The sequence below is a fragment of the Amphiura filiformis genome, chromosome 17 (genome assembly GCF_039555335.1).
Source record: "Amphiura filiformis chromosome 17, Afil_fr2py, whole genome shotgun sequence".
Taxonomy (NCBI): Eukaryota; Metazoa; Echinodermata; class Ophiuroidea; order Amphilepidida; family Amphiuridae; genus Amphiura; species Amphiura filiformis.
The window spans coordinates 28,424,379-28,496,467 of NC_092644.1; the positions used below are offsets into that span (position 1 = coordinate 28,424,379).

The following is a 72,089-nucleotide window of genomic DNA, read 5'->3' on the forward strand; positions in this document are numbered from 1 at the left end:
TGCTCAAATGATGAACTTAAACTAACCTGGCCTTCAGTCAGATTTGAAATGATGAAAAATGTGAAATCTGAACTTCTGAAGGCCTTCGACTTAGTGCAGACGTCTCATTGCAAGGCCTATGGTTCAAATCTTGGATAGTACATGCTACATAGTCATTGAATTTCCATATTACCTTCATGTAAGCATAATCAGAGTTGGCCTAGTATCAAAAATTATACAGCTTACAGAATAAAGTTGTCTAATCCCTGAATGAAGTCTTGATAATAGGCTTAATTTTGTGTATGCTTACATGAAGTATGAAGAATTTCCACCACAAATGTTATGAGAATTTGGTGAAAATCATTAAAAGTATGGACAAATCCATCGTCATGTTTTCTTGATGACCGTTAAGTTAAACATTTATTCAACTGTATTTAATTTGTGCAATATTTGCTCTAAAAATGAATATATTATGTTGATCATGTGAGTCACTGTATTAGCCATGCAACTAATCAAATGTAATAAGTGTAACATGATTAATAAAATCAATAAAATATATAAACATGTATACTAATTCATTAAACTTAAATAGTAAATTGTACTTATTTCTTAGATCTATCATGTCTGTTTACATTTGTGAAGATTATCATTCATCCAGGTACTAAACAATATTAATATTCATTTATCAACTGTACTTACTATTTGTGAGTGGGGAAATGTTCACATCCAATCCTGAACGCATCACCTTCAGAAGTCAATGAACTTTTGCCACCAGAAGATCAGTACGACTGATGATGAGTTCAGGATTGGACTTTAAAATTTCCCCCACTCACAAATAGCAAGTCCAGTTGATTTGATTATAGTTCAAATACCGGGGTATTAATATCTATCATGTCTGCAATATTCTGAAGTCTGCACAAAAAGTAACACAGCTGTTATAAATATGTCTATAGCTTCAAAACTAATCATTGTTTCCACAATATTTCTACATAGAAAGAAGGATGATTTATTTACGCGCATTTTGATACCACATTTGTCAAATGTAGTTCAATATTAACAACAGAGTAGTGCTTTGAAGAAAAATACCTGAATTTAAAAGTTGCAGTTAACAGCGCTCAAAGGTTATTACGCAAGCATTGTGTCACATAAAACCCTCCATTATCATCGCACTGACTTCAAAGCAATACAAATAACTGCAACTTTTAAATTAGGATATTTCTCTTTCAAAACACTACTGTGTTGTTAATATTGAACGAAATTTGACAAATGGGGTTTCAAAATGCGCGTAAATAAATAATCCTTCTTTCTATGTTGAAATGTTATGGACACAATTATTATTTCTGACGCTATAGGCGTATTTATAACAGCTGCGTTACTTTTTGTGTAGTCTTTAGATAATATTATTCCCCAATCACATTTATGCCGTGCCCATCCATATAATTCCAGCGTTTGAGTGTTTACCTATCAGCTAGCAGCTCCCGAGGCACTGTGGGATTTCTGGGGGTGGGAGGATGGGTAGGTAAAATGATAAGCCACTGTTTAGCCTTGATTGCAAGGTATCATTCCCATGACCACAGATATATAATGGTGTTGCGTGTCGGACAACCATTCTCTAGCTTTGGGAGTGGTTCTCTGGTTGGGCAGTTCATCTTTTTTGCACGATCAGAGATTGAGTAGATGGTATGGGACTAAGAATGAAACAGGTCACCTCAATTTGTATGCAGTATTATTATAGGTCTATACACTGAGGTGATCAGTTGGCCGTTGTTTAAGAGAGACTCTTGAACAAGACTAGTTACTGTTGAATACCGTAAACGTTCACCTAATGGAGCAATGAGCTCCCTTGACATAACTAATTTTAGACACAAACTAAAAGTGCCCTCCCATACAAATCACACTAGTAAATAAGGGGACATACCCTTAATTCTAGTTGGGATTTTTAGAGGAGGGCGGTCTCTATTTGTACATGAAATTTACTCTGAGGCAAAGGAGCCCAGGTGCGCCATTAGTCGAATGTTTACGGTATTAAGTTTCAAGCCTTGGAGGTTATCACCTAGGTTTCATTATCATCAAGGTATAACAAAACTATTTTCCTTGAAGAGCAGATAATAAGGCAATATTTTGTTTGAATATACATGTATTTCTACATGTTCATACTGCATGGTGTAAAAATTTCAAAATAGCAAGTAATTTGAAAGAAACTTGTCTTCTTTAAATTACTCAAAATAGTTATAGCACCCTGGATGAGCACACTTTCCATAGAACTTCATGTAACCACCAATTTTAGAAAAAAAGAGCCCTAAAATAAAAAGGCCCATATATTTTTTGCCCAAGTTTTGCATATAATGTAGATTCAACATCTGGAAACGTAATGCAAGTGGTGGCTTTGCTGCTCTTCATTGATAAAAAGTCTGTCCAGACCAAGGTGTTATGAACATCACTTCTTTCTTGTCCTTCTTGTCTTCTTGGCTTTCTTAGGTTCACAGCTGCCAATGTCTGCATCACCAGCGCTTTCATGCTTGATGGCAACTTTCCCCTATAAAATGAAAACAAACATGTAAACATAACTGTGTGTTATGATCTGAGACTGAATTTAAAAAAGGCTAGTTTGCATCTGGTGTCACTGTCAATCAAACTTCCCATGACCCGTGATTGATTAGTAGCATGTAAAAGGAAGGTTGGTTCATCTGGCGCCTTCACTGGAGAAAAGGAATTGCAGAGAATGCTGAAAAAAAATATACTTCCACAATGCAAAAAACAACCTTTCTAGGCATTGTTGACATGGTGCATTCAAGAAATAAAGTTTCCAGTTACCGAGACCTGATTATTGGGATGGTTTGTATGTTTGAAGGTGTAAAATTAATTATAAAGGTACGCTGTTTCAGAAAATTCAATCATCACCAAAAGTCGTTTCCAAGTGTGAGTGACAGGTGACATCAGACGCAAACTAGTATTTTTATCTCTGGCTCAGATTATACCAATTATGAAATTGAATAATCAACAAATGAAAGAAATATGATAGATCAAGAGAGCCATTACATGACACTACCAAGTGTATGCTGTGCATCAACACTATGCCTACTTTATTTCTGTGAGGTATACATGTGACCTATACAGCTTTTTGTACCTGCATTGCTTGTTATTTTTGATATTGAGCTATAGATGAGTTGACTTGTGACATTATTGCCAGGCAGTTTGTCGGCAATTCCTATTGTTCCTTGCCCGGCAGTATGCGCTCACTTCATATTTTGTTCAGGAGCTGTGCTTTTAAAACTCCCGCCACATCACAATAAGGCTATAATATTGAACAGTGTAGTGGATGTGTGCAGTTCGCTCAAGCATATCAATATACCAGTCCATTGTCTTTGTTGATAAACACTGAGGTCAACTCATCAATAAGTTTGCTGAAGATGGTAAATTTTGATTCAAGTCTACTTGAATGCATGGCTGTTTTCCTGCACATAGCATCCGACTGAATCTACACTAAATCTTACCTTCTTTTTTGGGGTGTTATCTTTCTTGAATTTCTTCAAATCGGCACTGAATAATACCTGTAGTGTAGGAAGAACATACAAATAGTATGTGGAACTGACATAGAGTATATTGTTTGCTCTATCTTGATGTCATCATGGATTAATATCAATGTATTTTATTTCATGAATATTATTGTCTTGTGACATCTCTATTAAGTCCTATATCTTATATATTTTCTTTGACACACATATTATAGACCAGACAAGTCAACTATATCACTCTTAACATGGTTTGAATTTCGGTGTAGTGATAATAGCCTAACAATTCCCACCGAATACGAGCTGATCAAATTACATACTTTAGTTTTGTTCATACAAATTGATTCAATATCACAAGCAAACTTACTGAGTGAGCCCAACCTGCATACTCTCCAAATAATCCCCTGAAATGATCACCAATTTCTCTGTAGATCTTGTCAGTCAAGGACTTAGTTTTTGCAAGTTTTGGCATATAATCCCTTGCAGCTATCTGCCACACATGTGTATCAACTGGTATTGCACCTGTCTTGTCTAGGGACATCAAACATACGCAATCAGCTACCTGAAAAAGAAGACAAAACATGTTCTTAATGCATATATACATTTTGCTTATGAAATTTATAGTGGACCAACATCACTTTTTTATCACATGCATTCATCATAAAATAATGATGTATCATAGTGTCCATATTGACAAACTGCCATTGACTTGCTCGGAAACCGTCTCAACCAAATTTTCTCACAGTCAACTCCATCATTCTCCTATCCTTTTTTAAAGACATTTTATTGTCAAGTTATCATTCCTCAAATTTCACATTGTGAAAAACATGTTACTGCTAAACATTAATCTTGTACCCATCATTAAAAGAAACATTATATACTTCATTAATATATTCTTGTTCATTGATTGGTTAAAAGTGGATCACATGACCAAAAATAGTTCTACCATCAGTACTCCTATCCGTAAATAGTACCTCTAAGCCGTAAATAGTATTTACAATGTCCCGGATGAGCCGTAAATAGTACCTTCAAGCCGTAAATAGTACTTTTGACCATGCCTTCCGCGTGCGTGCATTTGATGCGACGGAACAGTTCACGCACGCGAAACTGCCATAACGTGATTTCGCGCTGCTGTAATTGGTTAGCCCGATTTTAGCCTATTCGATTTTTTTTGAAGGGTAAAATATAGGTTGTGCTTAAATTGGTTGTGCTATTCACTCAGGATAGAAGCTGGAGAGTCAAAACGTCAAATAATTTTCTTTTAACCAATCAATGATAAAAGCACATATTAATGAAGTATATAAAACAAATATATACTGCCTTTATTCGAAGTTCTGATTAAAACTGTGGTCCCTCGTTGAGATCAATTAATACTATTTTCCTTCGGGGCTGCACCCCTCAGGAAAATAGTATTATTGATCTCACCTCGGCCCATAGTTTTAACCAGAACCTCTCATGGCAGTATATATTTGTATACTAACTGCATTTAGTGTTAGGTCTTCCTGTTCTTGAGATACAGTTTTGTGACATATACATGCTATATTTCATTACAAACAAGGAGGATGCCAAACAACATTCAACACTGAAGTGATAATCTACCCTACCTTAGCCCCTACACCAGTCAACTGCAGTAACTCTGAATGTGCCTCTTCATAAGAAGCTAGCCGTAGACTTTCCAACCACCCATCTTCCTTTTGGCTGATAAACTTAGCTGTTTGATTGATAAACTTTGCACGATATCCAAAACCTAGATCTCGTAATTTCTGCTCCACTGAATCTGAAGCCAAAGCTGCAGCTGGTGGGAAACCATACCAATCCTCACCATCGATGGTCGCTACTTTATCACCATAGTGCAAACAGAGTTTCTCCACCATAGATGTTATCCTCGATATATTATTGTTTGATGAGCATATAAAAGCAAAGAGATTCTCTGTAGGATCTTGTCTGAGCATGCGCACACCAGGGAAATCGGCCGCAACATGGTTGAAGTTGGCGTCTGCATCTTGCCACTGCTTGTACAAACTTTGTAGACTGACTTCCAGTTGTAAGTAGTCTGTTAAAACATCTCTGTATGTGTGGTCCTCTTCTGATTTGATACCTGATGTTGCACCTGTTACTTCCTTCTTCAGTATTGGCACAATGGAAGTATTGCACTTGGTTCCAGTTGATTTTGCCTTTGTTGATGGAGCAGTGCACACATTTGGTTCTGATTTTATAGCTGTACTTGGAACTTGACTTTTGTTTTCATGAACCTGGTAAAGGATTTCGGAATCAGTTTGTTTCAATGTCCATATTTTACCATGCAGAACACTTCTCCACACACCCTGTTGAATTTCTTTCCATCTGAAAGTGACAGTGGAGTATATAATACAGTGAGATTATTGTGATAGTTTTCCATGGTGGTTTAATTTTAGCTTCAGTAGTGCACTTATGCTCGAATCACTATCAGCAAGCTCAGAGAGGTGGGACACAATACAATGAAGTAACATAGGAGACGGAAACAGGAAGTTACCACAAACTGTTTGAGTTTCAAAGCCAAATAACAGCATAATTGAACAAAAAAGTATGTAATTTAGATTGTGGAAGTTAAAATGGATAAAACTTTTTGGGAAGTTGGATAGTTAAAAAGGCATTAAAATCTAGTGTGAAAAGTTAGTATCCACTATAAAGGTGAGAAATGGATTGGATAAACAAGCTGATTATTAAAAACCTTGGGGCCTCAGCTCTGCATTCATAATTGTAAGTTGTAACCACTGTATCCATGCTGGAATGAAGTCCGAATAATCAGACCCAGAACAAAATATTAATTTCCGACATGATCGTGTTCTGGGTCTGAACCAAATTGGACAAAAGAAGCACATGGTCCTACTTCACAGTTTTTTTAATCCCCTATTCATATTGCATGAATCACTCTATTGTGGACCATCCTTTTGATACTTGAGTATTTGGACAAGCGGAACAGTTTTGACAGGCCTTTTGTCTACCTCTCTGTTTGTAAACAAATGAGGAGGTCGAAATTGTCCTCCTTGGCGAATACAAAAGTCAGTGTAATAGTACGGCACTAGCTGGAATGGTCATTGCTTATTGCTATAGACCACTTGACATCAATGTTTATCAACAAAGGCGAGGGATTGGTCTTTCGATATGCTCGAACGAACCGCTTCACTGTTCAATGGCTTTCTTGTACTATATGAAATATGGTGGGAGATTTAAAATACACATGCCCTGAGCAAACTACGATGCCCACGCACACTGCAGGGCAAAGAACAATGGAAAGTGCCATAATGCGTGCGCATACTGCCAGGCATGACGTCACATGTCAAGTGGTCTATACTTAACTTAGGTAGTTTGGATAATTTTGTCCAGTTGTAACAAAAACATAATTTCTCAATCAGTTTAATAGTTTACCTGAAACTCTGTCCACATGCCAAGGTTATATCCAACCTCAGCTCTGCTATTCTGCAGGGTAAACTGTACCAGCATCCTGAAGCCATATTGCTGTAAAAAATGAACACAATGTACAATGTGAGAATATAGGCCCTAAGTGTATTGTCAATTAAAACAATAATTTGACAAAGAAATTTACTTTGGAAACATGTGGTGTGTGGTGTGATCAAGCAAAATCAGTCTGAAGTCGGAAATATTCAATTTTCAGTTTCTTATTGAATTGTAATAGGTAAAGCTATATTTTGCAGAAAACCCCATTGAAATTGGACAACCAGTTCAAAAGATATGAGCAATTTAAAGAGTTTCCAAAACAATTTCCTTTGTTTGGCTATATCTTAAAATCAATATTTCTAACTTCCGACTGATTTTGCTTCATCACATCTTACTATAAATAGGGGAATGTTGTATCTATCTATCTATCTAGATGTATCCCTATAAAGGCTCCGTCAGTTTCGATCCAAATGTTGCCAAATTCATACGGGAGATCGATGAATACACAGGAACGTGTTTAAACTTTATTTGGTTAAAAACGGTCAAGAATTGGCTGCAAAAACAGTGAAAATATGGGTAAAAACTGGTTTTTTGTTATGAAAATCAGTTGTCAGCCTACGCGTCACTGCAGCTGGCCGCCAGCGTCGGGCGGCGCCTCGTGCGTAATGCGACTACGCCAATGGGCGCCAGAACGGCGCAGAGCCACACGACTGCGAGCCAGAGACCAGTGGACATGATAATACGGAAAGAAGGAAAAAGAAAGGACAAAATAAACTAAAAAAAGAAGGTGTAAGAAGAGACAGGTTTAGAAAAATACCTTTTCAATGATTCTACCTGTTCAGTAATTATTCCTGTTATGGTGAACGCTCCCATCTAGCGGGGACCCGTGCGAAGCGCGGGTATCCCGCTAGTCACATGTAACTTTTAATTCATAATTATGGTAACCTGTTCAAATATGTAATAAGCACCTCAGACTGCCACCTCCTTGTGTACTCATCTCAATTAATTCACTCTTGGGCATCTTGGCCAAAGGCACCCACTACTGTGTGCAGTGCTGTATGGTGCAAAAACTGATTGAGGAGCCAATGGCTCCTAACTTTATAAATTTAGGTGCCCAAATTTTGCTCCCAAGTAAAAAGACTGAGGCACCAACTCATCGTTTTCCAACCGCTCGAAGTCATTCTGCTACAATGGTTTAAATCTATGTTTAATTTAAAGTTTTTTAGGCTTTCATTTCCAGTTCCATGAGTGACCTTACATAACACCACTAGTACTATTGTACATAATAGCTTCATTAAATTGTCACATTCAATTCTCACAGACAAACAGCATGGTTTCAGAAGTAAACAAAAAACATGCCACAGATAGAATCCCAACTTATTCTCACCTTTCAAGATCTGGCTCTTTCACTTAACAACAAAACACAAATTGATATGGTGATAATGGACTTCTCTAAAGTATTTGATGTAGTCCCCCATGGCCCATTAAATCTTCTTTTACAGAAACTCAAACGCTACGGCATTCATAATAAAACACATGCTTGGATCACTAGCTTCCTCAAGCATCGTGTCCAGAGGGTCGTCGTCGCTGGTGAGCATTCGACATTGACCGATGTTGTTTCGGACGTCCCTCAGGGAACGGTGCCTGGGCCGCTATTGTTCAGCATGTATTCTGTCGGTCCGTGCCACGTCACTTCCGGTTGATGATGCGACTCACGGTCGAGTGAAAACAAGTCAAACGATTTTTGTTGATGATTTCTGTCATTGGTGTTATGTAAATTTTGATCGCAAATAGTCAGTGGAATCAAACAACCGTTTCTAAGTCTTCTAAGAAACTTACTTGATTTACCGCTTATATACTGACAAACTTAAAATTAAATTCCATGGTCGAAAGTGTTGTTTTTCCGAAATTGAATGTCACTCCAACAACATCGCTATGTAGCCTCCTTCACAGCCGGTTTCTGTTGTTCATAACAAACCGTGAGCCACATGCAGTTTGGGCCCGAGACTAGAGATAGCCCGGATGTTGGACCGAGTCAATAGCAAGTCTCTAGTATACATTAGACGTTCGCTTTTCGTATCTCTTTCCTTGTTGGAAAGGTATAACGTTGAGGAGATAGGAACATGTACAGAAGATCCGGGACCTACTCTGCCATGTTTGGCTGAGTAGCGGTACATGAACACGGTCTTTTGTGCCTATGTAAATTAGTCATTATGTAAAGCTGTGTTTATACCCAGACTGAATCATTGTCGCTAACTACACAAGTTGTGTGTGCAATTTTAGAGAACGTTGACCGACAGAGGGTGTCAATATAGGCCTACGTGTCGCTTTAGAAAAACAGCGAATCATACGCATGCTCAGCAGGCAAATACGACGGCGATTTAGTACACTGACCATGCGTGCGATTCAGGTTTCTCCAAAAGCGATTGAGTATAAATGCATCTTTAGAAATGACCGGGGATTGTGTGTTCTGAAGTGGGTTTTATCATGTTAATTAGTGACCTCGATCAAGCATTGAAATGCTGTCATTTTTTGTACTGGATCGTTCAAGCATCTCCAACAAATTTTTCAATGTAAGTGCCTCTGGCCCTAGTAGAAGTAAAAACGGATACTATGGCCAGAGTTCTAGGGCTAGTATACATCATGATTCATGTCATGTCATTTTAAAATTATGATTTACCAAACTGCCAACATTAACTCAAGTGTTCGTCTTTTCGCAGACGACTGCTAGCTAGCAATAACCCCCCCCGCACAAGCTTGGCTTTATATTCCTTGAAGTCCAGCCAATATATGAACTGAAGCTGAAGCTTAATTAACGCTGCTGTGTACTCTAGCCATTGTTTCTTTCTCAAAATTGAGTTTTTATGATATGTTTGTACCTTGTTATGTTTTTTATAAATACAAGGAATGAAAATCCAGATTTGTAAACTCCAACTGCAATATTTTAAGGATTTTATTTCACTATTCCACTCGTGTTTGAAATTGAAAAGGAAAGAAAATCTTTGTTGTACCAGCAAGGTACACGCGCGTTAACAACTCATCGCGTATGCGTATCGCGCAATTTGCATGCGGGCGCATCTTATGGAAACACCACGGAAGCACTGATTTCACAAAAACCTAGTGGTCAAATGGCTCCGTTTTAGCTGATAAAATGTGGGTTTTTCAAGTTCTTTCCCCGATTTAAATATCAAGTTATGAATGGATTTCGCTCAAACTTCTCAAGGGGCTGTGGATTTACCCGATGTTCACGTAATATAAGTTACAAAAACGAAAACTGTCGCATTCTCCTGTGAGATTCGATGAAAGTGCAAAATGTGACCACTTTAAACTTCAACGGCCATTATTTCAATGTTCATTTTCTCGGTAAAATGACGATTTAGGTACACGATAACTCAATAAATACAGCATCTATAGGTAAGCAAATATGATCATCGTAAAAAGCATGATCGACTCAAGAAACGGTTTTCTCATTTTTTTATAATTTGGTCTATTTCCGTTTTTGGGCATCATTAATGAGATAGGAGTATTTGAATATTAAAAAAATGCCTTATAAAAAAAAAATAAGGCCAATATCAAAAAAATTAAAAAAACGTTTTTGGAATGGAGCCTCAAGATTGAGCTAAAAACAAAATAAAATATTTTGGAAAGAGTGTTTTTTGTTATGATGTACCTAACAAATATTGCCAAAAACTCACTTTTTGTGATTTCTTCAAAATTGTTGTTTTTACCCCAAATCTGTATTTATATTAAGATTTATTGATGTCTTGCCTTCATAAAAATGTATACTTTTATATGTTTTGCGCGAATAATTACAAAGTTATTGCACTTTTACTACATGCATGTCTGAGAGTACACAGCCACCTTAAATAATTACTATACATGGCTGTTGAATTCGTAGGGTTCGTGGCACTGAAAATTTTCACCATAAAAACAAGTAAAGTTGCAGTACAAATAAATTAATATACGGCGGTAACTACAAACTAAAAGTTGAATATATAGTATAATTGATATAATTTCAAACAAAATACTATTTTCATAAGTCTTTTCCGCGGGGTTTACCTCGTCTTTTCACAAACCTCCCTTGCTCGATCGAAGAACTAGCAGCCGACGTTCTGACCTTTGACCGTAATTGACCTTTAAATTTTATGTTCTTTTTTTTTATGAGACAAAAACCCGAAATACTACGTTCGTTTCAGCTTAGTGAATGCTTCATCAAACAAATGTAAGCATTTTGGATAACTATTTTTAAGGAAAAAATAAATTTTAAGGCCAAAATGGAGGGGAAAAAATATATTTATGATAGGTCATCGCACTTCGAAGGTCACGTTGTTACGGCAACAACAAGCAAGATCGGAAACTCGGTGTGATTTTTTGACGAGAAATTAATGCCAAAACAGTGTGCAGAGTTTCTTTTTGATCTAAAAACAAGTAGGTACTTAATTAATGTTACGTAATTAAGTGTTTCTGTGTATTAAATAAAACGTTGATAGCGTTCAGGAACAGATTTTTGTTGACACAAGTAACTTTTTTAAGGCTAAGCCTAAGCTTACCCAATGTACCATTATAAATGCTTACCTATAAATTCAATTTGTTCGGCTGGCGATCCTGACTTTTTATTTAGACCACCCTCGGCAAGGACTAAATTTTTACTTTTGCATCAAGGTTTACTTTTGCATCACTTTGGAGTCAAGGTTTAATAAGGAGGGCAGAAAAAATAAGACTCATAAACCTGTGTATGTGTATTGACCTATTATATTGCTCGAGAACTCTAGTCTAGCTTCGAATTTGCACACGATAGTTCCGCATTCGATGCTAGAGTACTTTACTATGGTTTTTTGGTCGGACAGCGGTGCAATTTTTAACACCGGAGGTTATTTATTCTGTGAATGTTGAAATTTGAATGAAAGTTATTTCGGCGATCTTTTCTTTTAGACCACCCGAGTCATTTAAAGATGAGTCAACTGTATCTTTTGAGCAAGATTTGCGTATTTTGGACTGTCTAAAATTTTGCTGAAGTGTAATTTTAGCAACATTTTTGATGCAATCGCCTGTCGTGATCGGCTGTGTTTACTTCAAGTTCTGACCTTCCATTGCTTTTCACGGTGTCATGCTTCAGCGGATCCGACTCGATTTTGAATGCAAAGGTCTCTAGCCTAGAATGTGAAGCTATCGGTGAGCAAATTCTTGGCTAGAGTTCTCGAGCAACTATTTTATTATACTATAATAGTATAGATAGGCAGTGCCAGTGCACGCAGTTGCCAACTGAGTTGGCATGGTTGGGCACAAATGGTTAGTTTGGTTACGCTAGTTGCGCGTTGCATAATGCGTGACTGGCGCACGCTTATGTGAATTTACACACGCGTGAGTTGGGGCTAAATTATTGACATGCAGCAAATTTCCCTGGCAACTTGCAGCTCAAAAACAAAACATTCAAGCACTCGGCGCCAGGTGTAACACTTGCATTCAGATGCAATGCGCAGTGGGGGCACGGTCCAGTGACCTAATTTGATTGATCTGCGCAAATTGTTTTCACCGCCAAGGCTCCGATCCCGCTTAGCCTTCAAAAACTGTGCGTCCGATCGGACGCACAATTGTAAAACCTGGTCGGGAAATGTGCGTCCCACAAAATTTGTGTGCGTCCGTACATGTATGTTTTTTTGTGTTGGGCAACAGGGAATACAATTTTACAAAGCCCCGATTGCCGGTATTGCATCGCAGTTTGATGCAAATATTTGACTATTTCCTTTCAGATTCCTGATGAGATTTTAAAGATTTATGTAAATATTATTGTCAATAACAAATTACGTGAATGCATACTTGCTGCCAATGTACGATAGTTTAGAAAGTTGTATTTTTGCTCTTGTGTTTTTGCAAAAACTTATCACATCTTGCGCGCTGCCGTAAGAATTTTCATTGATTGACTCGACTGGTTGACTGGTGACCCGGAAATGTTGCAAAATGGGAGTGGTTAAATGTGAAAGGTCAATAACTCGTTTACTGATTGGTCCATTGGTTATGAATATTAATTAAGCTTTAGGCCTATTACTATAGGAGAATTAGGAGTGATCAGTCAACGACAACGTAATTTTTGCGATTTTTATGATGATGAAGTTGGTACGGTAAGCTTATAATCACTAATTTTTGGGCTGAATCAACTTGCGTCCGACTGGACGCAACGGGTTGATGACATTTGTTGAACATTGCGTCCAGCAATACAAAAATGTTTCTTGACGCAAGAATTCGCGTCCAGCGGGAGCCTTGTCACCGGCATGATGTAACTCCGTCCCGGCTTATAGGCAATATCTAATTCTCGATCATGAGAGCCAACTTGAGTACGCGCAGGTATTGCGTCGAGCGTACTATGGCTGCAAAGACCGGCGCTTACGGCGCAAACACAGCTTTTGTTGCTAGGCTTTTGTTGCTAGGCAAGGTCAAGGTTCGGTCATGTAAGTCGCGCCATCGATTTCTATGAAATGTATGCTGATGCAGAAGGTACATCCTCTGAGAAGTACTTATTTTGCCTAGGCCTAGGGGCTAGCTATAGTTCATTTTAGGCAAAATATCTAAATTCTCAATCATGAGAGCCAACTTGGGTATGCACAGATATTTCATGATTTGCGTTGATCATTAAGCAAAGATACACGCTTACGGTGCAAGCATATCTTTTGCACACACTTGAAAATAAGGTATATATAGTGATCGATAGGCGAAAGTCATAAGTGATGTATGCTGGGAAGGAAAAGGGCTCAAATTCGCGATCTATGGTGATGAATTTTATAGCTTTTGAGCCATTTTCATTCCCAGCATGGATCACGTTTGCCCATCGATCTCAATCAGCAATACACCTAGTTTCGTCAGCACAGACATTGGCTGTTATCATACTGACATTTCTATCGTGGCTGTATATACTCTAGACATTGTTTCTTTCGCGAAATTGAGCTTTTTTTAAATGTACCGTATGTACTTTGTTATGTTTTTTATAAATTCAAGGAAAGAAAGTCCAGATTTGTAATTTAAACTCAACTCACTGCTCTATTTTATAGATTTTATTTCTCTATTTCACTTGTTTCCACAATTTAAAAGGAAAGAAAATCTTTGTTGTACCATCAACAACGCATTGCCTAGTCTCGCAAGTTGTTAACGCACAGATACGCTACACATAACGCTTACCTGCATGCGCGGCGCATCCTATGGAAGCACCACAGAAGCACATGTTTAATCTTGATGCAAAAGTTTAATTTGATAAATTTGTCATTTTAACCTTATATAGCTCAGGTTGCATCTAATCTGTACTTTACTTTCTTTTCAGTTCTGGCAGGATGGAACTTTGTTACAAAATTGTTAATATTAAACTTGCCGAAAGCCTGACTGTCTAACTCCTCCTTCATATCATCCTAAAGCTACACACGAGTATTATAAGTGTGGAGGCACCATGTTCACAATACACCACCAACCACAACTAGCAATATGGCTCAAGGAGCAGGAGAAACCACACAAGCTCCGCGCTATCATGGAGAAAGAACGCAATCAAGAGTTCATGCGACTCGCAGAGGAAAAAGGCTACCTTCAGACACCTTCAAAAGATGCCATTTTACAAAAGAGCAGAACTAAATCTGGTCGGCGTAAAGCCAGCAAGTTAGCTCATGTCGGACTTCTTAATATGACTGCTCTGAAGCTGATGGATTTGGGAGAAGTTGGTGCCTGTTCTAGACTGAAAGTTTGTATTATGCCTGGGAATTATCTGACGACGTTTGATGTTCTTGCCAACTGCCGTGAACTGGTAAAATTGGACCTTCACAGTAATCAGGTACATGCATGACTATGGAACTGAAATTTATTTATTATTTCATTTTTACTAAAATCATTGCATGTTTTAGTGCAAGAGACCATTCATTCTGAAGATTTCACATCACCAAATAATGTCTCTTGTGGGATTCCGTCCTGATTTGCGGTGTTGTTACATTTCGGTAAAAGTTACCCACCTATAAATCAATATTAAAAACCAAAACAATTGTGCAGATTTTTGGAAAAAATTGTGCCAGGTAATAAATATAGGCTTAAATCTAAGCATCTGCCAAGATTGGAAAAGATTCTGGGCTTTTATTCAGATTTTTCATGTATTTCTCAAACCGGCTGCTTCTAGGTAAAATCACAAGTGCTTCTATTTTGAAAATTGGGTAAAAAATAAGGCTGGCATTTTCGGTCGGGTAAACGGGTACCGCCGAGATTACATTACCAGGTAGGAAATACCCTCCCGGTACCAAATTCAAAAAAAAAAAAAAAAAAAAAAAAAGTTTTTATTTTTTCGGTTTTAGTGTCCCTGGACCTAGACCTAAATGCTAGGATCATTCATGGTTGACCTAAAAAAAAAAAAAAAAAAAAATTTCAAGATATTTTGTTATTTTTAATATGAAAATTGATAATTTGTATTCATGTCATAGTCTATTAATGATTTCAAAATGCATTCAAATTCAATACATTTTGAAATCATTAATAGACTATGACATGAATACAAATTATCAATTTTCATATAAAAAATAACAAAATATCTTGAATTTTTTTTTTTTTTTTTTTTTTTTTTAGGTCAACATGAATGATCCTGGCATTTAGGTCTAGGTCCAGAGACACTACAAAACCGAAAAAAATAAAAACTTTTTTTTTTTATTTGGTATGCCGGTTACCCGCCCGAAAATTGCGGGCGGGTACCCGGGTACAAAATTACCGAAAATGCCAGGCCTAGTGAAAAAAGTGTATTGCATTCGTGGTCCGGTAGCTCGAAAAAATTCAATGGTCACCAATATATTTAATTTAGTTTGTTTACTTGCTTGTTTGTTTGTCAGTCAGGAAAACATCACTTTGAAAAATTGAGTCGCTTCAGAAGGTAGGTAGAGCCATTTGAATAGAGGCCATTTTGTACACAAAGTATAGGGAAATTTATTACTATTGTGCACCCTCAAGGGGGCACCACTTCACTTACCATCACATTTATTGGAAACTACCGTAAAATCAAATTTAATTCATTAATGGCAAGCAAGGATATTCCAATTTGCCGAATTGAATGATTAATTATTGCTGTTTATACAAAATTGACATGAAGGTACTGGTATAATTGTCGACCAACCAAATATGCAAAGTACAACCAGGGCCTGCCAATTTAAAATAACAAAATCAGTCAAAGTAAGTTGTTTTTATGATTTTGATTTAAACTTTTGATCCAAACACAAAGAATTAATTCCTACCTCAGAATTTTCTGATGGTACTCCATCTTTCTTCAGTGAGTGAGTGACTGTATTAAGGTGCGATCTTTTTGACCTTTGACCTGATAATAGACTTGTAGACTCCTGAAAGTTGTTTTATGTTGTCCGTTTGAGATCCATACCATATAATGATGTATTGAAGAAAAAAATGATCATACATTACATTTGTAGTTAATTTTAGAATGCCCCATTTCTAGGCAGCCATATTTGGAAATGGGTCAGTTTTATTTCTGAGAATGGGATGTTCTCATATTTCTAATCCATTTGTTTTACAGATTTCAACTCTACCTGGTCCAGATTTCTGGGATATGTTGTCCAAATTAAAAGTGGTGTACCTTCACAATAACAGTATTGGCAGGCTAGAATGCCTGCAGAATATGTCTACATCAGCAGACCTGCAGGTACTCACCTTGTATGACACTCCAATTAGTCTGAAGAAAAGCTACAGACATCATGTAGTTAATAGGTAAGTAGGTTATTACATGTACGTTTCACTACTTGAAGAGAATTGATCAAAAATTGAATTCCCTCCTGAGGTTGGGATCCGTCAATTAGTTGACCACATCCTAGGCTGTCATTATAGCTAGGGTCATTATATGGCACACATGGGTCAATGAGTTACATAAAAATGACCTTGTGTGGTATTTAGTTCCCTGGATGTGAGTTTTGCCTGAGGCAATTAGTGGTTAAATGTTGATCCCTCACTACAAGAGTTATTACCGTCGATTTGGTTGAAAAAGGAGGTGAGACATGATCAAATATCTCCAGGTAGCAAAATGTAATGTTATTTTGGTTCTTTGAGCATATCTGACAGACAGTGGGGAAAGCCCTGCCAAAGATAACTAGAGAGGTGCCAGCAGCTGAATTGAGTATTATTTTAAGCTCACAGTTACTATTTTTTAACTGAAAGATGTTGTTGGAATTTGGAGTAAAGATTGAGATGTGATCTGCAACCAAACACAACACAATTGAGTACTATATTGTGCTCACCACTATTTTTGAAGTGAAATATGTTATTGGAATTTGGAGTAGAGATTGTGATATTATATGCAGCCAAACACAACACAATAAAAATATACCAACTTTGTAAGATGTTATGACTGTGTATGCATCTCTTTAATTAATTAGAGTTTCAAAACATGAGGCATGTTTTCTTTCAGCAGAATTGCTTACTACTATAGTATTATATAGATTACCTTTCATTACTTTCTTCACCTTGTTTGAAGGTGAAAACTGGCGAATGCTAGTAATATGTTTTCAGCATTAAAAGGATGAATTTCAAAATGAAGTTTTTTCTACATAAAAAAACTGATGTACAAAAGACTGAATTGGCAAGATGTGGTTAAACAAACAAAGTATAAAATTGTGGGAGTTTAATGGATTTTTTATCAATAATTTCATAATTTTGGGGGGAAATAGGCAGGATTTTAAATTGGTATGGGTTTATATTTAGTTCAGTATGGTAGTATCTTAAATTCCAAAGAGCCTACACTGAAAGCTACTGAACTATCCTGTTTTTAAAATTTGGTTAATTGCTGTAATATTTTTTAAATAATACAATAAGCCCAATTATCAAATGATTCCCAAAATGTTCAACAGTTTACTCTTTTGTCCATAAATCTTACGCGGTATTCTCCATGTATTTTGTTACCATAGTGTATGGACTCTGAAAGCCCTGGACCACTATGTCATCTCTGATGAAGAAATTATTGAAGATGCTGTGTTTGGTGGACACTACAGTACAATGCACCCATCGTTTAAATACAATCCTGTGCCTTTCTCCAAGAAGGTAAGTTTTGCTGGTGCAAAGTTTGCTTATGTACTAAATACATGTATATTTATCCAAGGTTTTTCAAAAACAAAATTGTGACTAACATCTGTATTGCTGATCTTTCAATACAAGCATTCTGATATGTGCTGGTATCACTTTGACACCACACCTCTTTTCTTTATCTGACCAGGAAAGTTGAGAAAGGTCTGACATGGTCTAATTACAATCAGTCAATGTTATTATGTGGTGGTCACTACTATAGCCAAAATAATAAATTCTCGATCATGAGAGCCAACTTGGGAACACACAGTTAAGACCGGCGCTAATACGGCGCAAACACAGCTTTAGAGAATTGACCAATCACACGGTCGTTGCTAGGCAAGGTCAAGGTTCGGTCATGCAGGTCGCGCGATCGTGTTATTCTATGAAAAATACGCTGACGCAGAAGGTACATCCTCTCATGATCGAGAATTTATTATTTTGGCTATACTAGTCAGTCACTTTTCCTGTACATTTCTGTATTCCATGTGCTAACCAAACATTCATAAAAGCTAGAGATGGTTGACACACTGCTGTGCAGGTCATACATCTGCTTAAAGTCATTATGCAGTATCCAGACACATAAAAGCTGTTGACTTGAAAGTGTCACTTAATTCCTGTTTATTTGGTTAGGGATGAGAGATCAATTTTATATGTACCTGATCATCTTTTTAACTTAAGTTAAAGATACATGTTTTTGTTTTGTTTTATATTATTTTGGTCTTATCTAGATCAAGAAGTAGAATGGCAAGACCTGCAAGTTTTTTCCAAGTTCTTGTAATGCATTCACATGTTACATAGAATTTTACACAACACTAATATAATAAATTTATAATTCAAAGAATGGGCACTAATTATTGAATGATACAGTATGTTTGAAAAACATCTTGTGCACATTTTAGGAAATAATTAGGTGCCTTTTTAGTTGTAGCCTTTTTTGTAAAAAGGTGTTTAAGTTTATTCCATGGAGATAGTGGCTAATTGAGGGTGCTATAACCTCAGTTTTGACCAGTTTTTGGCTTACATGTACAGGTAAAAATATGGAGTACTAAAAAACGATAAAATACATAAGAAAAAACTTTAGAACCAACTATGCTAGTCCTTTGGTGTTTTCAGTAAATGATAGCCTATTGTATGTATAATTTAATAATTACAGTAACTCAATTTTCAAAAATGCCTCCTTTGGCCCCCATGGACCAGATCGTGTTACATATTGGTAGAGTGTTCAGGTATTCAATGCTATGGTTCTCTAATCAGTGCTTGCCCTTAAAATCAAATTTTCTATTCCATGAAAACCTGAGCAATAATGGTTTAGAAACAAAGGTGCTAAATCACTGCTAATACTACCTAGATTGCTCTAAAACCATGAATAAATGCTTAACATTTTAGTAACTGACCATTTTCTCATTTTTTTTCAAAACCAACAGGATAACACACTAGATGATGAGCTAGCTCTAGTGGAGCAAGTTCTACAGTCAGTAGCAACCATACAGTCCAAACACTCACCTGTAATCATCATCCAGAGATATGTCAGAGGCTATCTGACCAAGAAACGCTACAGAAAGCACCAAAATGCTCGTATATGGTAAGTCTTGTGGTCATGCCTTGGTAATGGTTGCTGTCTAAAGGGACAAATTCTTGTAACAATATCCTAAATTATATAATAAAGGATGTGCCAAATTCAAAGTATAGACCTCTGGAAAAGGCAACCGTTACTACTAGTTTCACAGCATACCCTCACTTACGATCATTGGGTATACCGATCAACAGGATGTGCAATAGTTGTGTGTCACCCTTCATGTACTGCATTGCCATTGTTTAGACCTATGTTGTATCTGTGACCAAGGATACACCTACCTCCATGGTCAGTGTAGCTAACTGCATCTCTATAATCGGAGACTGAATTAAAAAGACTAGTTTGCATCTGACCTTTCTTTCCTGAAGACACCGTCAACAAAGACCAAATATGTTGCTTTTTTCAATTTTAAAAGTACTGTCATTTTTGGCCATTTTATGCCATTTCTTTTCTCAGATGAAGGCACGTTCAAATCCTGCCTAAGACCCTGGGCACCAGATGAATCAACCATCCTTTTACATGCTACAACTGGTACTAACAATCAAGATTGGTGGAGAGTTTGATTGGCAGTGACGCAAACTAGTCTTTTTAATTCGGTCTCAGATTATAGGTGGTTGATAGCCTTACAGTTTTTTATACACAATGGCAAAGCAAGTAGCTGGTAGTTTGATACAGCTGATCTAAGATATAACTTGTATTTGACCCCAGGACTATAAATGCAGTCGCTTATGAAGACTGAATTGCTGTTAGTATTTGCATAATTGATTGCAGCATTTGATCACCCATCAATGTATCTCTCAAGTGCTGTGACTGTTAGTATGACACAGCATTTAGCCCAGGGGTAGCGTTTTAAGGGGTCTTAGGGCCCAGGACTCCTTGATTTGGCAGGTCCCCATGATTTGGTCCCCTTAATTTTGTACGTCTGTGTAGAATTAGATGCCTGGACCCCTTTATTTGCTAATTTGGACCCCTGGACTCAGCAGGTCACCGCTAACCCTGATTTAGCCATTTCTACAGTATTTTGCAAATACCTTTTGCACAGCCCGATTTGGCATTGTTTATCAGTGTAAACAAATAGTGGGGTTCTGATTGACTGAACAGGCTAATTTATTTATTTATTTATTTCTTATTTAACCTGGGGTGACCAATCAATGCACTGGCACTGTTCTCCCTTGGTTCCTAATTGAATCACATCATCATCACATCGGCAACTCATTCACCGATCAAGCTGCATAGCATTACATGACACATGCGTGACCTAGTTCTTTTTACACAATGATCAGGACAAGTGGTTAGGCAACTGTGAGAAAGGTCTTTGCAAAATACTATAATCTACTAATGGCACAAACCACAAACTTGTTCATCATCTACTCATGTATACAATAAGAGTCAGGACTGTAAATAGATGGCTAAGTCAACCATTTCACCCAAGTTAATTTTATGGAAGTATACAGAAAGTAAAAACTGGTGTTTACTTGTTTTCAACTTTTTTGCATTTTCTTTGAAAACAATTTTTTATTGACCCTTTGCACGGTCATCTCAAAATGAGGTTTTACTTGGCAAGCGTATGTTGTCACATTGTTGTGTTGCCTTTCATACTCGTTCTTTAATTACTGTGTACGCTTTGTAAAAGCATTCTAGCGCATTAATGCGTGCAAGAAAAGCACAAAACAAACAAATCGTTTACATGGAGAACCTCATTTCAGTCTTAGGATGGAGGATCCTTGCCTTTCATATACACAGTAATTAAAGAATGAGTACATATGAAAGGCAAAAGCAACACAGCTAGTGCACTTGCCATGTAGAACCTCATTTTGAGATGACTGTGTGAAGGGTCAATACCCGGGGTCAATAGAAGATTGTTTTCATAGAAAATGTAAACGGTTGAAAACAAGTTAATACCAATTTGTACTTTTTGTACATCCATTTCATTAACTTGGGCAAAATGGTCATTATTTCTAGCACATTAATTTTTACATTTTCTTTATTACTATTAATATTTCTGATGTGTATTATTTTAACAGGGCAACAGTCAGTATTCAGCGTTACTGGCGAAGGTATAAAGGTCTGAAATATGTCCCCACTTCAAAATCTTCAAAATCTAGAGCTTCAAGCTCCACAAAGAAAGAGCTTCCATTGGAATCAGCAAACATGGGCCTTCCCGCTATCGCAGGCCTTCCACCACCACGTACACCTCCGACTACATCTACCGGCCTCAAACCTGACACAAGAGGAGGTCAAAGGCATCTTCTGGATTACGACACTTATTTGAAGAACCGCAGACCAGGTTCTAAGTCACCCAGTGTGGTGTCATCACTACCTGGGGAAAGGAGAGCTGATAAATTGGCAAACTTATTGGATGAGCTGGAGGTAGGAAGAATATTAATACTATTTGAATCCAATACCATTAAAAGTGTAGTTTGGAGTGACAGAAATCCCTTTCTCTTTATATAGAGGGATTCATAGCAGAATTACAATTCACATTATGTGTTTGTTTTAAGTTATAAGCCGTCTTAATTTAGCAATTTCCTATTGGAATTTGGCTGTATCGCATAGCAGTTTGCTCCATATTTTGAAGTATCTGCTACCCAATTTTTGCATATTGTAAAGCAGTTTTATAGGGCGTTATATGGAAGTATCCTGATTATAATGAATTTTAAAAGAAATTTGAACCCTGCCCATTGGTATTAATAGACTTGTCAATGCTTAGGGCTAAAAGTTCTTGTTAAGGAGACGAGGATCCACATTCACAGCCCATGATGTCTACATTGGCAATACACCAATGAAAAGAATTAACAGAAACAGTATTACTTACTTTTAGAAATTTTATATTTACAAACCTAGTATAGCCTGTGCTTCAATACCAATTGAATACCTGAGTGGAAGAAGGGCCCAACTCCAATTTTTTACAAAAATGAGTTAGACCCAGCATTTTATTGCCAGCAGACTGTTCTTCCTTGTGTGTGAAAGATGAGCCACAATTAATTTTCTAAATAGTCTTCCACGTACACTTAATCATGGTTTTCATGGAAGAAAGGCCCAACTCCATGGAGTTGGGCCCTTCTTCCACAAATATAGGGTTAAAGAGGAATTTTGTTCATCCATGAAATCTGCTTTTCACTACAATAAACTTTCTTTCTAGCATATTGCATGAGTTCTACTTGTGCAATTAATGGTGATTACCTAATTTCTGTGGCTATTTATAACACAAAACTGGCACTTGCAATATATTAGTGGAAGAAGGGCCCAACTCCAGCTCAGTATTAAGACCTGTACCGTTGCCATGGAAACATCATATATAATTTTGAATGTATGTAATATTGTATGTTCATGTATTAAAGGTCCACTGAAGATGAAAACATTCTGTCTATAAAACTTTTCCAAATATTAAGTTTTTTCTTAATATCTCAAAAACAGTTTTGATGGAGTTGGGCCCTTCTTCCACTCAGGTATTCAATTATATAACTAATAATTATGATTCCAATTGACTTAGGTACAGTTGCCCTTGCTCCACAGTATGTCCTGCTAATTAGAGAAAGAAGGTATTGTTTTTAGTTACTGTCATGCATCTATCGTCTCATATAACATGGGCAACATCGTTATTGTTTACAAGTAGAACATTGTGTAATGTCTAGGATGTGCGCTTCTTAGCTGCAAGTCCCTGAATTGTTGTTTAATGGTTTATGGAATGATGTGGGACCGTAGCGCACAGTGTCATCGCCCAAATATCTTCATGGCAGAAATCGCCATGGTAGGTTGAATCCACCGCCACGCATGGCCATTTTGTATCGACCTGTTTAATAGTTTTGAGTCGCATAATGGGCCGAAGGACATCTGACTAAGGCTACTGACAATAGTCCCGATTAGCCGGTTACTGACCTCGCTGATGTGTGGGTCGAGCATGACGCCATAGGTCTTCTTTTAGATTGGCCTATACACTGCGCTATATAATTTGGCACATATAAATCAGAATTATTGTCAGTTTTTGACTCAAGACGCACGGTTCTTTCTCAAGACGCAAGCTAACGACTATCATATCTGTTCAAAATATATATTCAAGTGCAAGGGACCACATCTGGTTTCTTTATACGAAATCATTTACGGGAGATATTCGTCATTTTCTATCCCGGTATCCAAAGATTTTCTTCTCATATCAAACTCGTGCATAGCAAATTCATGTGTATCGATCCCGGGTATTTATTTTAGTATCTCTGCTGACAAAGTAATTAGCGACAACCTGTAAAGTGTGCTGAGGTTTGTGGATCAATGTCTAGGTGTTGTGCCTGTGCGCAGTGCACTATAAATCACTGTCCTTTTTTTTTCTTGCTATTTTTAGAAAAGCGAGGCAAAGCCAAGTTGTTTTACGCCAAAAATAGTGGTGTCGCCCGTGTTATATGAGACGATAGATGCACAACAGCAGCTAAAACAATACCTTTCTTCTCATTCTTAAACACTTCAATTCAAATAAAAATATTGATCTTAAAGTATACCGAATTTTAATCAAATTAAATCCCACATTTTGCCTCCGATTGGATAAAATAGGTCGTACATGTATTGCATCAACATGAACGTGCTGAATCATGTAATATCGTATCATATAACACAGCTAAGAACCAACATTGCAGGAACTTTCTCAAGTGTTTAAGAATAAATTGAATACATCTCTTCAACATCGTAAATAATAGTAATTAAGGGCCACACAAATGTACAAAGAACAACATCATTGTCACATACTATTGTACTGATATGTAAATTGATCTTATTTTTCATCAGGAAAATGAACAATCGGCACTGCAAAAATCTTCACCAACACCAGAAAAGAAATCCTCTCCAGTCCGCAAACGAACCAATCTCCACATTGATCTGACTAAACTGGAAGCAGATGCTCTTAACATGCAATGTTCAGATCCTGCTCAAGCGGTGGTGATCGAAAACACCATTGGAGTGCAGGAGAGCATTGATAGCATCATGAAGATGAAACCCGGCGAGAAAGCACCGGAACCAGCTCAGGTGAAACGGTTACGAGAGAAAAGAGAGAATCATGAGAAGAGAAGAAAGAAGATGGAGATGAAGACTGTGAAACAGATGCTGGGAAGGTTACCAGAAGATATTCTTGAGAGAGATCAAGAGGAGTCAGAGGAAGGTGATGAAGAGGAACCAACCGTGAAATTCCGCATCTCAGGACTGAAATCGGTCTTCCATAGTGGTGACCTGTTTCAGGAGTTGGTGATTATGAAGCGAGAGTTAGGTAAAGACATGAGACAGTCGCACCAAGATGTTATTGATAAATATGAGAAACCAAGGTCAAAAGCTGTGAAACCAAAAAAACCTAATGCTGATCAGAGAATGTTTACCAGGGTGCAAGGAACTATGGGTATGTCTTGCCTCCGTGCGGTGCAACAAGCATACCGTGATCGGGAGAAAGCGGAAAAGCGCGCTTCCAAGCAGGATTACGTGGCGAGGTTGAGAGAGCAACGCGAAGAAGGGCGTAGAAGGGGGCATAACATCTTGGAGGATAGGCGGCTTAATGCAATTAAGCAGAAAGATATTGATTTAAATGATGTAGCGGATAGTTTAGAGAAGCAAGTTACAAGAGAACAAGCTGATTTTGAAAGCAGAAAGCAAAGGCGTTCAAAATCGCATGAAATAACTAAGAGCTTCCATAAAGAAGTTAAATTTTCAACTGAGTTTATTGGACAGCAAACATCCATATCTAATGCTCTGCAGAAACATGATCACAGTAACAAATTTGAGGAAAAAGTGCAGGGTAACGTTGCTATCGTTCAAACTCATCGCGATCACCAGGAGAATCAGTCGGATTTGGTGCGCCGTTACTTGGAGCACCGCAAACTTATGCGACAAGCACAGGTTGCTGTCGAACGGGCAGCTCTAGACACACGTATGCTGCAGGAAGCCAACGAGCGCATGCTGGAAGTGCGTACCAGGGTTGACAAGCAAAAACTGAAAAGTCAGTCTGCGAAGGCTTTCTTTCCATTGCCAAAAGCAGCCACAAATCCAGTGCTGCCACCTGTTCAGCTGGAAGGAAAACCTGATAAATGGCAAACTCTGATTGGCATGTATGATGGAAGAGTTGGAAATCATCATACTCTAGTCACCACATGATTGGTGGTGTTATTGTCGTATGGCTTTTTGTTGTGTGAATGTAACAAATATGAAGCTGTCATTTGTTATACATGTGGTCATGAAGCAACAGTTTTAAGATCAGTAAATCATATAATATCAAGATGTGCAGATGTGGTGTTGTTGCGCATAGATTTCAAAATGTTTTGAATGGGGAATAAGGTAAAAGTGTTTATTTTTCTGAAATTGAAACTGACAGAATGTTCGTTCAGTATGTAATTCAATATACATATTGTCTTAAATAAGATAGCATGTTTTGGATTTTAAGAATTTGACAAAATGCACATGCCCCATTGGATTTGTGAAAATGTTTGGTAAAACCAGAGACTTTGCAAGGTTATCAGGCAATGTAATTGAAAATGGAATGATTGATTGTCGTTACAAATACGTGACTGTTCTGTCCACCACAAATGTGATGTGATGGAGCAAAATGAGTTGGGATTTTGGGAATATTAATTTTGAGATATTTAATAATAGTATTTAATTCACCTCCCTTTGTATTTTATTGTTCTGAGCAACACTAAAATGACCGTATCTCTAGAACTGTAAGTGTAGTTATGATGGGGTTTAATTTAAGCTCTGAGATGGCTCATGTAATGATTGAAAACTGAGTCCTTTGTTTTCTATTGTTTAATGAACCATATCTCAAAACAAGTTTTGCCGACTTTACAGCCCAAAACTGAATTTTGATTTTGATTGACATCAGACTCATTTAGCTTGATTGCATCACAAATGGGTTGTAATGTTGGCATTTTTACTTTATGAGATATTTGGACAAGTAAATAAGCTTTGCAATGATATTGGCTATTGCTTGTCCATGTTGCTTGATTGCAGGGTAGTAACAAATCATTAAGAGTTTGGAAATCCTTTGTTTTCTATTGTTTACTGAGAGGTTGAATGAACAGCCCATGCATTTGTGGTGGATGGTGATGTATTGTTTTGACTTGATTGTTTTAGATGTGTTTGAATTATAATTAATACACAAATAAGTAGGATTTAATTTATGTGCTCTAATATTTTTAGTCAGCAGAGAAGAGAAATCCTGAAAAAATTCCATGTTTTTATGAGGCCAAATAAAAAAAAAGTGGACCATGCACATAGCTTTTATAATTCTTTTTTTTTTTCTTTTTTTTATTGAAGAGATTCATCAGGAATACAATATTCCGATTTCAAAGTTTTTTCTTTTTCATTCAGAGTAACTAAAAGAAAATTTGGCCACAAAAAAGGGGCTGAAAAATGCATGAAAAATATTGAGGTGGTTTAACGCTACGTATAGCATTTGCAAACCATGTGGCAATTTTTCCATTTTTTGTTTTTTGTTTATTTGGCCTCACCAAATGTTTTTCCAAGAACTTGATATTCATATTTTAACAAGGTGTTAATTTTAAATGTTTCAAATATGCAAAGCTGCAAAGACAACAACTATGAAATATGCAAATTTAATTTATTAATGCACACAATAATAATTATTATAATATGTATGTTAATATGTTGTACATATTATATATAAACATTTCAGAGAATATTTTTCTACTGTAAAGTAACATAATTGACATTGATTTTTTGTTGTGAATACACATGTAATGGTAACTGAAATAAATATTGTGTAAACTATACTATCCTTATTGTATTTGCTTCATCAAGTATTTGGCTTGTCTTGTGTGAATTATTTGACTATATATGAAAAATTGCAAGGACTTTAAGGGATGCACCATTTGACTTAGTTTCAGGTGGGGGAGGCTGGAAGTTTTTTTGGGAAAAAAACCCTTTCCCCACTATGACTTAAAAAAAAAAACTTTCCCCACCTAATTGTGCATACAATAATACATGACAATTTGTAAAAAGAAATCATGGCCAATACCAAATGTAAAAAAAAACCAAAAATAAATCATCGCCCTCGGTGGCCTAAAAGAAACAATTTACCACCTTTGGTCGGCGAAAAAGGAAATTAGCTCTACCCCAACTTCCAACCACACCCACCCCCTAAGTCAAATGGTGTCTCCCTAAACAAAACGATTTTGTCATGTAGAAGAATATAATGTGTGCCCCTTTTGGAATACAGATAATTCAAAGCCCCCTGGACCTCTTACCCCACCATGTACCTGAGCCATAATCTTAATTAGTTTGTGCATCTTTAAGGGAGAACTAGATCAAGATTATGCAATATTGTTTAGTGGTGTAGCTAGGGTTTGTGGCACCCAGGGCTATACATAATGCCCCCCCCCCCCGCCCAATTCTAGAAACAAATTGATTTTAGTTACTAGATGTTGAATATCGGTCTTAAAATGTTCTTTCAATTTATTTTGTGCTGAAATGCGCCTAATCTATCGGTCCTGTGTTTTTTTTCTTCTTCTTTTCCCCTTCATGTTCCTGATAATCTATGGCATATAAGTGCCGTTTTAAATTTTGGTCAGCATCTTCATTTTAACATTTCTTTATAGCTTTGCATTCGGCCTAATGCCGATTTTTTTTTCTAGGCGCGCACCAAATTAGCCGTTTTACCGGCCCCGGGATTTTGCGTACTGAATCCTAACATTTTGAATCATCATCCTCTAGGACGCGTGTTATGAAATGTTTTTTGGAACATTATTATTTTGCATGTTTTTGTTTAGCTTGCTATCTTCTGTAGATAGCATTTATGGTCAACAAAGAAAATAATTAATACCTCTATTTTTTTCAATGATTATTATTTTGACTATTTACTGAAGATAGCAATTACGGCGGGTTTATAAGACAAACGGTAATTTCTTGCGTATACTGAATCATCATTGAATATAATGTTTTAAGGCATTAAACACAATACTAGCCATCTGATTTAATGCTATCTACTGATTATATGTCTTTGGGCATTAAACACAATACTAGCTATCTGATTTAATGCTATCTACTGAAGACATGTCTTTAAGCATTAAACACAATATCTGATTTAATGCTATCTACTGAAGATATGTCTTTATGCATTAAATTCAATACTGCTATCTGATTTAATGCTATCTACTGAAGACATGTCTTTATGCATTAAATTCAATACTGCTATCTCATAAAATGCTATCTACTGAAGATATGTCTTTATGCATTAAATTCAATACTGCTATCTGATTTAATGCTATCTTCTGAAGATATGTCTTTATGCATTAAATACAATACTGCTATCTGATTTAATGCTATCTACTGAAGATATGTCTTTTGGACTTATATACAATACTGCTATCTGATATAATGCTATCTATTGAAGATATGTCTTTTGGCATTAAACACAATACTACTATCTGATTTAATGCTATCTACTGAAGATATATCTTTAGGCATTAGATACAATACTGCTATCTGATTTAATGCTATCTACTGAAGATATATCTTTAGGCATTAAACACAATACTACTATCTGATTTAATGCTATCTACTGAAGATATGTCTTTATGCATTAAATACAATACTGCTATCTGATTTAATGCTATCTACTGAAGATATGTCTTTATTGCATTAAATACAATACTGCTATCTGACTTAATGCTATCTACTGAAGATATGTCTTTATGCATTAAATACAATACCGCTATCTGATTTAATGCTATCTACTGAAGATATGTCTTTGTGCATTAAATACAATACTGCTATCTGATTTAATGCTATCTACTGAAGATATGTCTTTATTGCATTAAATTCAATACTGCTATCTGATTTAATGCTATCTACTGAAGATATGTCTTTATGCATTAAATACAATACCGCTATCTGATTTAATGCTATCTACTGAAGATATGTCTTTGTGCATTAAATACAATACTGCTATCTGATTTAATGCTATCTACTGAAGATATGTCTTTATTGCATTAAATACAATACTGCTATCTGACTTAATGCTATCTACTGAAGATATGTCTTTATGCATTACATACAATACTGCTATCTGATTTAATGCTATCTACTGAAGATATGTCTTTATGCATTAAATACAATACTGCTATCTGATTTAATGCTATCTACTGAAGATATGTCTTTATTGCATTAAATACAATACTGCTATCTGATTTAATGCTATCTACTGAAGATATGTCTTTATTGCATTAAATACAATACCGCTATCTGACTTAATGCTATCTACTGAAGACATGTCTTTAAGCATTAAACACAATATCTGATTTAATGCTATCTACTGAAGATATGTCTTTAAGCATTAAATACAATACTGCTATCTGATTTAATGCTATCTGATTTAATGCTATCTTCTGAAGATATGTCTTTATTGCATTAAATACAATACTGCTATCTGATTTAATGATATCTACTGAAGATATGTCTTTATGCATTAAATACAATACTGATATCTGATTTAATGCTATCTACTGAAGATATGTCTTTATTGCATTAAATACAATACTGCTATCTGATTTAATGCTATCTACTGAAGATATGTCTTTATGCATTAAATACAATACTGCTATCTGATTTAATGCTATCTACTGAAGATATGTCTTTATTGCATTAAATACAATACTGCTATCTGATTTAATGCTATCTACTGAAGATATGTCTTTATTGCATTAAATACAATACTGCTATCTGATTTAATGCTATCTACTGAAGACATGTCTTTAAGCATTAAACACAATATCTGATTTAATGCTATCTACTGAAGATATGTCTTTATGCATTAAATACAATACTGTTATCTGATTTAATGCTATCTACTGAAGATATGTCTTTATGCATTAAACACAATATCTGATTTAATGCTATCTACTGAAGATATGTCTTTATGCATTAAATACAAGACTAACTATCTGATTTAATGCATCTACTGAAGATATGTCTTTAGGCATTGGATACAATACTAGCTATCTGATTTAATGCTATCTACTGAAGATATGTCTTTATGCATTAAATACAATACTAACTATCTGACTTAATGCTATCTACTGAAGACATGTCTTTATTGCATTAAACACAATACTACTATCTGATTTAATGCTATCTACTGAAGATATGTCTTTATGCATTAAATACAATACTGCTATCTGATTTAATACTATCTACTGAAGATATGTCTTTATTGCATTAAATACAATACTGCTATCTGACTTAATGCTATCTACTGTAGATATGTCTTTATGCATTAAATACAATACCGCTATCTGATTTAATGCTATCTACTGAAGATATGTCTTTGTGCATTAAATACAATACTGCTATCTGATTTAATGCTATCTACTGAAGATATGTCTTTATTGCATTAAATACAATACTGCTATCTGACTTAATGCTATCTACTGAAGATATGTCTTTATGCATTACATACAATACTGCTATCTGATTTAATGCTATCTACTGAAGATATGTCTTTATGCATTAAATACAATACTGCTATCTGATTTAATGCTATCTACTGAAGATATGTCTTTATTGCATTAAATACAATACTGCTATCTGATTTAATGCTATCTACTGAAGATATGTCTTTATTGCATTAAATACAATACCGCTATCTGACTTAATGCTATCTACTGAAGACATGTCTTTAAGCATTAAACACAATATCTGATTTAATGCTATCTACTGAAGATATGTCTTTAAGCATTAAATACAATACTGCTATCTGATTTAATGCTATCTGATTTAATGCTATCTACTGAAGATATGTCTTTATGCATTAAATACAATACTGCTATCTGATTTAATGCTATCTTCTGAAGATATGTCTTTATTGCATTAAATACAATACTGCTATCTGATTTAATGATATCTACTGAAGATATGTCTTTATGCATTAAATACAATACTGCTATCTGATTTAATGCTATCTACTGAAGATATGTCTTTATTGCATTAAATACAATACTGCTATCTGATTTAATGCTATCTACTGAAGATATGTCTTTATGCATTAAATACAATACTGCTATCTGATTTAATGCTATCTACTGAAGATATGTCTTTATTGCATTAAATACAATACTGCTATCTGATTTAATGCTATCTACTGAAGATATGTCTTTATGCATTAAATACAATACTGTTATCTGACTTAATGCTATCTACTGAAGATATGTCATTATTGCATTAAATACAATACTGCTATCTGATTTAATGCTATCTACTGAAGATATGTCTTTATTGCATTAAATACAATACTGCTATCTGATTTAATGCTATCTACTGAAGACATGTCTTTAAGCATTAAACACAATATCTGATTTAATGCTATCTACTGAAGATATGTCTTTATGCATTAAATACAATACTGTTATCTGATTTAATGCTATCTACTGAAGATATGTCTTTATGCATTAAACACAATATCTGATTTAATGCTATCTACTGAAGATATGTCTTTATGCATTAAATACAAGACTAACTATCTGATTTAATGCATCTACTGAAGATATGTCTTTAGGCATTGGATACAATACTAGCTATCTGATTTAATGCTATCTACTGAAGATATGTCTTTATGCATTAAATACAATACTAACTATCTGACTTAATGCTATCTACTGAAGACATGTCTTTATTGCATTAAATACAATACTGCTATCTGACTTAATGCTATCTACTGAAGATATGTCTTTAGGCATATTAAATACAATACTAACTATCTGATTTAATGCTATCTACTGAAGATATGTCTTTATGCATTAAATACAATACTGCTATCTGACTTAATGCTATCTACTGAAGATATTTCTTTAGGCATTAGATACAATACTAGCCATCTGATTTAATGCTATCTACTGAAGATATGTCTTTATGCATTAAATACAATACTGCTATCTAATTTAATGCTATCTACTGAAGACATGTCTTTAGGCATTAGATACAATACTAACTATCTGATTTAATGCTTTCTACTGAAGATATGTCTTTAGGCATTAAATACAATACCAGCTATTTGATTTAATGCTATCTACTGAAGATATGTCTTTATGCATTAAATACAATACTGCTATCTGATTTAATGCTATCTACTGAAGATATGTCTTTATGCATTAAATACAATACTGCTATCTGATTTAATGCTATCTACTGAAGATATGTCTTTATGCATTAAATACAATACTGCTATCTGATTTAATGCTATCTACTGAAGATATGTCTTTATTGCATTAAATACAATACCGCTATCTGATTTAATGCTATCTACTGAAGATATGTCTTTATGCATTAAATACAATACTGCTATCTGATTTAATGCTATCTACTGAAGATATGTCTTTAGGCATTAGATACAATACTAACTATCTGATTTAATGCTATCTACTGAAGATATGTCTTTAGGCATTAGATAAAATACTAACTATCTGATTTAATGCTATCTACTGAAGATATATCTTTAGGTATTAAATACAATACTAGCTATCTGATTTAATGCTATCTATTGAAGATATATCTTTAGGCATATTAAACACAATACTAACTATCTTATTTAATGCTATCTACTGAAGATATATCTTTTGACATTAAACATGTTAAATACAATACTAGCTATGCGATTTAATGCTATCTACTGAAGATATGTCTTTAGACATTAGATAAAATACTAACTATCTGATTTAATGCTATCTACTGAAGATATATCTTTAGGTATTAAATACAATACTAGCTATATGATTTAATGCTATCTATTGAAGATATATCTTTAGGCATATTAAACACAATACTAGCTATCTGATTTAATGCTATCTACTGAAGACATGTCTTTAAGCATTAAACACAATATCTGATTTAATGCTATCTACTGAAGATATGTCTTTATGCATTAAATTCAATACTGCTATCTGATTTAATGCTATCTACTGAAGATATGTCTTTATGCATTAAATTCAATACTGCTATCTGATTTAATGCTATCTACTGAAGATATGTCTTTATGCATTAAATTCAATACTGCTATCTGATTTAATGCTATCTTCTGAAGATATGTCTTTATGCATTAAATACAATACTGCTATCTGATTTAATGCTATCTTCTGAATATATGTCTTTATGCATTAAATACAATACTGCTATCTGATTTAATGCTATCTTCTGAAGATATATCTTTATGCATTAAATTCAATACTGCTATCTGATTTAATGCTATCTACTGAAGACATGTCTTTATGCATTAAATTCAATACTGCTATCTGATTTAATGCTATCTACTGAAGATATGTCTTTATGCATTAAATTCAATACTGCTATCTGATTTAATGCTATCTTCTGAAGATATGTCTTTATGCATTAAATTCAATACTGCTATCTGATTTAATGCTATCTTCTGAAGATATATCTTTAGGCATTAGATACAATACTGCTATCTGATTTAATGCTATCTACTGAAGATATATCTTTAGGCATTAAACACAATACTACTATCTGATTTAATGCTATCTACTGAAGATATGTCTTTATGCATTAAATACAATACTGCTATCTGATTTAATGCTATCTACTGAAGATATGTCTTTATTGCATTAAATACAATACTGCTATCTGACTTAATGCTATCTACTGAAGATATGTCTTTATGCATTAAATACAATACCGCTATCTGATTTAATGCTATCTACTGAAGATATGTCTTTGTGCATTAAATACAATACTGCTATCTGATTTAATGCTATCTACTGAAGATATGTCTTTATTGCATTAAATTCAATACTGCTATCTGATTTAATGCTATCTACTGAAGATATGTCTTTATGCATTAAATACAATACCGCTATCTGATTTAATGCTATCTACTGAAGATATGTCTTTGTGCATTAAATACAATACTGCTATCTGATTTAATGCTATCTACTGAAGATATGTCTTTATTGCATTAAATACAATACTGCTATCTGACTTAATGCTATCTACTGAAGATATGTCTTTATGCATTACATACAATACTGCTATCTGATTTAATGCTATCTACTGAAGATATGTCTTTATGCATTAAATACAATACTGCTATCTGATTTAATGCTATCTACTGAAGATATGTCTTTATTGCATTAAATACAATACTGCTATCTGATTTAATGCTATCTACTGAAGATATGTCTTTATTGCATTAAATACAATACCGCTATCTGACTTAATGCTATCTACTGAAGACATGTCTTTAAGCATTAAACACAATATCTGATTTAATGCTATCTACTGAAGATATGTCTTTAAGCATTAAATACAATACTGCTATCTGATTTAATGCTATCTGATTTAATGCTATCTTCTGAAGATATGTCTTTATTGCATTAAATACAATACTGCTATCTGATTTAATGATATCTACTGAAGATATGTCTTTATGCATTAAATACAATACTGATATCTGATTTAATGCTATCTACTGAAGATATGTCTTTATTGCATTAAATACAATACTGCTATCTGATTTAATGCTATCTACTGAAGATATGTCTTTATGCATTAAATACAATACTGCTATCTGATTTAATGCTATCTACTGAAGATATGTCTTTATTGCATTAAATACAATACTGCTATCTGATTTAATGCTATCTACTGAAGATATGTCTTTATTGCATTAAATACAATACTGCTATCTGATTTAATGCTATCTACTGAAGACATGTCTTTAAGCATTAAACACAATATCTGATTTAATGCTATCTACTGAAGATATGTCTTTATGCATTAAATACAATACTGTTATCTGATTTAATGCTATCTACTGAAGATATGTCTTTATGCATTAAACACAATATCTGATTTAATGCTATCTACTGAAGATATGTCTTTATGCATTAAATACAAGACTAACTATCTGATTTAATGCATCTACTGAAGATATGTCTTTAGGCATTGGATACAATACTAGCTATCTGATTTAATGCTATCTACTGAAGATATGTCTTTATGCATTAAATACAATACTAACTATCTGACTTAATGCTATCTACTGAAGACATGTCTTTATTGCATTAAACACAATACTACTATCTGATTTAATGCTATCTACTGAAGATATGTCTTTATGCATTAAATACAATACTGCTATCTGATTTAATACTATCTACTGAAGATATGTCTTTATTGCATTAAATACAATACTGCTATCTGACTTAATGCTATCTACTGTAGATATGTCTTTATGCATTAAATACAATACCGCTATCTGATTTAATGCTATCTACTGAAGATATGTCTTTGTGCATTAAATACAATACTGCTATCTGATTTAATGCTATCTACTGAAGATATGTCTTTATTGCATTAAATACAATACTGCTATCTGACTTAATGCTATCTACTCAAGATATGTCTTTATGCATTACATACAATACTGCTATCTGATTTAATGCTATCTACTGAAGATATGTCTTTATGCATTAAATACAATACTGCTATCTGATTTAATGCTATCTACTGAAGATATGTCTTTATTGCATTAAATACAATACTGCTATCTGATTTAATGCTATCTACTGAAGATATGTCTTTATTGCATTAAATACAATACCGCTATCTGACTTAATGCTATCTACTGAAGACATGTCTTTAAGCATTAAACACAATATCTGATTTAATGCTATCTACTGAAGATATGTCTTTAAGCATTAAATACAATACTGCTATCTGATTTAATGCTATCTGATTTAATGCTATCTACTGAAGATATGTCTTTATGCATTAAATACAATACTGCTATCTGATTTAATGCTATCTTCTGAAGATATGTCTTTATTGCATTAAATACAATACTGCTATCTGATTTAATGATATCTACTGAAGATATGTCTTTATGCATTAAATACAATACTGCTATCTGATTTAATGCTATCTACTGAAGATATGTCTTTATTGCATTAAATACAATACTGCTATCTGATTTAATGCTATCTACTGAAGATATGTCTTTATGCATTAAATACAATACTGCTATCTGATTTAATGCTATCTACTGAAGATATGTCTTTATTGCATTAAATACAATACTGCTATCTGATTTAATGCTATCTACTGAAGATATGTCTTTATGCATTAAATACAATACTGTTATCTGACTTAATGCTATCTACTGAAGATATGTCATTATTGCATTAAATACAATACTGCTATCTGATTTAATGCTATCTACTGAAGATATGTCTTTATTGCATTAAATACAATACTGCTATCTGATTTAATGCTATCTACTGAAGACATGTCTTTAAGCATTAAACACAATATCTGATTTAATGCTATCTACTGAAGATATGTCTTTATGCATTAAATACAATACTGTTATCTGATTTAATGCTATCTACTGAAGATATGTCTTTATGCATTAAACACAATATCTGATTTAATGCTATCTACTGAAGATATGTCTTTATGCATTAAATACAAGACTAACTATCTGATTTAATGCATCTACTGAAGATATGTCTTTAGGCATTGGATACAATACTAGCTATCTGATTTAATGCTATCTACTGAAGATATGTCTTTATGCATTAAATACAATACTAACTATCTGACTTAATGCTATCTACTGAAGACATGTCTTTATTGCATTAAATACAATACTGCTATCTGACTTAATGCTATCTACTGAAGATATGTCTTTAGGCATATTAAATACAATACTAACTATCTGATTTAATGCTATCTACTGAAGATATGTCTTTATGCATTAAATACAATACTGCTATCTGACTTAATGCTATCTACTGAAGATATTTCTTTAGGCATTAGATACAATACTAGCCATCTGATTTAATGCTATCTACTGAAGATATGTCTTTATGCATTAAATACAATACTGCTATCTAATTTAATGCTATCTACTGAAGACATGTCTTTAGGCATTAGATACAATACTAACTATCTGATTTAATGCTTTCTACTGAAGATATGTCTTTAGGCATTAAATACAATACCAGCTATTTGATTTAATGCTATCTACTGAAGATATGTCTTTATGCATTAAATACAATACTGCTATCTGATTTAATGCTATCTACTGAAGATATGTCTTTATGCATTAAATACAATACTGCTATCTGATTTAATGCTATCTACTGAAGATATGTCTTTATGCATTAAATACAATACTGCTATCTGATTTAATGCTATCTACTGAAGATATGTCTTTATTGCATTAAATACAATACCGCTATCTGATTTAATGCTATCTACTGAAGATATGTCTTTATGCATTAAATACAATACTGCTATCTGATTTAATGCTATCTACTGAAGATATGTCTTTAGGCATTAGATACAATACTAACTATCTGATTTAATGCTATCTACTGAAGATATGTCTTTAGGCATTAGATAAAATACTAACTATCTGATTTAATGCTATCTACTGAAGATATATCTTTAGGTATTAAATACAATACTAGCTATCTGATTTAATGCTATCTATTGAAGATATATCTTTAGGCATATTAAACACAATACTAACTATCTTATTTAATGCTATCTACTGAAGATATATCTTTTGACATTAAACATGTTAAATACAATACTAGCTATGCGATTTAATGCTATCTACTGAAGATATGTCTTTAGACATTAGATAAAATACTAACTATCTGATTTAATGCTATCTACTGAAGATATATCTTTAGGTATTAAATACAATACTAGCTATATGATTTAATGCTATCTATTGAAGATATATCTTTAGGCATATTAAACACAATACTAGCTATCTGATTTAATGCTATCTACTGAAGACATGTCTTTAAGCATTAAACACAATATCTGATTTAATGCTATCTACTGAAGATATGTCTTTATGCATTAAATTCAATACTGCTATCTGATTTAATGCTATCTACTGAAGATATGTCTTTATGCATTAAATTCAATACTGCTATCTGATTTAATGCTATCTTCTGAAGATATGTCTTTATGCATTAAATACAATACTGCTATCTGATTTAATGCTATCTTCTGAATATATGTCTTTATGCATTAAATACAATACTGCTATCTGATTTAATGCTATCTTCTGAAGATATATCTTTATGCATTAAATTCAATACTGCTATCTGATTTAATGCTATCTACTGAAGACATGTCTTTATGCATTAAATTCAATACTGCTATCTGATTTAATGCTATCTACTGAAGATATGTCTTTATGCATTAAATTCAATACTGCTATCTGATTTAATGCTATCTTCTGAAGATATGTCTTTATGCATTAAATTCAATACTGCTATCTGATTTAATGCTATCTTCTGAAGATATGTCTTTATGCATTAAATACAATACTGCTATCTGATTTAATGCTATCTACTGAAGATATGTCTTTTGGTATTAAACACAATACTACTATCTGATTTAATGCTATCTACTGAAGATATGTCTTTTGGTATTAAACACAATACTACTATCTGATTTAATGCTATCTACTGAAGATATATCTTTAGGCATTAGATACAATACTAGCTATCTGATTTAATGCTATCTACTGAAAATATGTCTTTATTGCATTAAATACAATACCGCTATCTGATTTAATGCTATCTACTGAAGATATGTCTTTATGCATTAAATACAATACTGCTATCTGATTTAATGCTATCTACTGAAGATATGTCTTTATTGCATTAAATACAATACTGCTATCTGATTTAATGCTATCTACTGAAGATATGTCTTTAGGCATTAAATACAATACTGCTATCTGATTTAATGCTATCTACTGAAGATATGTCTTTATGCATTAAATATAATACTGCTATCTGATTTAATGCTATCTACTGAAAATGTGTCTTTATTGCATTAAATACAATACTGCTATCTGACTTAATGCTATCTACTGAAGATATGTCTTTATGCATTAAATACAATACTGCTATCTGATTTAATGCTATCTACTGAAGATATGTCTTTATGCATTAAATACAATACTGCTATCTGATTTAATGCTATCTTCTGAAGATATGTCTTTAGGCATTAAATACAATACTGCTATCTGATTTAATGCTATCTACTGAAGATATGTCTTTATTGCATTAAATACAATACCGCTATCTGACTTAATGCTATCTACTGAAGACATGTCTTTAAGCATTAAACACAATATCTGATTTAATGCTATCTACTGAAGATATGTCTTTAAGCATTAAATACAATACTGCTATCTGATTTAATGCTATCTACTGAAGACATGTCTTTAAGCATTAAACACAATATCTGATTTAATGCTATCTACTGAAGATATGTCTTTATGCATTAAATACAATACTGCTATCTGATTTAATCCTATCTTCTGAAGATATGTCTTTATTGCATTAAATACAATACTGCTATCTGATTTAATGCTATCTACTGAAGATATGTCTTTATGCATTAAATACAATACTGCTATCTGATTTAATGCTATCTACTGAAGATATGTCTTTATTGCATTAAATACAATACTGCTATCTGATTTAATGCTATCTACTGAAGATATGTCTTTATGCATTAAATACAATACTGCTATCTGATTTAATGCTATCTACTGAAGATATGTCTTTATTGCATTAAATACAATACTGCTATCTGATGTAATGCTATCTACTGAAGATATGTCTTTATGCATTAAATACAATACTGTTATCTGACTTAATGCTATCTACTGAAGATATGTCTTTATTGCATTAAATACAATACTGCTATCTGATTTAATGCTATCTACTGAAGATATGTCTTTATTGCATTAAATACAATACTGCTATCTGATTTAATGCTATCTACTGAAGACATGTCTTTAAGCATTAAACACAATATCTGATTTAATGCTATCTACTGAAGATATGTCTTCATGCATTAAATACAATACTGTTATCTGATTTAATGCTATCTACTGAAGATATGTCTTTATGCATTAAACACAATATCTGATTTAATGCTATCTACTGAAGATATGTCTGTATGCAGTAAATACAATACTAACTATCTGATTTAATGCTATCTACTGAAGATATGTCTAGGCATTGGATACAATACTAGCTACTGATTTAATGCTATCTACTGAAGATATGTCTTTATGCATTAAATAAAATACTAACTATCTGACTTAATGCTATCTACTGAAGACATGTCTTTATTGCATTAAATACAATACTGCTATCTGACTTAATGCTATCTACTGAAGATATGTCTTTATGCATTAAATACAATACTGCTATCTGACTTAATGATATCTACTGAAGATATGTCTTTAGTCATTAGATACAATACTAGCCATCTGATTTAATGCTATCTACTGAAGATATGTCTTTATGCATTAAATACAATACTGCTATCTGATTTAATGTTATCTACTGAAGATATGTCTTTAGGCATTAGATACAATACTAACTATCTGATTTAATGCTTTCTACTGAAGATATGTCTTTAGGCATTAAATACAATACTAGCTATCTGATTTAATGCTATCTACTGAAGACATGTCTTTATGCATTAAATACAATACTGCTATCTGATTTAATGCTATCTTCTGAAGATATGTCTTTAGGCATTAGATACAATACTGCTATCTGATTTAATGCTATCTACTGAAGATATGTCTTTATGCATTAAATACAATACTGCTATCTGATTTAATGCTATCTACTGAAGATATGTCTTTATGCATTAAATACAATACTGCTATCTGATTTAATGCTATCTACTGAAGACATGTCTTTAGGCATTAGATACAATACTGCTATCTGATTTAATGCTATCTACTGAAGATATGTCTTTAGGCATTAAATACAATACTGCTATCTGATTTAATGCTATCTACTGAAGATATGTCTTTATGCATTAAATACAATACCGCTATCTGATTTAATGCTATCTACTGAAGATATGTCTTTATTGCATTAAATACAATACTAACTATCTGATGTAATGCTATCTACTGAAGATATATCTTTAGGTATCAGATACAATACTGCTATCTGATTTAATGCTTTCTACTGAAGATATGTCTTTATGCATTAAATACAATACTGCTATCTGATTTAATGCTATCTACTGAAGATATGTCTTTATTGCATTAAATACAATACCGCTATCTGATTTAATGCTATCTACTGAAGATATGTCTTTATGCATTAAATACAATACTGTTATCTGATTTAATGCTATCTACTGAAGATATGTCTTTAGGCATTAGATACAATACTAACTATCTGATTTAATGCTATCTACTGAAGATATGTCTTTAGGCATTAGATAAAATACTAACTATCTGATTTAATGCTATCTACTGAAGATATATCTTTAGGTATTAAATACAATACTAGCTATCTGATTTAATGCTATCTATTGAAGATATATCTTTAGGCATATTAAACACAATACTAACTATCTTATTTAATGCTATCTACTGAAGATATATCTTTTGACATTAAACATGTTAAATACAATACTAGCTATGTGACTTAATGCTTTCTACTGAAGATACATCTTTTGGCATTAAATACAATACTGCTAATGATATTATCTACTGAAGATATGTTATGTCTCTAGGCATTAAATACAATACAGCATGCATGCTCTCTGATTTAATGCTATCTACTGAAGATATGTCTTTAAGCATTAGATACAATACTAGCTATCTGATTTAATGCTATCTACTGAAGACATGTCTTTATTGCATTAAACACAATATCTGATTTAATGCTATCTACTGAAGATATGTCTTTATGCATTAAATACAATACTAGCTATCTGATTTAATGCTATCTACTGAAGACATGTCTTTAAGCATTAAACACAATACTAGCTATCTAATTTAATGCTATTTTCTGAAGATATGTCTTTGAGCATTAAACACAATATTAGCTACGGTATCTGATTTAATGCTATCTACTGAAGATATGTCTTAAGGCATAAAACACATTATTAACTGTCTGATTTAATGCTATCTACTGAAGATATGTCTTTATAGCATTAAACACAATACTAGCTATCTAATTTAATGCTATTTTCTGAAGATATGTATTTCGGCATTAAACACAATACTAGCTATCTGATTTAATGCTATCTACTGAAGATATGTATTTCGGCATTAAACACAATACTAGCTATGGGAATTGGATACTTGGTACAATGTAAGGTACAAAACATAACACGACTACCATCTACCTTTAATTAAGCTTCGCATAATTATATGTCTAGACTAAACAGGTCAGGATGACATCCATTATGTGTGGTTGCCATGTATATATATATTTGCAGATAGAACGTGAGCACACCTATCGCTTCTACTGGTGTACAATAATTGCGTACTGGGTAAGTCTTGGCTCTTTTTGTGATTTGTTGTTGTTGATTTGGTAATTAGATATAATAGAATGGTGGTCATTGTTAATGATCAAACATAGTGGTCTTATACAAGCACACATTTCAATGATGTTGTGCAAAAGCATACAGTTTAGAGCAGGGTTTTTTTCCACAACACACCCAAAATAGAAAGCATTATTAATGTTCGTTACATGTATGACAGTAGGCGTAATTGTTACCACATCATTTTATCACGAATATCTTAAGGGGTCTGGAATGAGCGTTTCGACAGTATTTTTGTGGGACATGAGAGCACATCAGACATATCGAATTGCATTCTGAATACGAAGAATGTCTTTCTGATATCAAATAATTTTATTTTTTGAAATTCACAATATAATACAAATTTTATGACAAATGATTAAAATTTGACATTTTTCACATTTTTGATATATGACAGTCCTCGAAGTAAATTGTACAAATCTAATGATATATTCTTAAAGTGTATGTGGCTGGGAGGAAAAGCCGACGATCAATTGAAAAATTTGACCTTTCATATTGAAGATATGGATTTTTTCCCAAAAAGACCTAATTTTTTTTTGTGTGTGTGTTTTGGGAAAAAATCCATATCTTCAATACAAAAGGTCAAAATTTTCAATTGATCGTCGATTAGGTCTTTTTGGATTAATAGCATAAATCTAATGCACGCGGGGGACATGATATGAGACAAATCTTTTTATTTTTTATTTGGCCTATAGGCATTTACTAATACACTATGCCTATAGGCATCTAATAGATGGTGTATTTTAATATACGCTTAAGATCAGGGTCTGCTTTAGATTAACATAATAAATAATGTATGGACGAGAAATAATTATGTTGTACGATATCGTGCACAAAGAATGGCTCCAGACTTCCATTTGACACGGTGTATGGATTTCAAAAGATCGGTGCTATTATGTTTTCTCAGTTAATTTAACACATTTTTCGTTATATTTAATATCCCGTTAAGTTTGAATTCGTCCATAATATTTTGAAGTGTCTATTATTTTGTCAACTTAAATTTTGTCTTTGGTCAAATAAATTCATATTTTGATCAAACATATTCATACAATGTTCATTTAATTTCGTCCAAATGTATTTAAATTTCGTCCAATGTAGGGGTTATGAAATTAATGTGTAAATATATTTCGTCTTTGATCAAATCTTTTCATAAAGCATGTAAAAGTAGGCCTGCATAATTTATTTTCTTTTTCTCTCTTTCATTCTTTCTGTTTATCTTTCCATTTTTATATATTTCATATGTCTTTATTTTCTTTATTTTGTTTTCTTTCTTTCGTTATTTCTTACTTCACGATATAATACAAATTTAATGACACATTATATATAGGTTTTCTCAGTTAATTTAGCACATTTTTCGTTATATTTAATATGCCGTTAAGTTTGAATTCGTCCATAAAATTTTGAAGTGTCTATTTTGTAAACTTAAATTTCGTCTTTGGTCAAATATATTCATATTTTGAAAAAAAAAAAACATATTCATACAGTGTTCATTTAATTTCGTCCAAGTGTATTTAAATTTCGTCCAATGTATTGTATAGGGTCGTCAACTTAAAGCAATATTATAACATTTTCAAACAAAATAGATTAGCATTTCTTTGCCATAAAATGTTAGCTTTTACTGTCAGATATATCCCCTTTTATTTTTGAGCCGAAGTTTTACGGCAAAGCAAAAAGAAAATTGGAATTTACTACCAGCGCACATGTCGCCAATACGTACCACTCCTTTGGTCATGTTGTGGTACGACCCTTTGTTGTGTATATCACCGTCCCGCACGCCGTGACGTACTGTGTGTTATGAACATCATGTATGCGTTCGACTAATAATTCCATCGTAATAATAAAGCGCTGAATCAGCCTTTAATTCAAAATCACGGATTTTGACAAAACTACAGCACTTAGAGTCTTGATTTTTGCAGGGTATATTGGTTTAATAAAGTACAATTTAATCGTGTAAAAAGGGAATTTTAAAAATTCAGTGAGGGCGTCTTCCTCAGCAAATGTTATAATATGGCTTTAATGTGTAAATATATATTTTCGTCTTTGATCAAATCTTTTCATATTCGGGTCATTTAATTTCGTCTTTAACATAAAGCATGTATATAGAAGTAGGCCTGCATATTTTCTTTTTTCTTTCTGTCTTTCATTCTTTCTGTTTATCTTTCCATTTTTACATGTTTCATATTTCTTTATTGCACAGCCGCCATCGGCGCTGTGCATTGTTTTTACCGCGTTCTTACCTAGCCGGGACACCGGCTAGGTCTTGAAATGCTACCGGATCTTTCTTTCTTCTGGCAACAAATTTCAAAATGCTTCTTCCCTTACATGTTACATCCTACAATGATGTCACTTGCACATATGCATCGTCTATATCCAGTGTCTATAGGGTGTTCATAGATTTGGGGTCAAAGGTCACTAAGGGGTCATTTCCGGTATAAAACCAAATATCTTCAAAATGCTTCTTCTTCCACAAATTACATGTGATGGTGACATGCTTAGATCATGTGACTTGACTTTGGTCGGTGTCTATAGGGTGTTCACAGATAAGGGGTCAAAGGTCATTAAGGGGGTCATTTCGGTTTTAAGCTAAATAACTTCAAGAATTTTTATCTCCATAATTAAGCATAGTAGATTTTTTAATTTAAACTGTAACAATGCATTTTCTCGGTGTATATGAGGTTTTTTTATATTGGGGTCAAAGGTCATTAAGGAGGTCAAAACGTCAAATTTGCAAAAAAAATATTTAAAATTACGGAAAAGTAGCTGTATCTCAGCCTATGGAAGACGGATAAAGCCCCTACATGCTACAGTGATGCACCATTAATGGTGTGAGATGTCCATAATAGCCGGTCAAAGGTCAAACTTTAAGTTAAGACTGGCATTTCCGGCCCTGGCTAGGTCCAGATCTGTAACCAGATCTAGTTCTTTCTTTCTTCTTCTTCTTCTGTCAACATCATAATCAGCCATCGTAGCCACATGCTTTCAGGCATGTTGACCATACTTGGTCAGTAGAACCGTTTGGTGGTGCCACAGATGTCACATGATCAACTTCCGGTCAAATGTCATCCACTTCCGGTCAATGGCCAAAACTTGGATTTTCACTCAAAATGCTACTTCTCCCACATATTACATAGCACCGTGACGTCACTTACACACATTGATTATCTATAGCCCGTGTCTAAAAGTTGTTAACAGAATTGGGATCAAAGGTCATTAAGGGGTCACTTCCGGTAAAAGTCTGAAAAATTTGTAAAAATATTCAAAAATCACTGTCTTTACAAATTACATAGCAGAGAGTCGCCATTAGCACACATGCATCGCTACTAGCTAGGGTCTTTAGGATGCCTACAGTTTTGGGGTCAAAGGTCATTAAGGGGTTACTTCCGGTCAAAAACCAAAATTATCAAAAAGTTTTAAAAATTTTTATCTCAAAATGTAAACAGACCAGAGTATTATAATCATCATACATGAATTAGTGTTACCTGATGTATGTATGGTATTTTTATTTTGGGGGTCAAAGGTCATTAAGGGGTCACTTCCTGTTTTTAGCTAAATAACTTTAAGAATTTTTATCTCAACAACTAAACAATGTAGAATTTTTAATTAAAATTGGAACAATGCATTTTGTCGGTGTACATAAGGTTTTTTTTTTTTTCATTGAGGTCAAAGGTCATTAAAGGGGTCAAAAGGTCAATCATAAATTTAAAAAAAATCAAAATCCATGTATAAGTTCCGATTAAGCTGAAATTCACCAGGAATATTCCTTATGACATCCTAAGCACTATGTAATATTTTTGCCGGGTCAAAGGTTATTAAGGGATCACTTCCGGTTCTCACAGATTCGGGGTCATAACTCATTTGTCACTGCTGGCTGTGCATGCTCGCGGTCGCAGGCGAACGCAATCAGATCTCGTTTTGTTTTCTTTCTTTCGTTATTTCTTTATTTTATTTTATTTCTATTTTTTTTCTCTTTGTTTTTTCTCATTTTATATCATTATATATTTCAAACGTGGTTGTATGGCCCTCTTTGTCTCGCTCCCATATTATTGTGATAACTGTTATTTGGTCAGAATAAATTTAGACACGTCTGTTTGGATTTATATCAGCAAGGTATTGAAATATGAATTGAATTGAATTTGATTTAGGCCATTTTTATATCAACTCAGTGAAGTGATTCGAAATGGGGTTTTTTTTCATTTGAATTCAATTAAATTCATTTCAATTCAATGTTTTATTCTTTCATTTCAATTCAATGCATTGAATCGAAATGTTTTCTTTGTTCATTTCATTTCAATTCATAGAATCGAAAATGCATACATCAAGTATTTTGATTCTACCATTTCACCTGTATTGTCAGCTTATCATTTACAATGAACTTTCTCCCTGAATTGCTTTTAGCCAAATGCCCGGTAAAATATATCAGTGTTGGTAATAAGAATTGAATTTGAATATGAATTGAATTCAAATGCTCTGAATTGGAATTGAATTCAAATGCTGTGAATTGGAATTGAATTCAAATCCTCTGAATTGGAATTGAAATTGGTTAGCAGTTATATTCAATGCATTGAATTCGAATTGAATCAAAGTGATTTAAAGTAAAGAAGAATTGAATTGAAATTTCATCAAAATTATTTTATATGATAAGAAAGTGAATCTGAATTGAATTTAAATTCATTTTCTGAATCGAAATAACTCTAGTGAGAACTCAATACCAGTGGTTGAAATCTAAGATGTATAATGAAGGCCTACAATGGAGGACGAATTGCTTTGATCAAAGCATGAAAATTAATGATCAAATACGAATTATATTGTGCAAGTACTGTCCATGCAGCAGGTGAGACGATTTCAATGCGCTCTAGGACGAAATCAAATGAACATTGTATGAATGTTTTTGATCAAAATATGAATTTATTTGACCAAAGACGAAATTTAAGTTTACAAATAGACACTTTCACATTTTAAGGACGAATTCAAACTTAACGGGATATTAAATATAACGAAAAATGTATTAAATTAACTGAGAAAACCTATAGATAGGCCTATTATAGACAAGGGAATTATTACGGCAAGAAGCTTTGCGGTTTCGACAATCAAATCAGAGAGGCACATTACAAAAATATTTTCGTAGAGTTGAATTTATTTCAACTCGGGGAAAATATTTCAACTTTAAGCAGTATACAGACTTTTTATTGTACGTAAAATATTGTATGTACAATATGTACGTTATTTAATCTATTGCCATTCTATTTCCAGTAATGTTTAAGTTCTAACGAATGTTTGATGACGTAAAATCGATAATATATTTCTGCTACATATTGTATGTAACATATTATCGATTTTTCGTCATCAAACATTCGTTAGAACTTAAACATTACTGGAAATAGAATGGCAATAGATTAAATAACGTAGATATGTTGCATACAATATTGTACGTACAATCATGGAATAATTGATAGGAAGAGGCACTCATGAGGCCGCATTCTTATTTAAATTAGCCATTGTGTTATAAATTCATATTCATGTTTACCGTAGCACTTTACACCACCACGTAGGGTAAGCCATGAATAATTTAGTGTTGTAAAGTCAAATAAGCTTGAACAAAATAGTAGGCGGAGGAGGGAATCGATCTCGGTACCTCTCGGTTGAAAGGCACAGCGTACGACCACTAACCCAAGTAACTATCTGCTGTGAGACGTGTGATTTTAATCCTTGATATTGCTCAATGGAATAAATCGTGAAATTAAATCAATAATAAAAGAAGCAGAGTTTTATTTAGGGCTCAAATTGGAGAAAGCTCTACTAGAGAAAAGGGAAAATATTTGTCTTTGCTCTAAAGAAAATATTTAAGTTAGAAAATAATCAAATAAATTTAAATAAATATTTTGAAACAGAATGTTACGCCTCTATTTGAAAAAAATATATTATAATAACTTGTCTATAGGCCTACTATAATGTATGATTTATTTATTATTAATTAATTAATTAATTAATTAATTAATTAATTAATATTTATTTATTTATTTATTATTTAATCACTAACATTTATACTCACTTCATCACTCACTCACTTCAAATTAATCTCATTCTGATGACAAAACAACCCAATTAATTATATCATGAACAATATTATTTAAATTATTTAAATTTTGTAAATTTGACCAAATATTTTTATAAATGTCCCAGATATATCAATTTGTTTGTAGGTGCATGCAGTAGAAAATAGTCTAAAGACAATATATGCAAAGTTTAAGGCCTATTATGGTGGGTATACTTTTGGAGCTACATTTTATCTCAGGTCGAAATATGGTGAAAAAATGAAATGTGTAAAAAACGCGTTTGAAAATTTTAAAAAAAACGTTGTTTTTATATCTTTTCATCCGATTTGCATAACTTTTAAACTTTTGTTTAATGTATTATCAAAAGTGCATTATGTTAATGTGTCTAATAATGAAAAACACATTGATATAATGATGATTTTTTTATTTCTCTTGACACCTGTCTCACTTTAACTTCAAAATGGCAATTTATTGCTCGCATTTATTTCAGAAAAAATAATTCATCCACCAATGCCAAGAAATCTACCGTCACCGCTGTCTATTTTACCATAATGACAGATTCAGTAATCATCCATCTTACAAAATAATATTGTGTGAAATAATATGTGGTCAGTAAATCAATCAATCAATCAACTCCCTCCTCTCAATCACTCTTGCATTCATTCATTAACCTGTTATACCTTCACACTTTATTCCAACAATCAATCATCAATCAATCAATCAATCAATCAATCAATCAATTCATCAATCAATCAAGCCATACATCAACATATCAATCAGTCAATATGTCAGTCATTTAGTCTCACGTCATCACAAGTCATAAAATTAAAATTGATCGACAACTTGATTGCAAGCGATTTTTGGCAGGCTGAGACATGTGAGAGGGGGGCGATTTTTGGCGGGCCGGTCGGAAATTTTACCCCGGGGGGGGGGGCTCATTATGGGTCCCCATAAAATTTCCAAACGGCGTGTCAAAACTTGAATGCCCCCCCCACCGGCCTGTCAAAAATCGCTTATCTGCAAATAAAATTGTGACACCCCCACGTTGCACATCCAAATTATTGGGATCCGATCCCGCAAACCTTAAATTAAATAGATTCATCAGATTGGTGGATAGGCCCTCCTATTCGCCACTTGCACGGTTCCGCCATTATGCACTATATGCGGGGAGAGCCTCGAACTGGCAGCATACATGAAAAGAAGAATTACGTAACCTTACACAGAATGTTATATGACTGGTTCAATTCCCATTCATGTATGCTGCCAGTTCGAGGCTCTCCCCGCACATAGTGCATAATGGCGGAACCGTGCAAGTGGCGAATAGGCTTACAGTAAGAAACATTTTTTTGTTGAACAAAACCGATTTTGTACTCATTATTGACCATAGGCCTATTAAACAGGCGAAGAATTTGGTTTTGTTCAAAAGTCTGTGGAGCGCTTTAAGGTTATCAATTATTTTAAACTGTTGTGATTTGGTAGTTCACAGCATCTTACGAATGGTAGTGAGCTTTGGCAAAAACTGCATTGCTCAATTCATAGCGAGCGTGTAGAAGAATTAAAATATCACAGATATACTTTTATAGGTGCTGCGGTTCTTGAGTTACGTTGTAAAGAGGTCTGAAACAACAACACTTTTGTAAAACGTACATAACTCATTCACAACAATAAATTAAGCAAGTTTGCAAAGTATACGATTTGTAGAATGAACTTTTGCAAAGCATCAAGGTGTTAATTTTCAATAATATATTGATCTAGATAATGAAAATCGATTTTTAGGTTGCTTCGACCAACAATACCTCGTCTACCCTTAATCTCGTTTCACGTTTAGAGCACTTGACTTGCTACAAAGAAGACACGCTCCAACCATGGAAGAAAGAGATAAGAAGGAACCACAACGAACGCATTCACTTTGTCCACTCCCTTTACCGACATTTAGTTGACATTGTTATTCATGAGGATTTACTTTGATCAATACCCCGCGTTAAATAGGTGATTGGTATTGTATTCCATGTATTTGCATGTCTTCTGGAGCGTGTGTGAAGGATGATTTGAACTAATGACCTTCCGTGCAAGCACCCTATAGGATTTTCTTTGGTGACGTGATCATCGGTCATTGATGGCCTACATCTTTTCTTCCATTTTGCCCAATTTTTCCGAACTTTGATGACTTTTTTCTCAGAGTTGGCAGTCTTTGGCACTGAAACGAGTTAGCTAGTTACGATTATACACATATAAACTATTAAATTAAACAGGTTTTATGTACCGGACTCAACCGGAACATTGTGCATTATTTAAGAACATTTTACATCTATTTTTCATCGAAAAAAGTCACCAAAATCTCACCTTATTTGCTAAAGATGAAACTCAGCAAAAAAACGGCCGATTTTGATTACCTTTTCGATGTTTTATAGACATTTTCTACACAACACGATCAAGAAAACAGTTTGACTGTAGATCCCAAAACAAAGCTACTATACATGTTCAGAGCATCAGTGAAATTCCATAATCTTACTTCTGGGTAGCGTTTGTTTGTTCGTGGATGGGTTTGTTATAAATTTTTTCCAGTAATGATTTTGCCAAGCATCGATCGCGGTAAATGGATCATACATGAAAGTAAGTACCATTGATAGCTTTTCTTTTCATGCGTCAATAGATAAGCGGATTAAAACTTGGCCGATCGAAGTCGTTGTGGTTCCTTCTCATCTCTTTCTTCCATGCTCCAACATTACATGTAAAAATTTGTAAATTCACAACCCAACGTGTTTATGACGCTCTAACCAGTTATGCAAATCCTATTAATTTATCGTTTTACATATAAATAGAGTGGTGTTGTGAAGTGTTTTGTGTTATTCGGCTTTTATTCCAGTGTAGGCCTAGTTGGCAACCAGTTTATTTTTTGTTAAAAAAATTTGGGTATGCTGAACTCGAATCTGTTATCTGCCAAGCAATATTTTGAGACCGTGACCCTCAAAAGACCCCCAAATTACCCCATAGGATCGCACATGGGGCAAACATTAATTTTATTCCAATAACACTTTCAAACATGTTAAATTACGCGTCTGGCCCCATGGACCCAGACATGTAATGTTTGTGCGTGTCCTACGACCTATCGTTGAGAAGTTATGGGGCAGAAAAGGTCATAGGTCTATTTGCTTATTGTGCATGGGTCAAAGTCAAAGTTGCTCAAATGTTCGTAAAAGTTGTGGCAAATTATTCTCCTAGTTATGAGGTTTCAGAGAAAGAATAGTTTGACCTATCTGCGATGTCTATTTAGCATCTTACACAGCAAATAGTAAAAAAAAAAAAAATATGTAGGATTCCATATAGGATTCAATGGAATTTGTTTTATTTATCATATATCTTCTGAACTTGACATCGCAGATAGTAAAAAAGATTGGAAAATGTGTTTTCCAAAAAATAGAATGCATAACTTGAAATAAGTCTTTGTTCAAGTCTTTGGACGTGATTGTCACAGAATATGAAAAAGGTCGAAAAACGCCCTAATAATGCATGTTTTTGGCTCTTATTTCCAAAAATTGACCAAATATTAAAATTTTATGTTCACTGCCAGTTAGGACTAACTAAATGATTCAGCTATGTTTCATTTAGCAAAACAGGATAATATTTTTTTAATCCAAAAAAATTAGTGCTGTATTTTTCTTGAATGAGTAGAAGTGTTGTTATTATTATTATTATTATTATTATTATTATTATTATTATTATTATTATTGTTATTATTATTATTATTATTATTATTATTATTATTATTATTATTATTATTATTATTATTATTATTATTAGTGTTATAATTACAGACTGTATAATAATAATAATAATAATAATTATTATTATTATTATTACACTGCAAAAACAGCAGAGCAACACTTAATAAACACTTTAACACTTCATAAACACTTGTTTGTACAGTAAAGGTAGGCCTATAGGGGTGTTAATTTATAAACACCAAAACACGTTTAGAAATATGAAGATGTTTATGTTTTTTTAACACAAGATAGTGTTTAACATATTTCTAAACGTGTTTTGGTGTTTATAAATTAACATCCCTATACCTTCACTGTACAAACAAGTGTTTATGAAGTGTTAAAGTGTTTATTAATGTTGCTCTGCTGTTTTTGCAGCGTATTATTATTATTATAATTATTATTATTATATTTAAGCATTGAAAAATTTGACGGACAGTAGGTAGATACATCTAAGTAGGAAGTACGAAACCATGGCATACGAAACCCCGCCACCTGTCTATCCAGGCAAAGTTGAGGTATGTAATTTATGGTTTACAGAAAGGCGAGCAGGTACACACCCCATGTACCACCCACTTCACACAATACCCACCTTAACAAACCCCATCAACACACCCCACCAGGCCCGTAAGCAGGGGGTGCAAATTTGGAAAAGTATACAAAAAATAGGTTTTACGTTTTTTTGGACAAAAAAGGTCCAAATTTTGGGAAGAAAGTCCACTTTTCACAAAATCGCCCCCACCCTGGACAAGAGCACCAATGGTGCTGTAGCTCATTTTCCTAATTAAATATGCAAATTAGTTAATTAATATGCTTAACATTTGAGTATTTTTTGTTTATATCAATTACTTTGTACCAAGTTTTTAATTTCTATGATCTTCACACAAAAACCGATTACACCTGTCTCACCTTAATATAAAGCAGGGCCAAATTTTTAAGAGCTGCATAGCCAATAAGATAACAATAATGTTAATTGGACCACTAAGTACTTATCTTGGAGACAAACAACTGGGTAAGAAGAAAAACAAGAAACAATTATATTGAGGGTTTAGGACCATACACTGCAAACCCAAAGTGCCTATATTTCAGCAGATCCTCTAAAATTGGTTTGGCAGTAACAATGAGGGATTAATTACTAAATATAGGCACAAATTTAGACCACTATTTGGGGAGTATCCAATCCAGAAGATCAGACCTCAAATGTAGTCTGATAAATAGACTCAAAATTAGACACTATAAGCCCAAAACAGCATAGGGTGCATTTTACACATGGGTGGTTCTGGAATAAGAAGCAAACATGGGTAACATTATGGGCTCTTATAAATCATTGCAAAGGAGCAATTTCCAGTTCAGTGAATTGCTATAGCAAACAATAAGCATGGATTTCAATGGTGATGTTATTAATAGTATTATTTGAGCAGTAATTTTACATATAGTTGTACAACAATCAACATTGAATAATAGTTAGTGATCTTCAGAAAAAGTGTATAACAAACCAATTGGGAGGGAGCTAGCAGACCATGAATGCGTCTATAATAAGTAAGTAATTTTGTCCAGTATCAGTTTAACAAAGGCTAATACTCTAGATTCATATCTAATCTCCAATACTAGAAGTTTTGCTGAATTGAGACGTTCTGGGTTTGCAGTGATAGCTGCTCCATAGACATTTGGGTAATTTCTGCATTCTATATTGTACACATTTTACACCTGGCAGCTATTGCAGATAGGGTTTTCTTGCCCTAAACCCCTAATGTGTACTTTATCTCTTATATACAAAATTGTAAAAACACATCTAGGTAGGGTTTATGCAATAGCTGTCAAGTGCTTTATTTTTAAGATTATGTATAGGGTAGCTATTGCAGATACGACCTTCTCGATATAATTACTTTCACAACATGTTTGCCTGATCTAATTAAGTGTATTTAATTAGCTCTCAGTTTATTTGCTCAGTATGTTATGACTGCTAAGCCTTTATAGTTGTTTACTGGTCCCCCCCCAAAAAAAAAAAAAACCCTCCCAATTGGAAAAATTACACATTATTAGCACATAGCAGCACCATTGAGTTATTAGTTAGCCTTGGTGCAATATCTATGGACTTGCAAAATGTATGGCAAGCAACACTAAAAAGCAAACATTGAAGCCGCACTGAAGCAATTAAAATTCAACATCTCTTTTACAAAATCGCCAGATCAAGGAGTTTGAACAGTGTTTGTAATATGATCAGCACCACAAACAGCATGTAAAGGAGACTATTCTATGAAATTTGGTAAAAATTTTCGTAAGAAAATGCTCCAAAAATCACACTTTCCGTCCGAATTTTCCTAGCTAATGAACGATCATGCAAAGATTGCTCCCTCAAATTAGCAGCTCCATTTGGTCAAACGATGTAGCAAGAGAAAGTAAAAAACATACAGAAATATGGACTACACCTATAGCTACATTTGCGAGCAAATGAGCTAAAAAAATCAACTTTTTCAAAATTAGCACCCAATGAAATCCTGCGTACGGGCCTGCACCCCACCCCATCCTCCACACATAGACCTACACACTTTTGTAAATACCTCCAAACGAGGACCTCACACGAAATACGATAAAATATTTTGTAAAATGGGCTATACACTATTTAAATTTAAAAAATAAGCTTAACAACGCACCTCATGCTAATTAAAGCTTCCACTTCCAGGATTTCTTCCATGGTTTCATCTACCTGATGCATGTTCATCGGAAATCTGGGCATTCATTTTTAAGATCTTGGTGAGGCAAGATCTCTGCTGCCCATTTCACTAATGAGAGTGAAATGCTGTCTTACTTGGCATGAGTTGTGTTTCTCGTTGACGGCTATGGGGTAGTAGAAAGGCTTTCAACTTAGAGAGTTTGTTGACTAATTGACAGCTTTTTAAATATTCTATCTTACAGACCGATTTTGTGACATTACATTTTGAAATGGCAGGTACAGTTTTCACTCACTATAATGCTGTGGTGTATGGAGACGAAACGGTAGGCCTATATTACTTTCTTACAAGGGGCGGTCAGTTAAGCAATGAAAGTTGTCTTGTGACCAGGGGCGTAGCAAGCGGGGGATAAGGTGCACGGAGTCCATGGGCCCGAGGGTGCAGGGGCCCCAAGCAAAAGAGAAAATGAAATAAGCGCTGATTAAGGAGATGCTAAAAGGCAGGGCCGAATTTACCTGGACCAGGCCAAAATTTGGAGGCCCTAAACTCACCGTGAGGAAGGCATGTGCACTCAAGAGGCCATTTTGAAGTTTGGTTTACAAATTGGGGTCCGATGGTAAAACCGGCCCTGATAAAAAAAAGGCCCCACGTGTTTCTTGTCCATGGGCCCCGCACACCGACATCGCCTGGCTAATAATTATTTGGTGCAGCAGAGACATTAAAATGAATACACGGGATCCATACACGTGAATTGCTATGCACGATTTTGATATCAGACGAAAATATTCGGATACTGGGTTACAAAATGATGAATATCTCCCGTAAATGAATTTTTCTCAAGAAACCAGATGTGGTCTCATACACTTGAAAATACGTGTTGAACAGATATTATAGTCGTTAGCGTGCGCTTTGAAAATTGGCCGTGCGCTTTGAAGTCAAAATTTGACCAAAACTCTCAATTTTATATTGCGTTGGTCCTATATGGACTACAGCGAGCAGCAGGCTATAGCGGCACTCACTCAAGTGGAGAGAGTATAACCATTGACCGCAATGTCGTATACAAGCTTGCTCACAGAGCGAGAAATCAATTACCCCGTCTATACAGTAGCCTTAGTCAAGTCACTTCGCTAATAATATGCATCTCATAAGGTCCGAATAAAATTGTCATAGGTGGCTGTGGATTCAACCTACCATGGCGATTTCTACTATGAAGATATCGGGGCGATGTCACTGTGCCCCGAGGCTCTTGCTACGCCCCTGTTTGTGACCCCATATATGGATTATTTTCAAAGCATTTCTCTATGATCACATAAACATTGTATCTTTGTCTTTCAAACTCACATGTAACAATGATATCATTCACTTGATTAGGTCACAGTTTTTTTTTCATTTTCTCAGGAAATAAACTATGGAGAGTGCTGCCTTTTTGGAATAGAAATAGAACACAAACTTCCAGCTCATACAACCACATTTGTCGAGCTGTTACGGTTTTAGTTTATTTATAATGTGTGGTCAAATATTATAATGTGTTATTTCCCTAAACATTTTGATATTGCCAAAATAGCAAAAGTGGAAATTTACTTTTTTTGCCAGTTCTGTTTACTAACCCCCAAACATTCAAACGGGAGTCTCCCTAGAAAAATATTTGAAACCGTGATTAAGATATAATTATTATTCTACTATTGTTACATTTACACAAAAAACAAAAAATAGTGGTACAAAGAGAGGGGTCATCGTTTGAATGAGAAATTTATATTTACAAATCTTCTGATTATTTCAGGTTGGAAGTGCTATGTAAATAGACATTTAATAATTTATTTTGTTTTTTATGGATGATTTCAGATCCCTAGTTTTGATTTTATGCTAATACTATACTATTACGTAATCAAGTATAGCGGCTGGAAACAAGCCAATATTGTCCCTGTTTATGTTATAATTTATTATGTGGTTTGAAAGACAAAGGTAAATTCTATTCTTCATGTGATAATCTTTAACTTTCAACTTTTAGAATGAACATTAATCAACCATTAAAAACATAAGCGACAACACCCTCCCATTCATGCTTCATAAGTTTTGCATTATTGTAATAAAGTTGAAGCTCTCATCCATACACTTGAGTCAACGGAGTGCAGCATCTATTCATCTATTGTGTCCGATTTTAGCGCTGACGTTGAGCGTGTTTATCATGGACCTATTAAAGATGGAGAAGCAATAGATTATGTAACGCATTGTTCACTTGTGCCGATTTGAAATCTGACAAGCTATTCATCGAAAGGTACCTTTTGTTTGGAACAAAGGGCTTCCGCCATTAAATCGGTAAGCTGACCCGACAGTGTATTAACGCTTTACCTAGCAGGCTACTGTCAATAAGTGATCAAACGAAAGTCGCGTGAAAGCGCCTACTGGAACAAAAAGTACCTTTTGTTCCCGCTTTTGTTACCATAAAACCCAAGGGTGTGATTGAGTAGCCGTAAGCACAAAAAGCACACATTAGCCGCTGATGTACAGTTCTTTGTCACCCCACTGACTTTAGGTGCTTCATTTAAATAAATTGAATGCGCTTGCTGAATGATTACACATCAATGCTGCCATGTCTGCATGTCTATAGTACTGTATAATGGTAATAGCTACGTATACATGTAACATATAATAAGTATACCGGTATAGGCCTATATAAAAGTTGTTTCACAAATTGACATTTTATTTTATTTTAAGAAGGAGAATGTCATAAACAGTGGCGTACTGAAGGGGTGGCAGCTCTTCTATGAGAGGTCTTGGGAGGGGATGAGGGGTGGAGGAGGGGATATGAAGAATGAGAGGGGGACTGGAAGAGAGAAAGAGGAAGAAATGAAGAGAAATAAATAAATAGAAGTAAATAAATAGAAAGGTAAGGAAAATGATAGGAACGAGAGGGGACAAACAGTAAGAGGGGATGGAGAAGCTCGAAGGGAAGGGAGATAAGAAGAGGGAGTGATACTTTAGCAAGGAAAGAATAAGTAGAGAAAGGAAAAGAAAGGAATGACAAATAAATGTAGGCCTTATAATAATTATTGTAGAAACTAAACACAGCCCCCCCACATAGGCCTAACACTAACAGCACTATATGCAGCCATTCGATGATGTCAATGCCTTTATGCGTTACGTATTTAAGAAGCCCAGTCAGATGTATTTTACACCTGCCAAGCACAAGTCGCCCAATTTCGAAAATTGGACTCATGAATATTGATTGGCAACATTTTCCAATATGTCAGCGCTCAAATCGGACACAATAGAACAATAGACCATTCAGTGCGTTGGTGTTTATAGCAGCGCACTGCATGGTTTATTGTTCTATTATGTCCGATTTGAGCGCTGACATATTGTAAAATGTTGCCAATCAATATTCATGAGAGTGTACATTCAACGTCCAGTTTTCAAAATTGGGTGACTTCACACCTGTGTTTGACAGGTGTGAAATACATCTGACTGGGCGTATCAATTACGTAACGCATTTAAGGCATTGGCATCATCGAATGGCCGTCTGCCTAGTAGCCTTGATCAAGGCTTCCTCCTTACTTTTTCTCTATTCATGCTCTTTATTGGATCCATGTATAATCAGTGGTAGAAGTAGGCCTATCATATACTGGACTCTCTAAAATTTTTAGTCAGGTCAGATTTTTGTGTAGGCGCTGGCAACATGAGCTAGGGAGGAAGTGTGCCTTGTGGGGTGGGCGTGGTGGCATTTTGCTCAAACACTACCCCTGCAGTGCACAGTATGCCTGGAGTAAAGTAAGATAAGTCCACTATCTGGCCTCAACAATTCAAATGTCAAATAAATTTTTACAAAGTTATGATGCTAAATAATTATTTCTAAAGAATAACTTTTGAAACAGAAATTTTTGTGGCAAAGCTTCCATGAATTTTACATTCACTAACTATGGACGCCAAAGGACTTGAAACAAGTCTATCTGCCTAGTGATGTTATGTGTTTAGTCAATCTACTCTCACTGCAGTGTTTAGAAACTGATGGCAAGAATAAGTTCAGAAACGTTTAGAATATGGATGTCAGATGTTCAGCACATGTAAAATCTGATTTTTTGTCAGTTTTGATTCAAAATGCACTGCTGCTAAAGTTCAATACGCTCACTTAAGATCATCGTGTTCTTTCAGCACATATATTCAAGTGCACGCCTTACAATTGGAAAGAAGAAGCAAGGTTGCCAGTCTGATGAAGTGCTGCGTAGCAGCATGGAACCGTAATAAGTTATGTCACCAAAAATGGATTTGATAGTATGAATTCCCATCAAACAGTTATAATTGACAATCCAGATGAACCTAATACAACTGTTTTATATTGCTACCATTTTAGATCTTTTATCGAAATGTGGTCTTTTAGTCAACTGTATTGTGTGAAATCATATTATTTTTATATTTTAACAGATTTTAGATGAACTATATCCTCATATAAATGCAATGCTGCCTGATGGAGACGCAAGGCACAAACCAGATCGTCATTGTTTGAAAGTCAACACGGGCGACTCTTCAGATTCAGGACTACAGTACATTCAAATTCAGTTCTTCAAACTGCTAGCATCCAGGGGATTCGCTATGAAATCATCGAATGCTGTGTATCCATATCAATCTACTGCAAAGTATGATTATTTCTTTGCAAGATGACAATGGAACGATATCATGAAATAATCACTCTTTTTCTTAGTTTTATTCATGTAAAATTGTTGTTTTGTACAACAACGCTAAACGCTATACTGGTGCTGTTCGCACACTTGATTAATACCGGAAGTTCAACCCAGAGGTCAAGCAAGTTCCCGAATCTTCGTTTAAATAGACTTTTATAATCGCCTTCTTAGCCAATCAGAAACGGCGTTATTAAGCTTTATCAGTTGCCTTTGCAAACTGTTTGTGTGGGAAAGCAGAACCAAACTAGGAGACGGATATCGGATGTGCACTGTCCTTCCTGCCGAAATCGTACATTCAAGGCTTTAAAAGCATTTAGGGACAAGGCCATTTTATTTTTAATATCATCGGGGATGGAATTCCAAAGGGATCCTGTCTCGTTAATGTTGTAGGACGAAGCAGATGACGAATGAGTCGTGCATATGTTGGGAATTACCGTATTTTCCACAAAATAATCACAACAATTATGAGGAAGGTAAAGCTTAAACATGTTAAAAGAAACTTACGAACATTCAACTATTTAATATTTGTAGCTGAGAAAGTGCATGTGTACATAAACAAAGTTTAAAAGAAACTTCTGAATATTCATCTATTTAATATTTGTAGCTGAGAAAGTGCATAATGTGTAATTTGTTTTTCTTTAAACTTTTATTTATTTTAAAGCCATAATAAGTGATAGCCCTCTAATGCCAATGGTGTACTAAAATACAACATGAAAGACTAAGCCTAAAGTGCTTTAATTATAATATTTTTATATTAATTCCGGAAGTCTCCGGTTTTATTCAGAGTTCACCGATCGAGTGATCACATAGGCCCTATTATTGGTTTAACTGATATTGTATTCAAATTACAATTGTTGGGATTTGCACAAATCATATTACAATACCGTAAAAACTCGATAGTTAGCATATAATATGTGCTTACTATCGATTCGAGCGCTTTTTTTTAATGTCGGGCATATCTAGGCATTAACAGCTGAAATCTAGGAGATAACGCTGACGAGTTTCTGAAGAGGAAGTATCAAAGATCATCATGAATCTTCCCAATAAACAATTCACTTTGGATGTTTTCCCTACTTGGTTGCTAAAATCGGTTACTGACACGCTCATCACTCCACTTACGAGCATTATAAACAGGTCCCTTGTTCTGGGAAGTTTTCCAATGAACTTAAAATCAGCCATTGTGACACCTATAATTATGAAACCAAGCATGGACTCTAACGAACTCAAAAGTTACAGACCTGTTAGCAATATAAAGGTCTTTTCAAAGATCATGGAGAAAGTAGTTCTTCCTCAGATCAGATCTCATCTTGCTATTAATGACTTAGAGGAGCCATTTCAGTCAGGATATAAGTCATCGCACAGTACTGAAACAGCCCTACTCAGAGTAAGGAGCGATATTCTGAATGCCATCGACAGAAAGCATGCCGTCTTCCTGGTCCTCCTGGACCTAAGCGCGGCTTTCGACACTGTGGACTACCCTACTCTTATCAACAGACTAACCAGTGTTTATGGCATTACCGATACAGCGCAGGCATGGCTTGCCTCCTATCTCACCAAGAGAGATCACCAAGTTTGTGTGTCAGGAGCCATGTCTGAAAGCCTTCCTCTGCTTTATGGACTTCCACAGGGGTCTTACATCAGCCCAGGAATTTTTACAATGTACACTTATCCAATGGGAGAAATCATCCGCCATTATAACATCAATTACCACCTTTACGCGGATGATGTGCAACTTTATATTGAATTTGACCCTAAAATTCCGGGTGATGCTGCTGTTGCAGCTTTTAAGCTCCAGGCTTGTATTGCCGAACTTAAGATATGGATGAGCACTAACAAGCTGCAGCTAAACGAAAGTAAAACAGAGTTCATGGTGTTAGCTTCAAAACACAACCTGAAAGACCTTTCTACTGTCACTTTGAATTTGGATAACACCACCATCATCCCTTCAACTGTCATTAAGAACCTCGGTGTCAAGTTCGAGTCTGACATGTCAATGACTGCTCAGGTTGCTTCCATATCTAGCTCCACTAACTACCATCTCCGCAATATCAACAGAATCCGTCGTTTCATTGACAAAGACACTTGCAAGCAAGCAGTCAGAGCGCTAATAACATCCAGATTGGACTACTGCAACTCTCTGCTTATTAACATCACAGCCAAAGACATACAAAAGCTTCAAAAGATCCAGAACCGCTCTGCACGTCTCATTTTCCGGGCAAACAGGCGTGAAAACACTTCTCCTCTGATTCAAGAGTTGCACTGGTTGCCGGTCAAACAGCGAATCATCTTTAAGACCCTTCTGCTTGCTTACAAGTGCCTGCACAATCAAGCCCCCATTTACCTCACTGAACTCCTTCACATCTACATTCCGTCTGTCAACCTGCGTTCCGGACACGACCAACCTCGCCTTGTTGTCAACAGAACTTTCACAGCTCAAGGGGATCGCGCTTTCACAAATGCTGCCCCAATGTTATGGAACACTTTACCAAATATCATCAGAAACTCTATCACAGTTGCTTCTTTCAAGAGACAAACAAAAACTCATTCCCGGACTAATCTTTTCGGGCTATACTGAACAGTTGAACGACTCTGTTTGCTATATTTTAACATTCCATCTGAAAGTGGACTTTTTTTGCAAATCTGTCACCAATACCCCCCCCTTCACCAGCTTACACCCAATGATCCCCCAGAAATGGCTTCAAGGCCTTCCGCTTTGACCCATTTTCCAATTCTGAGGGGACACAGCCGGCTGAACGGCGCGCGACACAATGGTGCTTCGTGGCAAAGGTGGCGGCAAAAAACTTCCGAGTGTGCCTCCCTTCCAAATTCCAGGATCCGCCACTGTCTCAGAGAAGCAGTTAAGCTGGTTTCATACTACCCTGCCGCTTGCCGCTTGCCGCTGAGCGGCGTGGCGCACGCGCATTGCAGAAAACGGACACAATCAAGGCTTGTCATTGGTTGAAACGCCCTACCGCTTGCCGCAGCGGCAGTATGCTGGGGGCATTAGTCACGTACACACCCAGACAAACATACGTAGGCCTACGCGCGGTAAGCCAACATTAAATGCGTCCATACCATGCGCCGCAATGCGCGTGAAAGCATGGTGCTGTGTACTCGCAGGTGCGTGACTCGCCACTTACCGCGCGTGTTGGATTTGACGCGTTTGCTGTCATGAACTGAACCATAAGGTTATTGACCTCAACGGCCTAGCAACCGAACATTTTTTTTGTTATTTCCTTAGTGACTGAATAGTTTTGCAAAAATGAACGTCAGATGGTTTAATGGCAATATGTACCCGATCAATGTACGAATAAATCGGAGCTGAAAGTGAAAGCATCTCGGAGACTGCTTCTGGACAAGATTTAGCGACTTCCTTTTATTTATATAAGACTAGATTTCGCGGTTCTCGGGTTGGGCGGTTCTCGTGATAGGCCTATCTCTAATTACCCAACACCCGTTACCCATAACTCTAATACCCCGAAATTCTAGTAGTGTCTGGATGTAGGCCGTCCATTCAATCGGGAGAAATGTGAACGCAAACGGTTTATATAGGCCTTACCATAACTGCTGATTTTTATGTTAATCATGTCTTGAAAATAGTCCTATTGGTCCGATGAGATGCGCCTGTTAGCCCAGACAAACGTAATGCTTTCCGATGCGCGATGCGGTACCCTGCGCACGCCCACGTTGATACTCCGCGATAGCACACCGCGAGCACGCGATATCGCACCGCGCGTACGCGATATCGCACCGCGAGTACGCGATATCGCACCGCGCGTACGCGATATCGCACCGCGAGAACGCGATATCGTACCACGCGAACGCGATAGCGCGCGGACGGACGGACGGACGGACGGACACTCTGTAATTAGTATTAAGATTAGTAATGTAAGATATTTTTTTGTAAAGCGCCGAGGTCGTGTTTGCTCATGTTACGGCGCTATATAAAAGCTGCTTGTTGTTGTTGTTGTTGACGAAACTTCGGCCAAGTACAAGTGACCTGGTGAACGAAGGGGGTCGCCGTAGATAGCTGGTCGGGGTATTTTTACAGGACATGCAAGTGTAGCCGACAATCGGGTGTTACCCTGATCGGAACCGCCTGTAAACAAGGTCTTTTATCATGGATCATCTGCCCCGCCATTACCAGATGAACCACGCACAGTGTCGACTTCCTATTCGATAAATATAAATTTAATACTCCGTTGGTGAGCGACGGGCGACTGGTATTTCACCGAACGCAAGAAAAGGAGTTCTATCTGATTGGCTAGCAATCGATCGCTTAGGTCGCTTAGTAGTCAACTACAAACTCAAAACTGAGCATCGTATTCAATTCGATTGAAATCGATATTCTATTATTGCCGTAAATAAAGAGAGTGATAGTGTGTCAATAATGTACATTGTATTGCAGCTGGATTTTACATGCATTCTTTTATATCAATTTTTGCTCAAAGAGTTGAATATGATCAAATTTTTTACTCAGGATTTCAAATTTTTTACCCGCAAATTGCAGTTAAACATATCCACAGCAAAATACCGGTCCTCACTAATTAGTGTGTTTAATTTCCAGTTAGTGTATTGCAAGGATGACGCGAGCCTCACGAGGGCGCTGCACATATCATAATATGAAGATGGAGAATTAAGACTGTGAAGGACTATTTAATATCTAAACTGAAGAGCAAATGAAAGGACATATATCGAATGATCAAATAATATGATAAGGACGTCATGAAAGAAAGGCCTATAAATTGGGAACAGGGAAGATCATCCATGCGTGATGATGATTGGATGTCGAAGTCGCAATATCTCAAATCATCTCATATAAAATCAACCATTTACGTATGAAACGGTAAATGAAATGATCAGAAAACTTCGACCTCAAAATCATCATCATTCATTTCATATATTAATAAATAACTAGCGGGTACCCGCGCTTCGCGCGGGCCCCCGCTAGATGAGTAAATGGGAGTGGTTAGTAAACGGAAGCGGTTAGTATAATATACCACCAAAATGTGTATTTTTACCCACACTATAAGGTTATACCAATAACTCAATTTCGGCCAGGGGTGGACGTAAGCCCTTTTGCATCTCAGCTCTTCATATATAAACGATGGAAATGGTAATGGCAATTGGTATCGCTTTTAACAGCTCAATTATTACGCGGTTAGTGATGGTAGGCCTACCAGGCCTACCATTTTTTGCCTCTACATTGCGAACGACTTCCTTAGCATAAAATCTGTTGCGTAATTTTTGTATCAAACACCCTTTTTACTTATTTTTTCTTTGTCTTTCCTTTTTTCTTTCAGTTTTCTCTCCCTCTCTCTTTCCTGCGTTCCATTTCTCTTTCTTTTTCTTGCTTGTTCACTTTCTTTCTCTCTATCTCTGTCTTCTTTCTTTCTTTCTGTATGTCTATTTTTTCTTTGTCTTTCCCTTTCTTTCTTTTCGTTTGTCTCTCCCTTTCTCTTTCTTACTTTCCCGATGTTTCTTTCTTTCTTTTCTTCTTTCTTTCTTTCTTTCTGTATGTCCCTTTTTACTTATTTTTTCTTTGTCTTTCCCTTTTTTCTTTCAGTTTCTCTCTCTTTCCTGCGTTCCATTTCTCTCTTTCTTTTTCTTGCTTGTTCACTTTCTTTCTCTCTCTCTCTTCTTTCTTTCTTTCTTTCTTTCTTTCTGTCTGTCTTTTTTTCTTTGTCTTTCCCTTTCTTTCTTTTCGTTTCTCTCTCCCTTTCTCTTTCTTGCTCTCCCGTTGTTTCTCTTTCTTTCTTTCCATTTTTCTTCCCTCTCTCCTTCCCTTTTTACTTATTTTTCTTTCTTTTCCTTTTTTCTTTCAGTTTCTCTCTCTCGCTTTCATGCGTTCCATTTTCTCTTTCTTTTTCTTACTTGTTCACTTTCTTTCTCTCTCTCTTCTTTCTTTCTGTCTGTCTATTTTTTTTTTTTCTTTCCCTATCTTTCTTTGTTTCTCTCTCCTTTTCTCTTTCTTGCTTTCCCGTTGTTTCTCTTTCTTTCTTTCTTTCCCTCTTTCTTTCCCTCTTTCCTGCCCTCATTCCTTCCCCTTTTCGCGCGGGCCCCCGCTAGATGAGTAAACAGGAGCGGTTAGTAAACGGTAGCAGTTAGCATAAACGATGGAAATGGTAATCATGGCAATTGGTATCGATTCAACAGCTCAATTAGTACGCGGTCAGTGATGTGGTACCATTTGGAAACGATTACCTTTAGCATATACCTTTTGCGTAATTTGTACCAAACACCCTTTTGACTTTTGTCTTTCCTTTTTTCTTTCAGTTTCTCTCTCTATCTATTTTATTGCTTTCCCGTTATTTCGTTCCATTTCTCTCTATTTCATTTTCTTGCTTGTTCGCTTTCTTTCTTTCTTTCTCTCTTTCTTTTAAATTTGTTTCTGTTTCATCAAGTAGGCCTATAATAGCAACATTGGGTTTCAAGATATCCCCCCATATTTTGATAAGGGCAATGGTCCATACAATCACCCCCAAGAAAGTTGACACCTGTAGGCCTATACATGTGGGTTTCTGACAATATCAACCTCATATTTGGCCAAACTAAAAAGTGCCCATTTTTGCGGTCTTCGTGCGAATTTGTTCCACTTTTGCATCATATAAAATACCATCTTCATTATGGCCATAAATTATTCTGTCGCCAAACGGTGCAGGATTCACTGTAGGCCTATTTCAAGAAATTGAAACGGACCCTACCTATCCCCATATCAAAAGAAATCTACGCCACTGTTAATGTTGCCAAAAGGTGCTGGATTCACTATTATAATATGCCTACTTCAAGTTCAAGAAATGTTTTTCATATCTCTACCCCCCCCCCCCAATGTCAAAAAGAAATCTACGCCATCGATATCATAGTGTTTCGTTGCGGTTACCATGCTAATAATGCTCCACCCTCCCCATCGAAATTCATCACAACATGACAAACGAATAAACTCAAATTATACTTCCAATATTATAGGCCTACCTTGAATTTAAAATCTTCGGAAAGTTATCACAAAATAAGTTACCAACAGTCATCGTAAACGAATGCAGCTGATTTATTATATAGCGGTTGCGGTTACCATGCTAATAATGCCCACTCTCCATCGAAAGTCACCACGAACGGATAAACTATGATCACTTTCAAAAGATCACTTAAAATTTTTCGAAAATCATCTGTGTAGCGGTTACAGCATGAAATATCCGCCGTGAGCAGTGTGTTTGTCTTGAACATGCGAGTATAGGATACGCGTATTTTAAAGCTTGTCCGTAGCAACGAAGCAACGCGTACGGGTTCACCATTGGTTGATCTACCAAATAAATCCAAATAATTCTTTGTATTTATTAATTTATCTATCTATCTAGATGCATTTACCATTCATCCGGAAATGCTAGAACTTATTTATTTATCTATTTATTAATTTATAATTTATCTATAATCTCTGAGATGATTTATCTATAATCTTCAAAGTATCGATTAGTATCGATTATCGGCAAGTTCCTCTTTAATAGTATAGATAATTCAGACTGAGACTTTGAAATGGTAAAATAAAATGACAACTGAAATACAAATTGAAGTTTGATTGTCGTAGATTTGTTATATTATAATGCGTATATATTTAAAAATGGCAATACAAATATTTATCAGAGTGTGACATAAAATATAAATGGAGAAGTTGAGCCTATATAAAATGTTTAATCAGGATTTCAACCCAGGCTCCTTTTTAAGGGAATTTCTTGTTTAAGAAAGTCTTAAATTATGACTGAGAAGAGTGGCAATAAAATACAAGAATTATTCCTTTACATAAATCCCAAGGGTTTAAAATATATAAGGGTCACTCCATATCAAATCAAGGAGGCGCCCCACCTGACCCCCTCAGATTTGCTTTATATTTTAGTCATATGTTGTACCTGTAAAAATATTAACAACCTGCAAATTTGAGGTCTGTAGCTCTTACGGATTTTCTGTGGCAGCCATTTAAAGTTGGAGTAGGGGGGTCTAAATTTGGACCCAAAAGTTGCCCTTTAAATAAATTTCATCTTTGGGCGTTTGTGCCTTCTTTATAAAAAGAAAGAGAGGTCTGAAACTTTGCATACACACTAACTGCATGCCCAATTTGTCAAAAAATAAAAATTAAAAACATTCTGTAATTGCGCGTTGTGTCACGGGCTCATTAAATATGCAAGAAAAAATGTAATGTTTTGTAAACTGGCAAGTTTAGCCCCCCTAAATTCACATTTTTTGTCAGATTAATTATTTTTTGTTGTCACTGATGCTATATATAGGATAAATACAATGCATACCCAAAAAATTGGGGTCACAACTCATTTACATTTCGAACAGCGCCCTCACGAAGATGGAATTTATTGCACATTCAACATTTTCAGGGGCCCAAAGTCGATGTGGTCCACCTTCAAAGTTTATAAAACATCACTTTTGTAACTACAAGTCTTAAATTACAACTTTGCTAAGTCCCAGTAATTGTATAGGTTGACTTCATATAAAATGACAAGCCCAAAGTTAACCATTTTCTTATGATTGCATGTAGTGCAAAAAGGGTGCAAATGTGCCGAATTCGGAAGGTTGAAAGTCAAATTGACCCCAATATTGAAAATAAAATGGAAATAAAAGTAAATAGGGCCAATAACTATGCATCTAGTCATTTATTTTCAATATTGTGGCCATTTTGACTTTTAAACCTTCCGAATTCGGCACATTTGCAGTACATGCAATCATAAGAAAACGGTCAACTTTAGGCTTGTCGTTTTATATGAAGTCAATCTATAAAATTAATGGGATTGAGCAAAGTTGCAATTTAAGACTAGTAGTCATATAAAAGTGATGTTTTATAAACTTTGAAGGTGGACCACATGAAAATGTTGAATTTGCAATAAATTTCATCTTCGTGAGGGCGCTGTTCGAAATGTAAATGAGTTGTGACCCCATATTTGGGTATGCATTGTATTTATCCTATATATAGCATCGGTGACAACAAAAATAATTAATCTGACAAAAATGTGAATTTAGGGGGCTAAACTTGCCAGTTTACAAAACATCTTCGTGAGGGCGCTGCACTCCAACTTTAAATGGCTACCATAGAAAATCTGTATATATTGAAAACGAAATGGAAATACAAGTAAATAGGGCCAATAACTACTCATCTAATCATTTATTTTTTTAATATTGTGGCCAATTTGACTTTCAAGCCTTCCGAATTCGGCACATTTGCACTACATGCAATCATAAGAAAATGGTCAACTTTGGGCTTGTCATTTTATATGAAGTCAACCTATACAATTACTGGGACTTAGCAAAGTTGTAATTTAAGACTAGTAGTTATATAAAAGTGATGTTTTATAAATTTTGAAGGTGGACCACATCGACTTCGGGCCCCCTGAAAATGTTGAATTTGCAATAAATTTCATCTTCGTGAGGGCGCTGTTCGAAATGTAAATGAGTTGTGACCCCAATTTTTTGGGTATGCATTGTATTTATCCTATATATAGCATCGGTGAAAACAAAAATAATTAATCTGACAAAAATGTGAATTTAGGGGGCTAAACTTGCCAGTTTACAAAACATTACATTTTTTTCTTGCATATTTAATGAGCCCGTGACACAACGCGCAATTACAGAATTTTTTTAATTTTTATTTTTTGACAAATTGGGCATGCAGTTAGTGTGTATGCAAAGTTTCAGACCTCTCTTTCTTTTTATAAAGAAGGCACAGACTCCCAAAGATGAAATTTATTTAAGGGGTAACTTTTGGGTCCAAATTTAGACCTCCCTACTCCAACTTTAAATGCCTGCCACAGAAAATCCGTAAGAGCTACAGACCTCAAATTTGCAGGTTTTAATATTTTTACAGGTACAACATATGACTAAAATATAAAGCAAATCTGAGGGGGTCAGGTGGGGCGCCTCCTTGATTTGATATGGAGTGACAAAGAAATTTCTGTATTCACAGAAATTTGGAACTAAATTTTTACAGCAAATTAAAAGTGATTTCTTGCCGAAAATCCAGGCCTACTTTTTAATGCCGATAATCAGAAATCTATTTACCAATTGGGAATGAATCTAAATTTATCCAAAGTTGGAATCCAAAATATAAAAGTCCAAACGCGAATCCACAGTTATACAAAATGGGAATGAATCCAAAGTGCACATTTTAGAATATAATTTTGAAACTAAGAATTTTTGGGAATCATCACCTTAAAGTGATTAAATATAGGTGCTTTCATCTTAAAAGCATGCATGCAATACAAACTTGGCCGAAGGTCATCTTCAAGGCACAATCGCCGATCGGGAAGTCATGAACACAAAAAAATACGGCGATGTTAATTGCATGCATATTCATTAAAAGACCTATTTTACATTAATAATATATCACGGATGCAAAACCCAAGCATAGGAAGGGACATAAAAAAATATAATACCGGTGATGGCATTTCATCTCGTATTTAATGGGAGCTTAAAAATTGTGATCATCATAAACAGCAAATCGCCGGCGACGATCAAGCCAAAAGTTGAGTTATAAATCATTATCAATTAGCAAATCAGTTTCAAAAATACGAGATGACGATCCGATCACCGGTAAAGATAAAAATAATTCATTTTGCCATTTTAAATAGCAAAATGACCACCTTGGTGGGAATTCCCACCAAGGGGTTTAGGTTAATTAAAAATTAGCCGATCATCATACCTAAATTATTGATCCGATGGTCAAACCAAGTTGAATTCTCCGTATGTAATAAAATGCGACTATCTCCTTTGGTCCCAAAGCAAAAAGTGAATTGTTTTAGAATCTTTTCCTGCATGTTCCAAACATTACCGTCCGTCCGCGTATTCTTTCCTAAATCGCGCAAGCAAATTTGGGTCTCGCGATTTGTGGCGATAGCTACGCGTACGCATATTTTTGAGTCCCCGCGACGCGCCTACAAAGCAACCACGCAAAAGCAAATCTAAAATAAAGGGTGAAATAAAAGATAAACTAATCAAAATATGCTGAACGCTGCCGACGGTAATCATGGAATAATGCAGGAAGCTTTTCAATATTTTAGGTCTACTGGGAGTTTCGTTTCAGCTGGCAGTATCCTCGCGGTGTGCATAACAAAAATGGCGATCTTCATAGCGGGACATCGGAAGAATTTATATAGTTTTAACTTGAGTTCTGAAGGCAAAAATACTACTAAAATGGAAAAATAAAGGATAGGGGACTTTGAATGAGATATTTAATTAAAAGGTGAACTGAAATTTGGCAGGGAAAATTAATCGCGAAGGTGGAAACAAACCAAATAAAAATACGAAATAGAAAAGCTTAAAAAAATACGGGGGTCCTTGGATCGCCGTTACAGTATTTAAGATAAAACCTGACAACAAATAAAATTTTCTTGCAATAGAAATATCATATGGGATACTGATATGGTAGGCCGCAACCGCCACAACATGGAGCTGCTACGCGTAGCTGACTTTTTGCTCCGTGGAGCCAAATTGACCAATCATGATCATGTTAGAGTTTTTCATTACTCGGAGGTAAAACTGACTAATTAAGTACGACTTACTCATTACGTGAAGCGAATTTATTCATTAAGAATTTGCCAGACGAGCGTCACGTAGTTGCAAGATATCCTCGGTCACGAAAGTTATGATTCAAAAAGTAGTTTATAAAAAGTACGAACTGACTTAATATTAAGATGGACATGCACTCATTAGAAACTCATACAGTATTGTACATAACTATATAGCTAGGCAGAGTGGTGGTAAACTATGCACACAGTTCTGCGATCTGCAGTGTATCGCCGGGAGCTAATTTGTATAACTTGCGCGGTGTCCCTGCAGAATTCGACCTTCAGCAAACTGCAAACCAGTTCGGATTTACTTTATATACTAGTAGTAGGCCATACATACTGTAGTTACTGTCCGTTTTCCTATACACAATACTCAGTGCGCTCACCATTGACGCGTGAC

General features: G+C 34.9%; 2 protein-coding genes across 3 annotated transcripts; one reads left to right on the plus strand and one right to left on the minus strand.

The window, feature by feature from the left end:
- Nucleotides 1-543: 543 nt before the first annotated feature.
- LOC140137564 (N-glycosylase/DNA lyase-like) lies at nucleotides 544-11,045 on the minus strand. 2 transcript variants are annotated; one of them, XM_072159279.1, is made up of 6 exons: nucleotides 10,989-11,045; nucleotides 6,900-6,989; nucleotides 5,096-5,834; nucleotides 3,859-4,053; nucleotides 3,474-3,530; nucleotides 544-2,515 (listed from the first exon to the last, which is right to left on the minus strand). In XM_072159279.1, exons 2-6 carry the CDS (start codon nucleotides 6,983-6,985, stop codon nucleotides 2,417-2,419), a joined length of 1,176 nt encoding a protein of 391 aa, XP_072015380.1. In that variant the 5' UTR covers nucleotides 6,986-6,989; nucleotides 10,989-11,045; the 3' UTR covers nucleotides 544-2,416. The 2 variants fall into 2 exon arrangements, with proteins under 2 accessions (XP_072015380.1, XP_072015381.1); XM_072159280.1 differs by lacking the exon at nucleotides 10,989-11,045 and adding an exon at nucleotides 8,317-8,657.
- Nucleotides 11,046-11,256: 211 nt separating this feature from the next.
- Nucleotides 11,257-27,287, plus strand: LOC140137565 (uncharacterized). The gene is made up of 7 exons (XM_072159281.1): nucleotides 11,257-11,357; nucleotides 14,239-14,736; nucleotides 16,462-16,652; nucleotides 17,843-17,975; nucleotides 19,424-19,581; nucleotides 21,597-21,942; nucleotides 24,346-27,287. The coding sequence occupies exons 2-7, from the start codon at nucleotides 14,362-14,364 to the stop codon at nucleotides 25,693-25,695; spliced, it is 2,553 nt and encodes an 850-aa protein (XP_072015382.1). The 5' UTR covers nucleotides 11,257-11,357; nucleotides 14,239-14,361; the 3' UTR covers nucleotides 25,696-27,287.
- Nucleotides 27,288-72,089: the final 44,802 nt, after the last annotated feature.

Excerpts from the sequence above, each read along its gene's own strand:
- LOC140137565 (XM_072159281.1), top strand. The coding sequence starts at position 14,362 with ATGTTCACAATACACCACCAACCACAACTAGCAATATGGCTCAAGGAG. Across the intron at positions 14,737-16,461 it reads TGGACCTTCACAGTAATCAG|ATTTCAACTCTACCTGGTCC; the intron begins GTACATGCATGA and ends TTTGTTTTACAG. Across the intron at positions 21,943-24,345 it reads ACTTATTGGATGAGCTGGAG|GAAAATGAACAATCGGCACT; the intron begins GTAGGAAGAATA and ends ATTTTTCATCAG.
- LOC140137564 (XM_072159279.1), bottom strand. The coding sequence starts at position 6,985 with ATGGCTTCAGGATGCTGGTACAGTTTACCCTGCAGAATAGCAGAGCTG. Across the intron at positions 4,054-5,095 it reads TGACTGGTGTAGGGGCTAAG|GTAGCTGATTGCGTATGTTT; the intron begins GTAGGGTAGATT and ends CTTCTTTTTCAG. Across the intron at positions 2,516-3,473 it reads ATAACACCCCAAAAAAGAAG|GGGAAAGTTGCCATCAAGCA; the intron begins GTAAGATTTAGT and ends TTCATTTTATAG.